Source organism: Amblyomma maculatum, chromosome 5 (assembly GCF_055883805.1).
Source record: "Amblyomma maculatum isolate TAMU_Amacu chromosome 5, ASM5588380v1, whole genome shotgun sequence".
Classification (NCBI taxonomy): Eukaryota; Metazoa; Arthropoda; class Arachnida; order Ixodida; family Ixodidae; genus Amblyomma; species Amblyomma maculatum.
In genome coordinates, this window is record NC_139348.1 from 163,040,050 (window position 1) to 163,112,012 (window position 71,963).

Genomic DNA, 71,963 nt, shown 5'->3' on the forward strand with positions numbered 1-71,963 from the left:
CAGACTACTTAACACGCTAAGCTGAAACAAAGGCGCTTGCCCGAGGTACTGCCAGCGAGGTTGCTTGATTCTTTATGAACGACATTGTGCTCAGACACGGTGCACAGTCGACCATCATAAATGGCCGAGGAAAGGCGTTCACAGCTCGGCTACTGCGGGAAACCTTAGCTCTCAGCCATACCGAGCATCGCACAACAGCCTGTCACCCTCAGACAAATGGCCTAACGGAACGACTCAACAAAACTTTGGCGGACATGATCTCAATGTACATCGACGTTGAACTTAAAATGTGGGACGAGATCCTGCCGTATGTCACCTTCGCCTACAATACGGCGCCGCAGGAAACCACGAAGTTTACGCCGTTCCGTCTCGTATATGGCAGGGAGGCCCGCACGATGTTGGACGCGATGCTCCCGTGCGGGGATGAAGCGGTCGAACCCGATGCCGCCGCGGAACAGGCCGAGCAAGCCCGTCAGCTGGCCCGCTTGCGCATCAAGGAGCAGCATGCCACCGACGCTCGACACTATAACCTTCGGCACAGGGAAGTCCACTACGATCCAGGGGACCAAGTGTGGGTGTGGACCCCCGTGCGCCATAAAGGCTTGTGCGAGAAACTGCTCCACCGGTATTTCGGACCCTATAAAGTCCTGCGCCGCTTAAACAGCGCTCATTACGAAGTTATTTCAGATGAAACTGTGACCGTCATTGTTCGGCGTCAGCGGCCTGAAATTGTGCATGTGGTGCGCTTAAAGCCGTACTTTTCGCGTGACTGAGCGCTGTGTCAACGTCGCGTTTCGTAACATTGACGCTTCCTGCAAGTGAGACCTTGAGTTATTGTACAGTTCACCCCACACCTAATTTTTTTGCTCCTCTCACCTTGTCATCGGGACGATGTTTTTCTTTCACGGGTGCGAATAATGCCACTAGCCTAGCGCCACGCGACTGCTGTGCTGGGTGCCGACGACGACGAAGCGGTAGTCTCAAGAGGCGCGCTGGTGCTGGACTCTGCTATCGGAACTAGAAGCCAACATTATTCTCGGGTCCTCGTCTACGTGTCCCTGTGGCTTGAGTCGTGACATAGAGCAACAAACCCAAGTGGGTCATACAGACTGTTCACCACTGACAAGACACCGCGCCGAGTGAATGGTTTTTTTGGATAGGAGTCGTGAAGGTGAAGATGTCCTTCGTCAGGTCCCAAGAAATTCTCAGACTGCGTTGGATCGGCGGTGCACCATTATACAGATCAAGATCCATCAAATCCTTAGCGCGGTCTTCCTCAGGAAATGCCTCTAACACGGTTGGGCTGTTAGAGGCTATTTTATGGAGCCTAAGGTTTGATGCTGCCAGTATTTGTTTTGTGCGGCGTACCAGACTAATGGCTTCTTTGTCTGTAGAGAGAGACTTCAAACCATCGTCGACATAGAAATCTCTCTCGATGAACTGCCTGACGTCGAAATTTTTCTCCTTCTCGTGCTGTTCTTCGAAGCCCATAGGTTGCAACTGCTGGTGAAGGGCTATTCGAAACACATGTACCTTCATTCGGTATTCCACTATGCAATCTTGGATATCGTTGTCCGAACCACAGAAATCTTAGATAATTCCGATGGTCGTCTCGCACCAGGAAGCTGTAGAACATGTGCTGAATGTCCACAGTTACGGCCACAGGTTCTTTTCGGAATCGGATGAGCACTCCAAGCAGGCTGTTCATCAGGTCTGGTCCAGTAAGCAGCATACTGTTCAGTGACACGCCCTTAAACTGTGCACTGGAATCGAACACGACTCGCGTTTCACTGGGCGTTCGCGGGCGGCAAACACCAAAGATGGGGAGATACCAGCATTCTTCTCCAACTCGAAGCAGTGGGGCTTCCTCGGCATAGCCCTTTTTGAACATCTTGTCCATGAAGTTCATGAATTGTTCCCTCAGTTCTGGTTTCTTCTTCAATGTCCGTTGGAGATAAGCGAGACGTGTCTGGGCCAGGTTCTTGTTATTCGGAAGCCTAGGTCATGGGGAACGGAAGGGAAGAGGCGCTACCCAACTATTTGATTCGTCCCGTGAGAATTAGCCATCCATTATCTTCAAGGACTTCCTGGCCTCCACGGAAAGGGAAGGTCTGTTGTCATCATTCGCAGTCTGGAATAGCGTTTCTGCGATCCCATTATTATAGCTGTCATTCCTAGTAGCGTGCTGAGCAGGTTGGAAGCATTGTATCAACTCAGGAGTGCTTGCGATCTCCTTGACCAAAAAGCGATTCTGGCATGGGTCAAAAAGGGAGGGACGTCCATTTTCGACGACGTTTGTGTTGAAGTTGTTCACACAGTCTGGTATGCGGCTTCGACTTCCGCAGACATTCCCCACGATAACCCATTCCAGGTCCAGTCTCTGAGCAAATGGTGCATCAGCTGGCCCATTGCGCTGCTGTCGAACCTTGTGTACTCTGAGGATGTCTCGCCTGAGGAGAAGTAGAATTTTGGTCTCCGAGTCCAAACAAAGAATGAACCTAGCTACAGGTTTGAGATGAGGGTGATGCAATCCCGTTTCCGGTGTAGGAATCTGGTTCTTGTTGTTAGGCATGTCGTTGCACTCAATGAGTGTTGGTAAGGACAGCTTCAAAGAGCTGTGAATGTTTTCAATGAGAAATGCGGATGCCCTTCTTCCAACTGCTTCCGTTATTCGAGCACACGTCCTTAGCGTGTAGGCAGAACTTAGTCCATTAAGACCGAAAATGTCGACGAACTCCATTCTTGCAAGGGACCTGTTGCTCTGATCGTCTAAGATGGCATACATTTTTGCAGTCTTGTGAGGCTGGCTCGGAAGACTGACTTTAACCAAACTGATCTTTGAGCACGACTTGTCACTGTAGCCTTGTCTGCAAACTTCTGGACACCTGGACGATACTTCAAGTGAGGAATTCTGGTCTCTGGCGTCTTCAGTACTGTGCTCAAGGACAAAAGGTCCATGGGTGACGTTTCCTGTGTGGAGTGGTGTGGCATGCCTAACGCTACCATAATCGGCACACTTGAGGACTATTTTGCAGTCTCTTGCAAAGTGGTGTGTAGAAGCGCGACACCTGAAGCATGTCCCATATTCTTTCAGCAGGGACTTCCGTTTATCCAGTGGCTTTTCTCTGAAAGCGCGACACTTCCGGAGAGGGTGAGGTTTCTAGTGCAGAGGACGACGCTTGGTTGCATCCTGTAGCTTCGGCGTAATTGGGGTGGATGCTCAGTACCCGCCTCCACGTCAGTCAGTTGGACTGAGATGGGTGCTCTTCTCATGCCCTCATTCGTTGCCCATCTGTATGCCTTTGGGAGACTTGAAGGGGTGCTACATGCTGAGCTCAATATGAAGCTGGGGTCGTTTATAATTTTCGCCCGGTTCCTGACAAAGCTGGAGAAGATCGAGAAGGGGGAAAGGCGACTTGATCTTGCTTGTACTTGGAGCCTTTTGTGATCCACATCTCCTGCAAGTAGTGTGGCAGCTTTTCTACGATGGAATTTACTCCTCTTGCGGTGTCCAGATAAGCTAGCCTAGTCAAGTGAGGGTCCTCTTTTGCAGCCTCAACCTCAAAAAGCAGATCTCCAAGCTCTATCAATTTATGGGTGTCTTTCTCGGACAGTCTGGGGAAGCTTGAAATTCTCCTGAAGATGGCCTCATATTATTTCCGGGTGGCCATAACACTCCTCGAGTCTTTCCCAGAATATCTTTAGCCCGGTCTCAGGGTTGTCCACGTGCACTGAACGTAGCCTCTGCATAGCGTGACGACTCTGTCCCAAGCCACTTCACGAGAAGGTCAAGTTCCTCGCTTGCCGTGACTTCAAGAGTCCGTGTCATTCCCTTGAACGTAGTTTTCCACGACCGGTAGTTTTCAGGGCAGCTGTCGAACTTCGTAAGGGCGGTACTCACAAGATCGCGTCGAATCAGATACTTTGCTACGGCGGTCAGCTCCGGAGCATTAGCTTGATCAGCTTGCTGACTCGCAAAGTTCGGCGTGACCCCTTGGTTGCGAGCGCTTGGTGTGTATGGAGCGTGGCCCTCAGGTGCCGTTGTAGCGTTCCGAGAGACGTAGTGCTCCCCGCCGTCATGCTGCTGCGATTGCGGACGCCGATTGTTGGGCACGTGAGCCTGGTCAAATACGTAGTCCAAAGTGCGTTGAGCGCGGTCTTCGGATGCCTCGGAGACAGCCCGACAGATGTGAAGCTCCCCGCTGTGCGGATCTACGGCAGCTTCCACTGACCTCCGCTTGTGCTTCCGCAGCGGCCGCTTTCCAACTGCATTTCTTCTAACTCTGTATCCAGCTCGGCTTTCTTCCGCTCGATTGCTGCAGCTGTGCTCTTTTCCTGCTCTTCGAGTCTTGCTTTTTCCAGCCTCACAGCCTCTTCTTTCTTAGTGTGAGATGCTGTCGCTCTTTTTTTTTGTACGCGTACTTAGGTGCGCTTCAGCCTAAATTCATATACGTGAATTCAAAGCCCGTAATTCCTCAACACAGCACATTTTTGGCCAAGGAAAGTTGCTGACGATCTTAATTTTGTCTACCGAACGAGAGTAAGGCAGACGAGGTTTGATGTACGGCAACACGATTTACATGGTCGGCTGCCTTATGTATGTACTTGATGCAAGCCACCCACGCAAAAGTCTATGGGACCTCTCGATCGCGCCTGATGGCCCAGGTTGAGGAACACACAGACTGTGTCCACTGGTTGCTGTCGTAAAGAGGTTTTGGTGGTGTCGGTTTTCGGTATGACGGACACTGAGTAAATATGATTGGCACGAGATGCTTTTACACATCGGCCTTACGAAAGTCATTTCGCTAGACATGTAAGCTGCAAACTACAGAAAAAATTGATGTAGTGTTTGACTGCCAGTTTCTTCTTCGGATTATCTTCAGCCACCTTTTCCAGAGGTCTAAGCTGGCAGAAACTTCATGAAATGAAGCGCCGCGGACTCCTTTGCTCACCGGACACCCGAAACGGAACGCAACAGTCACGCTTTTTATTCGCTCGGCATTCGCTCCAGCAAGTGCATGCATCAGTCCGCCAATAGTTAAATGATTACGCTAAACATAACACACAAATAATACCAAAAACAGCACACCACAATGCTTACTTTTTGCTTCAACGATAGTCACAACAGTATTCTGCGCCACCAGCGTGTCGTCTGCTAGGGATGGATGGATGGATGGATGGATGGATGGATGGATGGATGGATGGATGGATGGACGGACGGACGGACGGACGGTTGGATGGATGGATGGATGGAATATAGGAGCGTCCCCTTTGAAACGAGGTGGTAGCAGTAGCTATCATGTTAATTTTTCTCCCTATATCTTAATTATTGTTTTAGATTGGTTAACTATACCATCATTCTATTTATTGAATTTTTGTTTCCACATTACAAAAATTATGTCACTTTTCTGCTTTTAAGCGACCAATCTTCCAGTCGTTTTTGCTAGCTTCCACCACCGGTTTATTCACCCGGCCACTGGTATCTCTAAACCCCAGAGCTTCAGGAAGAGTGACTGCGCCTGCACCGACTTCCGGATGGATACCATTACATTTGAGTGTAATATGGTCAATTGTTTCACTAAAGTCACCACATACAGCACATGCGTCATCTTCATTGTTAAACTTCTTTTTGTAGCTGCGTGTTCTAAGGCACCCTGATCTAGCTTCAAAAAGTAGGGCACCGCCTTTTGAGTTATCAAAGAAAGCTTCCTTCCTGATCTGTCTTTTCCACTTTCGGTATAATTCCACGCTCCGTTTCTTTTCATCGAATTTATCCAATTGTTACCTACTGTGTTTTTCACGTGTTGCTTAACGCTCTTTATTTCTTTGTCCTTGTGACCAGCATACTTACTGGTTAGTTTCCTAGTTATTTTCTTCAATTATGAGTCAACGCCTTTTAGGTATGGGTTTTTTAAATACTTTAGCTGCCCATCTGTTACTGTCCAATTTCCTCAGGCGTTTCTCATATGATATCTTACTCTGAGCTTCCCGTACTTCGAAAGATGCCCAGCCCATATCTACCTGTACCGCCTCATTTGTGTTTTGCGGCGGGAACCTAGTGCTAATCGTCCGACGGCTTTCTGATTTATTTCTAATGTCGACTGTACCTCTGATTTTGGGCACAAAACCGCATTTCCGAAAGTAAGTCCGAGCACCATAATTCCTTTCCAAATACCCCTCAAAACCTGATACCTGTTGTATCCCCACAATTCCCTATGCTACATTATCCCGGCATTTCTTCGCTCTTTGGCCTTACGTGATTGCACACGGTTTCCAATGTATGCCAGTCCTTCGTTTACCCATACCCCCAGATAGTTGCATTCTGCTACTCTGGGTATTTCATGGTGTAAGGCCGCAGTGAAAAGCGACTCGCACGTGGAGTCGAGCTAGCGGTCGAACCCCCCACGCGCCGAGGCCAAGGAGCGAGCGCTGTTGTTTTTTTATCCTTTTCTCCCTTTTTTTGGGCGCGGGCGCGCGGGAGGCCTGGTTTGTTTCGTCCTTTCGCCCCGAGGCGTCGCCAAGAAGCGAACGACAGACGCATCCAATTATCAGCCGGGAACAACAGTGGCACGCTTCTGCGAACCACTTTACGGCCAGCTCGTCCAGCAATCTCAGCGATCTCCCGCCGTGGCGCCAAGCATGGGTGCAGGGAGACGCCGTTAATGAAGCTTTTTGCACTGCCACAAGCGCTCACTAAATGTCCTGCAGAAGGCGACAATAGGCGCGACCCTCGGCCCTCCCAAGTAGGCAATCAGCCCAGCGGCCTCCCGCTGGGTCGCGAGACATTGGGTCCGAGCGACGGCGACTGTACACTGCTCTGGGACAGTGCCCCCCCCCCCCCCCCTTTTTCCTCGAACGGGACGGCTGCATGGCCTAGTCTCCAGACAGATCCCACGCGGCGTTTCTTTCACAAAGGCGGCAGCTGCAAGGTCGCGTCGCAAACACGCCGAGGAGAGGAAGGCAAAGACAGGCGCCGTGTGAGAGGGTTTGGGGACCAGCGAGTGGAAATATTGTGTGTTTTGAATGTTGTATCTTTATTTGAAGTAATTAGGGACCTGGATCCGAGATTATTCCCAACCCACGGGGGTTGTGGCATGTTTTTAAATAATTTGATTGGCCGCTTCATTTTCGGGGCGGATCACCTAAGGTGACCGCCCTTGGGTCTTTGTTGATGTCTTGTATCAAAAAGCGGTCCTCGGACCATGTTCGACAGTCAAGATTGAGGCTCCCTGCTTAGCACGTATTTACAGTCCCTAGGCTTTAACCGAAATGCTCGGTAGAAAAGTAAGGGGTTGTAGAGTGACTTCTCTGTGTGAGTCTATTTTGTCTTAAGTTGCAGTTGTCTGTGTGACTCTTGTTACTGTAACTGTTTGCCAATGTATAATTTTTTGCTTCTGTAAATATATATCTCCTCCTGACCATCATCAGATCATCGTCTTCTGCTTCTCTGCCTGCCGAACACGAACTTAACATCACTGGCGCAGTCGACAGGATTCGGCACCCTACCACAAAGAAGCAAGCATCAAGGCCTCGGGCAGCAGCAGCGGCAGCCAAAGGACGACTGTGAAAGCTAGCTGCCGAGGACGACCAGCCAAGGCGTGACTCCCGGGCGGTGTGCTACTACCCGCAGCGACGCTGGTGACGGGTGAGTGGGATTTCTCGCGTCTGGTCGAGGTTGGCTTGGCTTGTGCTAGGGAAAGTGAGGTACTAGGCAGTAAGGACGCCAGATATGATTGAAAGCAAGGCTTACGCATATCCCCTGACGGAGGAAGAGCGTCTGGTAATTCGGCAACTTGAATTGGATTTTGAGCGAAAAAAAACAGGAAATTCTGAGAGAGGAAGAGAGATTGATCAGAGCGCTGATGCGTGAGCATGCCGGCGGCGGAAAGGCTAAAACTGTGTCCGAAGCAACGGAGCAGCGACAGTTAGACCTTGGCCTCGTGGCAGAAAGCACTAGTGCAGTTGAGGGCTGCCCCTCCCGGTATTCGACGAATACAGATAGCCTGGACGAGCGAAGCGTTGCTAGCTCAGGGCAGTGAGCGGCGGAAACTGCTAGTGCAGCCCCACAGGCGCAGCTAAAGGAGCTTGCGTTACGGGGCGAGACGAACTGTACGACCAGTGTCGTGGCGCGGATAGAAATTCGCGAAGAAGCTGACGACCCCTTGGCAGTATCAGCTATGGCTGAGTCTGGTGAGTCCGTTCGAAAAGACCTCGACACGGAGCTAATCGAAATGAACGGGGACCAGCAGAAGTTACAATCTGAAAAAGGCTTAGCATATCGATCGGTGCGGGATAGCGACAATCAGCCGTCGGAGCCCGACAGCAGCAGCGCGGATCCCGCGCAAAGAAATTTCACTTCCGAAGTGCGAGCTAGTCAGCCGACGGAGACGGAGTGTGCCCCGTGTGTTAATCTACGCGCAACAGGTGTCGAAGCTGAGCTTACGGGGAGGGCGCCCGCTCCATTTGAAACAGAGGGCGCAGTAACGGATTCTGGCCAGTTCGATATCTCTGGTCAAGAGAGCGAACGCGCTAAACTACAGCAGAGTAGTGGCGAGGAGCACGCAGGTGGACCTCTCAAAGTTCACGCAGGCATGACAGCAAAGGGCAGCCTCCGAAAGTTGAGGCCGCCAGAGGTAAGGTGCGGCGACGTGCCAGTTGTAACCAACAATTTGCCAGTGAGGGTCAGTGAGAGGATCTCAAGCGCTAGGGCCGCGAGAGGTGACAACGGTGCACCGCAGGCGCTGAAAGCTCCTAATGCACGACAACGCGAGCGCCGAGGCGCGCACGAGATCGTACCGGCTTCGAATGATAGCAGCGGGCGCCTGCCCAACTCACTTCGTCAGCGCAGGAAACTACATGGGCTAGCCTCGTCATTAGAGTCCCCGTACAAATCTTGCGCAAAGTACAGAGACGAAGAAAGCCTCACTGTCCAATTTTGTATCTGGTTGGCATAGCCAGGCGTGAGGGTTCCTGCTTACCCAACGGGTGGCGGGCACGGAACTGTTTGGCGGCACCAAAAAGTGGTGTAAAGACAGTTGCATGACGGAGCGGGAACTGTGCAGTGGCGTGAGTGTTCCCGTCACCCGCCGGGTTATGTGATGTGTGACGCGCGTGCTACAACCGTGCGCCACGGAGGAGTGCTTTTGTGCTGACACTCGGGCTATGGCGACTCTGTGTAGCCTACACGCGCTCTTGTAGCGCATTTTTTTTTTGTGTGTACATGTGCCTCATGTATAGCAGATATAGGGCACACTGCTGTGCGCAATGCAGGATGTGGCGGACTCTCATGAAGAACTTTCGTGTTTTCAGTGCCGTTGTTTGTAGTGGTTTTATTTCCCGACTTCGAGTGTACGGTTTCCCTCAGTGGGGACGGATTTAGGTGCGCTGTAGCCTGGCGAAATGGTCGCCTGAGGGGGAATGTTGCGGCCTGTGTTTTTGTTTTGTGTAAATGACCGGATTCCAAGCTCATTTATCCTCTTAGGAGGGACATGTAAGGCCGCAGTGAAAAGCGACTCGCACGTGGAGTCGAGCTGGCGGTCGAACCCCCCATGCGCCGAGGCCAAGGAGCGAGCGCTGTTGTTTTTTCTCCTTTTATCCCTTTTTTTCGTGCGCCGGCGCGCGGGAGGCCTGGTTTGTTTCGTCCTTTCGCCCCGAGTCGTCGCCAAGAAGCGAACGACAGACGCATCCAATTATCAGCCGGGAACAACAGTGGCACGCTTCTGCGAACCACTTCACGGCCAGCTCGTCCGGCAATCTCAGCGATCTCCCGCCGTGGCGCCAAGCATGGGTGCAGGGAGACGCCGTTAATGAAGTTTTTTGCACTGCCACAAGCGCTCACTAAATGTCCTGCAGAAGGCGACAATAGGCGCGACCCTCGGCCCTCCCAAGTAGGCAATCAGCCCAGCGGCCTCCCGCTGGGTCGCGAGACATTGGGTCCGAGCGACGGCGACTGTACACTGCTCTGGGACAGTGACCCCCCCCCCCCCCTTTTTCCTCGAACGGGACGGCTGGAAGTCCTAGTCTACAGACAGATCCCCCGCGGCGTTTCTTTCACAAAGGCGGCAGCTGCAAGGTCGCGTCGCAAACACGCCGAGGAGAGGAAGGCAAAGACAGGCGTCGTGTGAGAGGGTTTGGGGACCAGCGAGTGGAAAGAGTGTGTGTTTTGAATGTTGCATTTTTATTTGAAGTAATTAAGGACCTGGGTCCGAGATTATTCCCAACCCACGGGGGTTGTGGCATGTTTTTAAATAATTTGATTGGCTGCTTCATTTTCGGGGCGGATCACCTAAGGTGACCGCCCTTGGGTCTTTGTTGATGTCTGGTATCAAAAAGCGGTCCTCGGACCATGTTCGACAGTCAAGATTGAGGCTCCGTACTTAGCACGTATTTACAGCCCCTAGGCTTTAACCTGAAATGCTCGGTAGAAAAGTAAGGGCTTGTAGAGTGACTTCTCTGTGTGAGAGTCTATTTTGTTTTAAGTTGAAGTTGTCTGTGTGACTCTTGTTACTGTAACTTACAGTTTGCCAATGTAAACTATTTTGCTTCTGTAAATATATATCTCCTCCTGACCATCATCACATCATCGTCTTCTGCTTCCTCTCTATCTGCCGAACACGAACTTAACATCACTCATGGCCTTGTATTTTAAGACCCTGATCAGTTGAGTCGTTGAAAATCATCAGACCCGACTTAACTGCGCTAAACCTGAAGCCTAGAGCGTCCCCTTCGTCTCCGCAATACTTAACTAGAATTCTTCCAGACTCTCAGCTAGCAGCACAATATCGTCTGCATACATCAAACCAGAGAGGATCATAGAAGGGCATCCGACAGCGTCGCCGCACGGAGGACGCGCGCTCTCCGGCGGACGCTGCAGGCATTTTCTTCAGGAGGCATTGACAGTTACAACGGGTGGCGCTTCCTTAAACGAACAGCTGTGCTTACGCAGAAGCTGCACAGCGTTTGAGTAAATGGAGGATATCGCTTCCAATTTCGAAACATATCATATAGTGTGGTTTACCATTCTGTATTATTTTTGATAAATGAATTCTGCTTTGCTGTTCGTAAATTCTCTTCTCCTGATTCCTCACAAGTGGCCACAACGTATACCGCATATGAAGAGCAGGAGAACTAAATACTCTAAATCATCGCAATCACCGCCCCTCGTCTGCACCCAGTGGAGGACAAACGCTCCAAACTGCTATACGACTGCATGCTATTATGATTGCTGCAACCACATTGCGGCTACGACCAGCTTATGCATATTCTCGCCGCCTCTGTTTATGCGCTTGTTTTTTTTCCATTCCGTGCGCTCTAACAGACGTCGGTTACGTTTTTTTCGCAAGAAGTGCCTAGCTCACGCCTGTTTTAATTATTTTGCTTTCTTTAGTTTGAGTTGAGTAATATGGACTCCTAGGTAGAAAAAGCAAGAGTTAAATACACGTATCTCAGAGAATTCTTGTAAGTGCGCGCATCGATGTCAGATGCTCATTAGGGTTACGCGTCTGAAGTAGGTTTGTTTTTTCGAAACTGCTAGTGCACATTTATGACACAAAAAGACAGGATGGAAAAGGACAAACCAGTTAGAAGCAAAAAGGCACTTGGAGATGCCTGTTTTGTTTCGCCACTTTTCCGTTTCGGCGCTTTGCATCTCCAAGTGGTTTCGTTTTTGATGTGCCTTGGTTTATAGCGCTGTGAGGAAGTTCTCCTTGGACCAAGTCTATGCCTCGGCAAACGCCTGCTTACTGATGCATCCGGGATGAAATGTATACAGATAGCTTATAGTTCATTTTATATGAACGCCCTGCATTAAACCAGACAGAGCTTTTATACAGGCTCACTCGTATTACTTGACTGCCCTGGTCGCCGCGAAAAAAAGAAATAGGGCTAGGGCAGAGCTGCAAAATACGAGGGCTAATTTCTGAAAAAAAAAAAACTCCACTTTTCAAGATTGGAACTACTTTCCCAAAGAGCTGCCTACCAAATATGTTAACCACTGCACCCCGCGGATCGTTGGAATTGTTGGCGTTATTTTCACTTCATATGCGATGTGAATTATATGTCACCGCCTACTTGGGACGTTTTAATTCTTCGCTTAAGGAAACAGGAAAATGATAGCGCTTTCCGGAGGGATTCGAACCTCGGACATTTGATTGGCGAGCTATAAAAGCTACCGACCTGCAGCCACACATGACGCCCTTGTACGGTAAGCATTACGAGCCATCGGGAGGTTACATGTATGCACTGTGTTCTTTCAGATAAAGTGGTATCTTACCTCATTTCCTCGAATCTTTGCAAAACATTTTCTAAGAAAAGGTGTTCACGCGAATCTAAGCGCTGGCTCTTTTGCAAGGAAGAGCGCGTACGCCAAGCGCGAGTGCGGACTCTTTCGCCGAGTCAAAGCTGTCAGAGTCCCGAATCGAAGCAGCGTCCTTGGCGTGGTCACCACCAAGGCCTCATGTGTTGCTGTGTTCCGACACTGCATGACAGATGACGGCACAGAACGCAGAAAACCGGGAGAAAGTGACCCCGATAACTCTATCATTGTGTTGTCAGAAGGGCCTGAATTGGCGACGTTCACCAAGTTATTGGTTTGGTGTCCGTGTTTTTGAAGTCGGAACGGAAGTCAGAAGAATATTATATACGGCTGCCTGCAGATTCAAGTTTAAGCTAACGAACATTGTTTGCAAATTTGCGAAATAAATTATTTCTTGCGTCTGTCTCATTGAGATATCGCTTCGAAAAAACGGGGAACTGAGGGATTGGAGGGGGGGGGGGGGTCGTTTTATATCCTTTTAATGGAAGTTTTATTTTAAAGACGTGCTATGGAAGAAAACGATGCTCTCGTAGAGGGCATTTATGGCTAAGTAATTGAAGCACAAGTCAGTGGTACGAAAACGTAGCCCGAACGTTATAGGTGTCAGTGGCCATGATTCACCAGGTCCTTCTCTCATATAATTAAATCTATGCGTTTTGCGCTATTACTCTATAAAAAATAGAACATGCTAAAACTGCGGCGATGAATATAGACTCTGTACAATATTTATGATGTGAGGGTGGCATAGGAAGAGGCCACTTGGCGACAAACACGCAAGAAAAAAATGGGTCTATTTTGAGCACGGTTTCTTTCACAATTAAAATTTGGTTTCTAAAGCATCAGTCGGCACTTTTTACCGCATCGTATAGGAAGCAAGAAAAATTGCGTTAGTTCACTTTGTTCGTGTGACCTTTCTTCACGAGCGAAGGTGGTGAAAAGATTTTATTCAAAGAGCTCAACATCTCCTGAGGGATCTAAATAGACATTTGCAGCGTCTCATGCTTCGTAGCCATGAAGATGAGGATCCACTTTCTCCCTATACGTTCTGAGCATGGAATAATTTAGAAAGCGTCGATTAGTCTGCCTCATTCCATTTTTTTTAGAAATATAATCTTTTAACATGCTTTGTCTTCGGAGCAAGTATCATTGTTTATTGTCTCTTTAAATGTAATATCACAATGTTTCCAATTTCCATCGTTTATCTCACAGAACCGAGTCATTCTTTTAAAAATATCGTATCACTGCCCTACATCTTGCACCAAAGGCTTTTGGTGAGGATTATCAGGACTGACGTTTTCAATCAGTTGTATGCTCTTCTCGTACAGTAAAGGTTTCCTTCGCAGATACAAGCACATGGTAGAAAAAACAAACACAGACAGAGTAACGGCTATCAAGCAAACGTATACGAAAACGTTGGGAGCGCTGTCCAAGAACTGGCCGACCAGAAGTGGCGGAGACAGAGATCCAAGCCCTCCTGTGACCACCACGATGGACATCATCTTGTTGCTGATGTTGATATCTTTGGCCACCCAGGCCACGACAGCGGCATTTAGAGGTCCCTGAGCGATGCCCGCTAGAGCACTGGCTGCCCATAAAGCTGCAGGGCTGCTGGAACCCCACGCCAATTGGACAGCAGCTGTTGCGACGAGGAGGACGTGCGCGGCGATCAACACGGAAAAGGCAGACACCTTGAATGTGATGAGAGCAGCGGCCAGGCGACTCCCAGCGAAGCACAGGAAGTACACGGCCACGAGGCGAGAGGCCAGGGGCTTGGAGAAGTGGAGGTCGCACTTGACGGCAAATGCTGTCATCATCTGTGATGTTGTGCACTCGAGGGCGACGTAAACACACATGTAGGCACACAGCATCGCTTGCGTTATCCGAGCGAAGCGTATGTATTCCGCTGACTCCTTCATAATCCCCCCAACGCCGCTCACAGCATTTGTCCTCCGGGTGCTGAAGCTGGTGTTGTCGATGAAGTAGAGGGCGGCCATAGAAGCTACTAAGACGAACTGGAAAGCACTAGCAATTCCAAACGCACAGTATATTGTGCTATCACTTGGACCACCGTCATAGTGCGTTGCATTCTTATATTCCGGACGATAAATGTCCAAGTGATCTGTACCATTCCGCTTCGTATTAACTATATGCACAGTTGCATTCGTGTCGTGCGCAGACAAGAAAGGTCTCGCAATGAAAGGAGCGGATAGGCAGCCGATGCCGAAGGCCAAGTGGAAACCTTGCAGAGCTGGGCTGGAGTTTTCGGGCCACATCTTCAAGATCCATACGTTTGCGCCTAAGTAAAAGGGGGAAAAAAACTGTCAATACACTAAAATGTTTAGGTACGTTTGTTTTGTCAAAAAAGTCAGGCTAGACCCTAGCATTACCAATTCTTTCGGGCCACATCTTCAGGATCCATATGTTTGCACATGAAGGAAAGGAGAATAAAAGAAAGAAACAAAAGCTGTCACTACGCTAAATAGTTTAGGAACGTTTCTTTGGTTAAAGAAAATGAGCCCTAGACCCTAGCGTTACAAATTTTTAATTTGAAGCAATCTTGAACAAATTTAAATCATGTCCTCGAATAACTCTGCAACCTTCATGGCCTTATCGGGCATCCTTAGGGGCATTTTTTGGTTCTTTGAATTAGAAGAGACAGACAGAAAGGCAGAAAGGCCTTTGTCCGTACAGAGGGATCGGTGCCAAACAGGAAGAACAATTCTAGTTACGTGCTTCTTTCGTCCTGTCGTGCTTCTGTCTAAGAGCGTTACTATATACGGGTCACTACAGAAAAAAAAAAAAACAATGTGGCGCATTTCGAGCGGCTCTAAGTCACTGCAGGCTATCAGGACCTCAGGCACGGCCGGTCTCGAGGGAGCGCGCGCTCTCCCTCGAGACCGGCCGTGGATCAGGACACTAATCCGCCTTTTTCACATGGCCGTCCTGCGCATGTTCGCACCTCCTGGTTGAAACGGCCAGCTGCGCATGCGCAGTTCTTGGCCTCAGTGGCCAGTGAAGCCACAGCTGATCGCGGAGGCTATGTGTAGGTAATATTCGTGACAGGCGTATGCGACAGATGGCAGCAGCTGTCAAGTACACACATCTTACTTCGCAGGCGGCTGCGGCATCCAAGGATGTTTTCAACCAGTAGCATGCGAATCATCAACCGCTTCTCAGAGGGCGCCACATCTTGTGAAAACGGTGGATTGGAGGCATTTGGTAGCAGCGTTGAAAAGGGAGGAACCTAGAAGCCCGTCAGTAGGCGCAACTGACTTTTCAGAATGTCGCCCGTCAGATATGATCCGTTGACCGGTACCTCGAGCAAGGGTCATGTTTCATAATGTCTAATTTCATTTGATTTGACTGTTTCGCCGATCGGCATAAAAGCAAGATGAACAAAACAAACAATAACAGGAATGAATGGTCTGACACGACGTTGATGCTCGCACCACGCATTGCTACTACATCCGGTAAAGAAATGTCGCAGGGATCATGCTCTACCAATGTGCAGCATAGTGACAGTACAGTACTTCTTAAGTGGAAATAGCGCCGAGAACGCTCGTCAGATATGTTAAAACGCGTCGTCGCACATCATTCACCAGTGGCGTCGCCGTACCGTCAGCTGCTGAATATCTATGGGGTGTATTGTTGCGAACAAATTGCATCTTGGAAGTATTTCTGCAACACCAGGCCGGAAATTACCTCCGAGGTGGACGAGAGAGAGAAGAATTAAGAGAAAGAAATGAAACACTACGAAATGCGACAGAAAGTACGTCTGAATTCCTGAAATATGACAAGACAACCACTTCCGAGCAGAGGAAACAAACTCTCACTTCTGTTTTACAAGAAATTGCTTCGACTAATGGGCAGTTAAGCTTCCCCAAAAGAAGTTTACTTATGATTCTTGTAAACACCAACCGCTGAGTATATATCAGTATTTGAAACTAAATTCTGGATTTGCTGAAACAGCTCTCTCTGCTCGTTCCTTCCCCTTTCATTTCAATGGCGATTCGATGGTATGCGAACAATATGTTAAAAAACCCCTCTACCAGCCTGAAATTGGCTGGCTCTTAATCTACCAACCGATATATATATATATATATATATATATATATATATATATATATATATATATATATATATATATATATATATATATATATACATATTGCCGCATAGAAGAGGACGCAAAAGATGACGACTGGGAACAAAAGCGCGAGCCTGAAAGAAGAAAGAGGAAGCTTGAGCGCAAGACTCGTTCCAGTCGACTATTAAAACCTTCTTATCTTAGGCCCTCCTTGGCGTCCTATCGAGACGTAACACTGGTGGAGGTGCTGGGTATGCATGACTCCTTCCGGCAGTCCACAGCGGATCCCAGACATCGACACGCCGGTGCATCGCGCTAGTCGCCGCCTTTTAGGCCTAACCCCGGAGTTCAGCTATCTGTCAAACGACTCTTCAAACGCCCAAGTTCATCAGGTCTCCCAAGCCATGGCACATCCCAACCCTACGCCGGTGACTCTTCAGAACACCAAGGTGCCAGAGTGCTTTCGCCGGGAAGCGTTTGAAGATGTGGAGGACTGGCTTGACCAGTTTGAGCGAGTGGCCAAGATAAATCAATGCAGCGCAGACTAGAAGCTTTCCAATGTTTATTTCGCCCTTCAGGACAATGCGAGAACGTGGTTTGAAAACCACGAGGCCAGCTTATCCACATGGAATGACTTCCGCCGCCAGCTGGTAGACACATTTGCAAGAAGTGATCGACGAGACAATGCGCTACGCCTGCTTGAAGTGCGCATTCAGAAGCCGAATGAGAGCGTGGCTATGTTTGCGGAAGACATGGCAAGCCTTTTTCGCCGTGCCGACCCTGATATGAGTGAGCCACGAAAGCTACGGCATCTCATGCACGGTGTTAAAGAACAGGTGTTTGCCGGTTTGGCACGCAACCCACCCAAAACCGTGAGTTCATTAGGGACGCTACGGCTATAGAGCGAGCCCTCCAAGACCGGTGCCGCCAGTACAACCGACTTGTAAACTGTGCCGCGACGACTACGGCGGCGCTGACTGCAACAGATAAGACCACACTTCGAGACATCATTAGAGAAATTGTCCTTGAGGAGTTGCAGCGAATTACGGCTGCGAAGGCTCAGTCGTCAGGGGACCTCATGGAAGCTGTGAGAAATGAAATTCGGTGCGCCTTATCACCGTCTGCACCATGCAACGAGTCTCGTCCAGTCAACAACGCGGAGGTCCTTTCCGAACCATACCAAGCTCCCCAACCGGTCAGCTACACGGCGGATATTCCTGCACCTTACCACGAGCCGCATCCCGAGAGCTCTGCCGCGGTCCTTCGTCGCCCACCTCCTGACCATGCCCCACCGAGCTCACCGAGCCGTCAGGAGACGCGGTTTTTCCAGGGGCCTCAGTGGGCGCCTTCCAGGCGCTTTGAACTGCGCCGAACTGACAGGTGGCGTAGTTATGACAGCCGACCACACTGTTTTTACTGCGGACAACCTGGCCATGTATATCGGTACTGCCGCTACCGCGAAGAGGGGCAGGCCTTTCCGCCTGCTTCTCCTCGCCGCCGCTTCGACGCTGACTCTGTCCAAATCGCGGACGACCCTCCGGTCAGCAGGGAAATCGAATCCCCGGGTTTCCGCCGCCGCTCCTCCCCATCGCCACAACGTTATTATTCGCCGATGCGTCGCAGCACTGCTGACGTTAGCGGACGGCGGTCTCCTAGCCCTGGCCTGGGAAACTAACAGCCGCAACCTCGCGAGGGATGGTTGCAACCAATCGAAAAGTGTTAAAACCCTCACCACCGCCGCAATTGCCGACAACCCGTGCTTCTGACGCCGCCATTAACATTGACATTGCCGCAATACCGCCGAAAATGCCGCCTACGTTACCGCCGAAAATGCCGCACCAGATGATCAGCCATGACGACGAAGCTGACAGCGCCAACCTTGCCGCACTTCCGCCGCAAATGCCGAAAGAAACGAGCAACCCAGATGACTTTGTTAGCGCTGGCCTCGCCGTTTCCATTGATGGGCTGGAGGCACATGCTCTGGTGGATACCGGGGCGGATTTTTCAATTATTAGCCAGAAACTGGCCGACACACTGCGCAAAGTAAAAACAGAATGGACTGGGCCAGTAATAAGAAGTGCTGGGGGTCAGCTACGGGCACCGACAGGGAAATACACTGCCTGGATAGGAATAGGAAAAGCGGTTTTTGTTGGCAGCTTCGTTATTCTCCCTGACTGCTGCAAAGACCTCATCTTGGGCATGGACTTTCTGTGTTTTCATGGGGCTGTAATCAGCATTCGTGACAGCGTCGTTGCCTTCACCAATAACCATGGAGACCTTGGTTATACGCAAGTACCACTATTGCCCTTACGCGTCACCAATGAGACGGTGGCATTACCTCCGCGATCATGCTTTTTTGTTGAAGTGAAATGCGACGTGGCGCATACAGGCGATGGCGTCGCCGAACGGGCGGTTACCCTGGTACTCAGCCGAGGTGTTTCTATAGCTCGAGGGCTGGTCAACTTGACCAATGGGCATACCGAAGTGCTGCTGACAAACTTCGGCGATGAGCGTCAGCAATATCCGAAAAGCACAACTGTGGGCTTTTCGACAGCAAGCTTCCAAATGCGCAGCACTGCTTCTCACTGCAACAGGAAGGATCAATGTGCAAGGCACCCGTAACCATCGTCGATGTGAGCCCAAATTTGTCTTCTTCAGAAATGGACCGCCTTTTAGATCTCATAGATCAATTTCGAGACTGTTTTGCTTCAGAATCGCGGATCGGCCAAACGCCTTTGACAAAGCATCGGATTATCACGGATGACTCGATTCGCCCGATTCGACAAAATCCGTACCGTGTGGCTCCGAAAGAACGTGAAGCCATTCAGCGCCAGGTGGCCGAAATGCTTGGAGACGACGTTATCAAGCCGTCACAGAGTCCCTGGGCTTCCCCCGTGGTACTTGTTAAAAAGAAGGACGGCAGCTTAAGATTTTGCATGGACTATCGCAAGCTCAAACAAGTGACCAACAAAGACGTGTACCCTCTCCCTTGCATCGACGATTCCCTTGATCGCCTACGAAATGCACGTTACTTCTCATCGATGGACTTGAAAAGTGAATACTGGCAAATCGAAGTAGATGAGAGGCATTGGGAGAAGACAACATTCGTCACTCCCGACGAATTGTATGAGTATAAGGTCCTTCCGTTCGGTTTATGCTCGGCGCCAGCAACATTTAAGAGGCTGATGGGCACTGTGCTTTCGGGACTTAAGTGGCAAACATGCCTGGTGTATCTTGACGACGTGATCGTGTTTTCGGCCACATTTGAAGAGCATCTACTCCGTTTGCTAGCTGTATTTCAGGCGATAAGATCTGCGGGCCTCACACTAAAACCCGAGAAGTGCCACTTCGGTTACGAGGAGCTGCAGTTCTTAGGTCACGTCGTTAGCCAAGAAGGTGTCCGGCCTGATCCTGAGAAGCTCTCCGCAGTCGCCAAGTTCCCAACACCTACGGACAAAAAGACATTGCGGCGCTTCCTGGGTCTTTGCGCCTATTACCGTCGGTTTATTGCTGGCTTCTCACGAATTGCCTGCCCATTAACTTCACTGACGCGTGACAACGCTGTCTTTCGCTGGGGTGGAGAAGAGCAACAAGCTTTCAATGAGCTGCGGAGGCGTCTACAGACACCACCTGTCCTGGCGCACTTTGATGACGACGCCCCTACACTGCTTCATACGGATGCCAGCAACGTGGGCTTAGGTGCTGTGTTGGTGCAGCGCTAGGATGGTGTGGAAAAAGTAATTGCTTACGCCAGCAGGACCCTATCTAAAGCAGAAGCGAACTACTCGGCAACCGAAAAAGAATGCCTTACGGTGGTATGGGCGGTTATGAAGTTCCGCCCTTATTTGTACGCTCGCCCCTTTCAAGTAGTCAGCGACCATCACTCTCTGTTGGCTGACGAACTTAAAGGACCCTTCAGGGAGACTCGCGCGTTGGAGTCTTCGATCACAAGAATTCGACATGGCAGTTATATACAAATCTGGAAAGGAGCACACGGATGCAGATTGCCTTTCGCGAGCGCCGGTGGAACCGTCCACTATGACTGATAAAGACACTGCGTTTTTAGGTGTCATAGATGACGCAACGCTTTCCCAACAGCAGCGAGAGGACCAGGAATTGCTCCCTCTCATTCATTTCTTGGAGAAGCGAACCACGGTCGTGACTAAGATTTTCGCCCGAGTAATCTCTTCATTCTTTATTCGCAACAACGTACTTTACAAGAAGAACTTCCGTCCTGGGGGAAACAGTCATCTACTCGTCGTCCCATCGGCTCTCCGCAGTGAAGTTTTGCAAGCGTGCCAAGACGAGCCAACCGCCGGTCACCTAGGCTACACCCGCACGTTGGCTAGAGTACAGCACGGATACTACTGGCCAAAACTGCCGGCGACAGTGAAACACTATAATGTACGTACGTGCATAGACTGCCAGCGCCGTAAATCACCCCCTGTAAAACCAGCCGGCCTACTCCACCCTCTTCAAGTGCCAACGACACCTTTTAAGCAAATTGGCATGGACCTCCTGGGACCATTTCGGACCTCTACAGCCGGGAATAAATGGATAATTGTCGCCACCGATTATCTGACCCGCTACGCGGAGACCAAGGCATGGCGCTCCGCCATTTATTATAACTGACCGAGGAACTGCATTTACGGCCGAACTTTTGGAGACCGTTCTTCACCTCAGTGGTACCAGTCACCGTAAAACTACAGCCTATCACTCTCAAACCAATGGGTTGACGGAACGCCTCAATAAGACCCTCGCAGACATACTTTGCATGTATGTCGACGTGAACCATAAGAATTGGGACGAGATACTTCCCTACGTCACGTTCGCCTACAATACGGCACGCCAAGAAACCACTCGCATGATACCATTCAGCCTCCTTCCCGGGCGACCAGTAACAACTATGCTGGATGCAATGTTGCTCCCGAATGCCGACACCGATGATCTCGATCAGGACGCCGAGGAATTCGCTCAGCGTGCAGAGGAAGCTCGCCAACTAGCGCGTGTGCGGATCAAAAATCAGCAGGAGCATGATGCACGACGCTACAATCATAGGCACCGACATGTAATGTACGACCCTGGCGACAAAGTGTGGATCTGGACACTTATTCGCCGCCGTGGACTTTCCAAAAAACTATTGCGGCGATATTTTGGACCCTATGTTGTTCAGCGACGTTTAATCGACGTCACTTATGAGGTGGTGCCAGACGGGATGTCGACGTCAAAGCGACGCCAGCACCAAGCAGACGTCGTCCACGTCGTGCGTATGAAGCCATACCACTCAGTCTGACCTTAACCTCCTACTTCCCTTTGTTCTCATCGGGACTATGCTTCCTAAGGAGGGGGGCAAATGCCGCATAGAAGAGGACGCAAAAGATGACGACTGGGAAAAAAAGCGCGAGCCTGAAAGAAAAAGGAAGCTTGAGCGCAAGACTCGTTCCAGTCGACTATTAAAACCTTATCTTAGACCCTCCTTGGCGTCCTGTCGAGACGTGACAATATATATATACAGATCAATTAAGGGGAAATGAGGGTGCTCGTTATAATACATGAAGGAAAGAAGCCAACAGTAGGCGAGGCCAAGGAGAGCGTTGGGGATGGTACTTTATGCCTTTATTTTTTGTAATGTTTACTTGGGTAATCGCAGAAATTAGTTATGTAATCTCTTTAGGGGAAGATAATTAAACACAAAGTAGAAGAAAAAAAGAAGAAAAAAGTAGAAGAAAAAATTGGCACGCTGTTTTTTCTTCTACTTTGTGTTTAATTATCTTTCCCCTAAAGAGATTACATAACTAATTTCTGCGATTACCCAAGTAAACATTACAAAAAATAAAGGCATAAAGAACCATCCCCAACGCTTTCCTTGGCCTCGCCGACTGTTGGCTTCTTTTCTTCATATATATATATGTTTTGTTGGTATTGACAAGAATTAGTGTAATGATGATTGTAGGGATAAAGACTATTAAATGTAAAGCGGAAGGAAAAACAACGCGCCAATGGTGTGTAAGTGTATATATATATATATATATATATATATATATATATATATATATATATATATATATATATATATATATACACTCGCGTTGTTTTTCCTTCCGCTTTACATATATATATATATATATATATATATATATATATATATATATTTCCCCTTCATGGATCACTGCCTTGTCGTGGCGGAGGGGCTTGCGAAACTCGATGTAGTCGTGAGCTCTGCTGTGTAGGGCCACCCAAGATAGACAGGTCACGGCAGAGAGATCTGACAAAATGTGATTCACTGGAGAAGGTACTGGCAACCCACTCCCGTATTTCCTGCCAAGCAAACCCTATGGCCAGTCACAATACCATTACCGATATGGCGCCGGAAGATGAGCCCCCCAGGTTGGAAGGCGTCCCACATGTTACTGGGGATGAACAAAGGGCGATTCCTAGTAGCTCCAGGACGAATGAAGCGGCTGGGCTAAAGCCAAAAGGACGCTCAGTTGTGGATGTGTCGGGAAGCGACCGGAAAGTCCGATGTTGCAAGGAGATATATCACATAGCAACATGGAATGTAAGATCTATGGCGCAAGGTAAACTGGATATCGTCAAGCGAGAAATGGACAGATTGAACATTGATATCTTGGGTATCAGCGAGCTCAAGTGGACCGGAATGGGAGAATTTAACTCCGGCGACCATTATGTCTTTTATTGTGGGCACGAATCCAAGAGAAGGAATGGGGTCGCTCTCATAGTAAACAGAAGAATGGGCAAAGCAGTGCTAGGGTACAACCCCTAAAACGACCGAATGATTTCACTTCGGATCCAAGGTCACCCTTTCAACATAACAGTTATCCAAGTCTATGCACCGACCACTGCTGCTGAAGAAGCTGACGTTGAGAGATTTTATGCGGACCTACAATGCCTTTTAGACCGCACCCCATCATCAGACGTCGTTTTTCTCATAGGAGACTGGAATGCTAAGGTCGGGAGTGAAGAAATATCTGGAATTACAGGCAAGTTCGGTCTTGGTGAGCCAAATGAAGCTGGGCAGAGGCTAGTAGAGTTATGTCAAGAAAACAACCTGACCATAGCGAATACTCATTTTCAACAGCACAAGAGGCGCCTGTACACATGGATTTCACCGGACGGTCTGCACAGGAATCAGATCGATTATATTATTTGCCGGCAGAGATGGAGAAGCGCTATACAAGCAGTAAAAACAAGGCCTGGGGCCGATTGTGGCACCGATCATCAGCTTCTTGTTGCCAAAATTAAGCTTCGATTGAGGAAAACGCAGAAAACTAGAAGGCCTTTCAGGTATGATTTAGATCAGATTCCATTAGAATATGCTGTGGAAGTGAGGAATCGATTTCAAGAATTAGATCTAGAAGACAAAAAGCCCGAAGAGATGTGGACTGATGTTCGTGATATAATACAAGAAGTTGCTACTAAGGTAGTTCCAAAGCAAAAGAAATGCAAAAAAGCAAACTGGTTATCTGAAGAGGCTTTGCAAATAGCTGAGGAAAGGAGGATGGCAAAAGGTATGGGGAAAGAGAAAGATACAAGGTTCTCAATGCAGATTTTCAGAAAATAGCAAGGAGAGATAAGAATGCCTTCCTGAACATACAGTGTCAAGCAGTTGAGGACAACAGCCAATTAAGGAACACAAGAGCTCTGTATAAGACAATCAAAGATATCAAAGGAAGCTTCTGTGCTAAGCTGGGCGTGATAAAGGACAAACGAGGCAAGGACCTCACTGAAGCCTCAGAGATAAAGAAGAGGTGGCAGGAATACACAGAAGAACTGTACAAGAAGGACCCGGATGTGCAAACCCAACATAGGACGGTTGTGATTACTGATCTCGAGCCGGGCATCCTGAAGAGTGAAGTTGAATGGGCCTTAGCCAGCCTTGCTAAGAACAAAGCTAGCGGAATTGATGGTATTCCAGCTGAGTTGCTTCAAAACCTCAACCACGACGCTGTTAACACACTGCATACATTATGTCAAAAGATTTGGACAACCCTGCAGTGGCCACAGGATTGGAGGAGGTCAGTTTACATCCCCATTCCAAAGAAAGGCAGTGCCAAAGATTGTTCCAACTACCGCACGATCGCGCTTATTTCGCATGCTAGCAAGGTGATGTTAAAAATCCTGCAAGGTAGGCTGCAGCAGTATGTGGATCGGGAGCTTCCGGACGTGCAAGCTGGGTTTCGCAAGGGCAGAGGAACTAGAGACCAAATGGCCAACCTTCGCTGGATCATGGAAAAAGCAAGAGAGTTCCAGAAACCCATTTACTTCTGCTTAATTGATTATGCGAAAGCGTTTGACTGCGTAGATCACAGCAGATTGTGGCAAGCTCTCAAAGAGATGGGAGTTCCAATTCACCTCATCTGTCTCCTCAGGAACCTTTATGAAGGGCAAGAGGCCACTGTCAGAACTGGGCATGGTCTTACTGATTGGTTTCCGATTGAGAAAGGGGTGAGGCAAGGCTGCATACTGTCGCCCTGCCTATTTAACCTATATGCAGAGTGCATCATGAGGAAGGCCGGTCTGGACGAGTCTTCAGCTGGAGTGAAGATTGCTGGAAAACGTATCAACAACCTTAGATATGCGGATGATACCACTTTAATGGCAGAAAGTGAAGTGGAACTCAAGAGACTTCTGATGCGCGTACAAGAAGAGAGTGAGAAGTTTGGGCTTAAACTGAACATTAAAAAGACGAAGATCATGGCGTCTTGCCCTATCAAGTCCTGGAGCATCAATGGACAAGAAGTGGAAGCTGTGACAGATTTTCTGTTCTTGGGCGCCAAGATTACCTCGGAAGGAGACTGCAGCCATGAAATTAGGAGACGCCTGCTTCTGGGAAAGAGAGCAATGGTTAGCCTTGACCGCCTAGTAAAGAGCAGAGACATTAGTCTGCCAACCAAGATCCGTATAACCCGTGCTATGGTCTTTCCAGTTGTGATGTGTGGATGCGAGAGTTGGACTGTGAAAAAGGCTGACCGCCGAAGAATTGACGCGTTTGAATTGTGGTGCTGGCGAAGACTCTTAAGAGTTCCTTGGACTGCCAGAAGATCAAATCAGTCGATATTGTCGACCATAAACCCTGACTGCTCATTGGAGGGTCAAATTCTAAAGTTAAAGCTCAGCTACTTTGGTCATCTGATGAGAAGAGAGGAGTCGCTGGAGAAAGATTTGATGTTGGGAAAGGTTGAGGGTCGCCGGAGAAGGGGTAGGCAGCGAACGCGATGGTTAGATGGCATTCTCGAGGCATTGCAGATGAAGCTATGTGATGTTAAGAAGATAGTGAGAGACCGGAGAGCGTGGCGTGACATGGTCCATAGGGTCACGAAGAGTCGGACACGACTGAACGCCTGAACTGAACTGAACTGATATATATATTTTTATGTTTTGTTGGTATCGACAAGAATTAGTGTAATGATGATTGTAGGGATAAAGACTATTAAATGTAAAGCGGAAGGAAAAACAACGCGCCAATGGTGTGTGAGTGTATATATATATATATATATATATATATATATATATATATATATATATATATATATATATATATATATATATATATATATATATATATATATATACATAATATCGCCGCGTTGTTTTTTCTTCCGCTTTGCATTTAATGATCTTTATTCTAATAATCACTATAGGACAAATTTCTGTAAATGTCAACATTATAAACATTAAAAAAAAATGTTTGCCTTGCACTTGTAGACTGTTCGCTCCTTTAAATGCTATATATATTGTCACGTACAAGGTGATTGAGGATATCAAGAATAGCAAGGGGTTAGCTCCGGTACAACAGCGGTGAGCCGCACAGACGCAAAACCCGCAAGCGACACTTCGTCGTCCTTCACTCAGTCATGCGCCACCTGACAACGCTAGATGGCATTACTCCCCCTTCCGAAAACAAAAATGGAAAAAAAGTGGAGACGGCCGGTGAGAACGGTGTACAAAGTAAGAGAGTGGTCACAGGAGGTGGCCGTGCGTTATCGTTGGTAGTACGGCTTCAGCCGCACAATGTGCACAATGTCCGAGCTGGGCTTTCGACGTTTTGAAAGTGGGGCACCGTCTGGAATAACTTCATAACTGAGGTCACTCACACGACGCAACACTTTGTGCGGCCCGAAGTAGCGGGAAAGGAGTTTCTCTGACAAGCCTGGACGGCGAACTGGTGTCCACACCCAGACTTGGTCCCCAGGTTTGTAGTGAACCTGGCGGTGCCGTAGGTTGTAGCGGTGCGCGTCAGAGGTCTGCTGCCGCCCGATGTGCACACGGGCAAGCTGGCGGGCTTCCTCAGTGCGGATGGCATACTGCTGGGCATCTGGGGGAAGCTGGTCATCATCTGGGCACGGGAGCATGGAATCGAGCATGCTCTGAACTTCACGCCCGTACACAAGTCGAAATGGTGTGAAGCGCGTTGTTTCTCGTTGGGCTGTATTATACGCAAATGTGACGTACGGCAGCACCTCGTCCCAGGCCTTGTGCTGCACATCGACGTACATTGACATGTCCGCAATCGTCTTATTTAACCTTTCGGATGGTACGCTGTGGTCTTGCCATGCGTCGTATAACTCAACTCGAATGTGTGGTCGATGAGCTGCGAAGTGAAAGCTGTCCCCCTGTCGGTAATGACATACGAAGGGGCGCCATGCCGCAAGACTATGTTATGCATGAAAAACTCGGCTACTTCGGAAGCTGTGGCATGAGGGATTGCCTTTGTCTCAGTGTATCGGGTCAGGTAGTCAGTAGCCACTACTATCCATTTGCTTCCCGCCTGCGACAAAGGGAAAGGGCCAAGGAGGTCCATGCCGATTTGGTCGAACGGAATACGTGGTGCTCTAACGGGCTTGAGAAATCCGGCAGGCTTCAGGGGCGGTGTTTTATGGCGCTGGCATTCGCGACAGCTTCTTAGCGTTTCACAGTTGCGGAGATTCCTGGCCAGTAATACATGTTGCGGACTCGAGCAAGCGTCCTTGAGTAACCCAAATGACCAGACGTCGGTTCGTCGTGGCAAGCAAGTAGAATATCCGCACGGAGCTCGCATGGTACTACCAGAAGGTAAGCTCTTTCTTGGCCTTGGGAGTTTCTTTTATACAAGACGCCTTGCTGCATACAGAATGAACCAATGTGCCGAGATAGGCGTCGAGGGAGCGTCGTATCACGCCCTTCCAGATAATCGATGAATGGTAGGATGTCTGGATCAGCTCTTTGTCGATCCCTGAGCTCAGATGCACTGAGAGCTCCTAGAAAGCCGTTGTCGCCATCGGCTGCAGCACCTTCAGTGTCAACGGGGGCTCGTGACAGCGCGTCAGCGTCTTCGTGTTGGCGGCCCGACTTATAAACAATAGTTATGTCAAATTCCTGAAGTCGTAAACTCCAGCGTGCAAGTCGTCCCGACAATGATGGTCCGTGACGACTTTAAATGGTCGGCCGTAAAGCTAGGGGCGAAACTTCATAGTGGCCCACACGACCGCCAGGCATTCCTTTTCCGAGGTGTAGTAGTTCGTTTCGGCGCGAGAGAGTGTGCGGCTTGCATAGGCTATTACTCGCTCAATCCCGTCTTGATGCTGAACAAGGACCGCGCCAAGACCGATACTACTGGCGTCAGTGTTCACCTCTGTGTCAGCTGCTTCATCGAAGTGCGCCAGAACAGGGGATGTTTGAAGGCGCTCGCGAAGCAAAGAGAAGGCCGTCTGCTGCTCAGAGTTCCACACAAAGGAGGTTTCCTTCCTTGTGAGGCGCGTTAGAGGTTCCGCAATTTGAGAGAAGTCCGCAATGAACAGCCGATAATATGCGCACAGGCCGAGAAAGCGCTGAACAGCCCTCTTGTTAGCTGGAACGGGAAACCTTGCGACGGCAGCAATCTTATCGGGATCCGGGCGCACCCATCAGCGCTCACAACATGGCCAAGGAACTTGAGTTCTGTATACCCGAACTGGCATTTCTCGGGCTTCAGCGTGAGATCAGCAGAACGGAGCGCTTCCAGTACAGCTCGAAGGCGTTCGAGGTGTTGGTCAAATGTTTCGGAAAATACAACTACGTCGTCCAAGTACACAAGACAGATCTGCCACTTGAGGCCAGTTAGGACGGTGTCCATCATCCTTTGGAATGTAGCTGGGGCAGAGCACAATCCAAATGGGAGTACTTTGAATTCATATAGACCATCTGGAGTGACAAATGCGGTTTTTTATCGGTCTCTTTCGTCTACTTCGATTTGCCAATAGCCGCTTTTCAAATCAATAGATGAAAAATACTTCGCACGTCGCAATCTGTCCAGTGAGTCATCGATGCGCGGCAGCGGGTATACATCTTTCTTTGTCACATTATTCAATTTCCGATAGTCGACGCAAAATCGAAGAGTGCCGTCTTTCTTCTTGACCAGGACTACTGGTGAAGACCACGGACTTTGTGAAGGCTGCACAACACCATCATCCAGCATCTCCTGAACCTGCGTCTGGATCACTTCTCGTTCTTTGGTAGACACACGATAAGGCTGCTGTCGTATAGGGCGAGCGTCTTCATAAGTAATGATGCGATGTTGTGTGATGGGCGTTTGACGAACCTTCGAGGAAGAAGCAAAATAGTGCTTGAAGTCCAGCAACAGTAGCTCTAAGGCCCGCCGTTTCTCCTTCGTCAAGTGGCAGTTAATGTCGATGTTGTCAAGAGATGGCTCATTAGTTTCGACTGCCGTGGATGTAAAACAGACCGGATCGTGCGTAACAGGGTCAGCGAAAGCGATAGCAGTTCCCGGAAACAAGTGCCGGTGCTCATTAGAAAAATTTGTGACAAGGAGTGCAGCCCGGCCATTGTGAAGCGACAATAAACTTCGAGCAGCGCAGATGCCTTGAGCAAGCAGGAGTGAATAGTTCGCTTCCGCTACAGCATCGCCGGCACGGAAATCGTCACAGGTAACTTCCACAAGAACACTGCTTCGCGGCGGCAGCGAGACGCTCTCGGCGGAAACGCGAAGTGCGGCATTGCAAGGACTGCTACTATCTCGTTCGGCAGATTGTCCCATCGAAAATGTGACGCGTCTATTTCGCAGGTCGATAACTGCTCCGTATTCTCGCAGAAAGTCAATGCCGAGGATAAGGTCACGGGAACAGTCACTCAAAACGACGCAACTAACGACGAACGTATATCTGTTAATCTGAATACGAGCCGGGCACATCCCCTTTGGGGTAACTATATGACCGCCGGCGGTTCGAAGGTACACACCTGGCCAAGCAGTGAGCACCTTCCTCAAAACAGTCGCCATGCGACCACTCAAAATCGAATAATCCGCATCGGTGTCCACTAATGCATTGACTGTAGTACGACCGTCTAAAATAACAGGAATGTCCAGAGTAACCCTTTTGGCTTCCCTAGGGGACGGTACCAGCAGCTCGCGGTCGGATCGAAGCGGCGACGACGGGAGGTCTTCAACGCAGCGACTACCAGCAGCCTCGCCCCCGAAGGTCGCTGTTTTCAGTTTTCCCCACCAGGGCTAGACGAGCGGCCTTGCCCCTCTCGCGAGGAACCTTGGGTGGACGTCGATGAGCGCCTTGGTGAAGGGGAGCGGGACTGACGCTGCGAACGAGATGAACGCTGTTCCGCCAGGTACTCTTCAATAACTCGGGGTCGTTGACCAAACCGGGGAGGAGGCGAGTCGATGCGGAAGCCGTGAAGACCGAGGCGTCGATAAGGACAATCCCGGTAGAGACGGCCTGGTTCACCGCAGTGGAAGCAGAGTGGACAGCGGTCAGGCGTGCGCCAAATGTCGGCTTTGCGTCGGGGCAGGGGACGTTCGTCGAAGTACTGCACCGGTTGCACCGAGGGCAGTGGAACAGTAGGCGGCGCGGGAATGGGTGGCGGTGAAGGGGGAGCCTGACTCTGCAGAACGTCTGCATACGTGGGACGGTTTCCGGTCCCCGACAACAATGGCGGGCTCGTAACTATAGGCGAAAGAGGGCTCTTGAGCGCCTGTCGTACCTCCTCCTGCACTATAGCAGAAACGGAAGCTGGAGATTGCTGCAGGGGGTTCCAGAACTTTCTCAGTTCTTCGCGCACGACACTGCGAATTAGTTCACGCAAAGCATCAGGATGCCGCTCGGAAGATGCAAATGACTCCGCAGTTGTGCTAGTATGGAGAGGTCGGTTATAAGCCGCGGCACGTTGTTGTAGCACCCTTTTCCATTGTGGCGGCCTCCGCAAGGAATCCGTTTACAGTCGACGGTGGGTTGCGCACAAGGCCTGCGAACAGTTGCTCTTTCAAACCCTGCATCAAGTGCCTGACCGTTTTGTCCTCGTACATGGCGGGATCGGCTCGCCTGAAGAGGCGCGTCATGTCCTCGACGTGCGCTTTGACGCTCTCATTCGGCATCTGGATGCGGGAGTGAATGGCACGGTCTGCATGTTCGCGACGATCCGCGCTAGTGTGGGCCTCGAGCAGTTGACGACGGAATTCCCGCCACGATGTTAACATTTGCTCTCGGTTCTCGAACCAGATCCGGGCGCCATCCTCAAGGCTGACGTTCCTTAGTTTGGCAGTATCTTCCCATTGGTTAAAAGCAGCGACACGTTCAAACTGAGGGAACCAGTCCTCCACGTCCTCAAAGAGGTCACCATGGAAAGACTTCGGTACCCGAGGGGCCTTCAAAGTGTAGTTACAGGCCGGTGCGATGCCCGTTACCGGCTGAGCAGAAGCACTAGATGTCATGGCGACGGGTGATGGCTGAAACTCCGGAGACAGTCCCTGGAGCCGTCGACTGGAGCGATGCACGGGGGTGTCCAATGGCACAGGGCTGGCGCGACGTCTTTCAGATGGAGACTCTTGCATAGGTGATCTTACCCAGCACCTCCACCAGAATGTCACGTACAAGGTGATTGAGGATATCAAGAATAGCAAGGGGTTAGCTCCGATACAACAGCGGTGAGCAGCACAGACGCAAAACCCGCAAGCGACACTTCGTCGTCCTTCACTCAGTCATGCGCCACCTGGCAACGCTAGGTGGCAATATATATATATATATATATATATATATATATATATATATATATATATATATATATATTGATCAATTTGATATCAAATAATGAGTTGATATTGATACATTACATTCTGGTTTGGTTTGGTTTGGTTTGTGGGGTTTAACGTCCCAAAGCAACTCAGGCTATGAGAGACGCCGTAGTAGAGGACTCCGGGAATTTCGACCACCTGGGGTTCTTTAACGTCTTTCTTCAGAAAGTCTGAACTGAAGAAGGAGAATATAATGTATCAATACACTGCCTTTTTCTTCACAAAGTCTGACTTTTTTTGAACTTGTTCTAATACATGTATGTATGTATGCATATATATATAGGGTGCGAGAACGTAACTAACGTGTACGTACTTGGCCGCTGAAAAAAATATACAGCGAAGTATAGGCTTGATTTAAAGAAACATTTTTAGTTGACTCGACGGTTCGATCGGACCCCCGATCGGAGCTTCGTGTCAAATAAAAATATGTCCTGTGATGGATCCAGCTGATCCAGTGAGCAGAGCATCTTCTTGTTCTTCTGCCTTGATATACGGCACATATACCCAAGAAGGGGGATTGAGTAGGGTTCAGTGTGGACTGCCAAATGTCCTACACAAACTGAATTAGTGCATTAAAGTAATTGTCAACTAAACAAAAACATAAAATTTAAGATCACAAAATTGATTGAAAGGAAAAATACGAAGCAAAAAGTTGAAAGTTTGTAAATTTGGAATACAATTAGCAAGCAAATCTGTCCGTAGCTGTGATGTAGTTATGTAAGTACTGACAAATTTGAGGCAACGCAAATCCTTTCGCACTCGCACCGAAGGAGAGTAGAAGCGGGACCGACAACGTAAATCCCAAGCGTGCAATTGGAATTTCTAAATGCACCCTCCTCTGATGTGAAAACCTTCGGCAAGCGAGAAGGAAGTGATCAATATTTTCAAACTCACCGCAAGCCTCACAAAGGTTTGTGGGGCTGATCCCGCATCTACATAAAGATTTAGGCGAGGAATCCTGCATCTCATGAGAGTCATCGTTACCTCATACTGCCGTGATTTACATGAACGAACTTTCCATGAGTATATGAGATGCTGATTCGGCTGTAGAAAGCAAGGGATCATTGCATGAAGCGGCTAGGTATTGATAACGCTGAAAACGGGACATTCCAAAAATGGTGATATTAGGGATGGTACATGAAACAGATGCATCAAGAGCTGATTTAGCCAGGAAGTCTGCCACTTCGTTCTGGAAAATACCGCTGTGACCGCGGACCCAGATGAAGCGTATTTCTTTCACCTACCCCGGTATGAAATACTTTAGTGAGCGGCTCAAAAGAGCATCCCATGCTGACCCCAGTGACAACAAAACAGAAAGAGAGTCTGATAGAAAAATTATTTTTGATTGACTGCAGGGAACTTTTAGTAGTGCTAGCCCAATTGCCATAGACTCTGCTAAAAATATCGATGTGTAATCCGGGACACGCACCGAAAAACTCCAGGAAAGAGACTGAAAAAATTGCAATCGCTGCTTTCTGCGCAGTCACAGACGCATCAGTGGTAATTACAGTGTGATCAGGGAACTTTTCAAGGTGATCACATAGGAGACTGGATATTAGACTTCAAGGTAAGTGCTTCACATTAGATGGAAATATAGAATCATAATTTTTATCCACAAAGGACGTTGAGCAACCAATAGGACATATAGAACCAAGGTCCATACCAATGTTTGCTAAAATGCTCTGTGTGAAAATAACCTGGGTCATACAGACCCTTGGCCACTGGTGAGTGAGAAAGAGGGCGGGGTTGGACACAAAAATGGGTATAGCCACACCGGGAGTAGCCTCAAATGATCGCAAGATTGATCTAACAGTTAGAAGGCGGAAACGGGAGTTAAGGTCCAGAATGCAGGCCTCGAAGTACAGAACAGTGGTAGAGACTGACTGTGGAAGCCCTATGCAGAGGCGCAACGCCCGTCTCTCTAAAAGCAGCAAAGGATGCAGCTTATATTTTGGACACCCAGAAAAAAGAATGCAGCCAAATTCCGAAATCGGTCTCGCATAGGCTTTGTACAAAAGAAGAAAAGTATCTCGACGCATACCAAATTTCCTATTACTTATCCGTATGAGCCTACCAAGGGCACGCTCACCTTTCCGAACATTAGACTTGTTGTGAGGCCTCCAATCCATACTAGCATCATACGTAATGCCTAAATACCGCACAGATTCCACTTGAGGTATAACATCTAAGCGGTAGTTTAACGAAACATATAAGTTGGTTTTGGTTTTAAAAACTAGCACACTGCTTTTGCACACATTTAAAAACAATTTAATTTTCTCCAACCAGACCTCAAGTGCATTTAGGTAAGCCTGTAGTGAACGATAGAGGTCCTGAATATTTTTTGCAGAGGCGAAGAATGCTATCTCATCTGCATATACATATAGAGTGACATCAGGATGAACCGGAATATCACACATTAATATATTAAAAAGGAGTGGTGAGAGCACAGAGCCCTGGGGCACCCCTCTTGTCTCTGCATAGGTATCTGAGATTAATGAGCCATCAGTGCAAAATAATTCTCGTCCTTTCAAAAATCCCCTGATCCACGCATAAATGTAGAACGGAGGATGTAATAATAACAACTTGTTTAGTAGAATGGAATGTTCAATGCTGTCGTAGGACTTAGCAATATCGAGCGTCACTAACGCTGATACCTCCTTGTTGCACATTGCAAGGCGAATCCTGCTTTCTAAATCTACATTTGCAGACCATATTGAGCATCCATTGCGGAAACCAATCTGGCAGAACTCAAAGCATTAACCTCTGAAATATGCTTTGAGAGGCGGCCATGCACAATTCTTTCTATTAATTTTACTAGACTCGAAGTCAAAGCTATAGGCCGAATGTTTTCAACATGAAATCCTTTACCAGGGCCTTTCAAGAGCAATATAATTTTCGCCACTTTCCAGACGTGCGGCAGCCATGTAGATTCTAATGATTCGTTGACCATATCCAGGAGATCCTGAGTGAATTCATTTGCTAAAATTTTGAGCATACCTACCGTAATCCCGTCCCAACCTGGAGCCGAGTTTTCCATGGAAGAAATTACAGATAGGAGTTCTGATCTTTCAACCTCAACATAGTCTGAGCAGGAAACGTGCAAGGGAACTCTGCCCTGCTTCTGGAAACGTAATGTTAGCCCTTGTTCAATTTGTTCCAACTCATCCTTTGCCTCCTGTGGAGTCAACACTACTGAACTTAATGACTGAGAAATTGTGTGAGTTTCTATTTCGTTCCATGAAACGACGCAAAGCCTTCCTGTGCTTAGGGTTTGACAGATAAGTATTTAAATTTTCGTTGTACTCGTCCTTTGCATGCGCTATGGCTCCTTTAAATGACGCCGAACAAAATTTGTAGTTTATCCAGTTTACTGGGCTTTGGTTATAAGAAAGGCTCTTCCATGCTGCTTTCCTACGGCGGAAAGCTTTCTCACAAGCATCATTCCACCATGGGGATGGCGACTTATTGTTTACTGCAGACCGCACGGTGAACTGGGAATCTACAGTAGCATTCGAATTGAGGAAAATACCTGTTGTGCTTTGTCTGTTCGACATGAACAAAGGTTTGATGTGAGGGAGGAGCGTTGCGAAGCTGCATATTTGGCGTTGTTTACTAGTTTACGGTCAAAAGTGCTATCTCGTGTTGGGCTCATCATCATGGTAAATGTTATTGGAAAGTGGTCACTAGGATGTACCACTGTCTACTGTTGACCATCCTCCTATACCTATCCCACTTGCTGCCAGGGATAAATCGATGACAGATCGCGAATTTCCGCGCATGAAGGCTATAGCCCGAGAATTGCAGCAGCGCACAGCATTTGCAGACATCCACGTCCATAACAGCTGTCCACATGAGTCAGAGTAGTTACCCCAAAGAGTATGGTGACAGTTAAAATCGCTTGCAATAAAGACCCTATTAGAATTTGTAAGTAATCTGTCAAAATAGTCTGTGCTACGTGCACTTATGGAGTAGTAGACGTTAGCGACTGTGACAGGGCCACACGACAGTCAATACGACACCGGCCCTACCGTTTACACGATCGGCGCGGAAAAAACGAAATTTCTTTAAGGTAAATGACTTTGCGGGGGAGAGCCAAGTTTCTTGCAAGAGAACTATGTCTGGCTTATATGTTGAAAGGAGAAGATATAAATCTGGAAGTGAAGATACAATAGAACGACAATTCCACTGAAGCACTTGTGCACCTGCCATGATTACTTTCATAAAATTAAGGCCGCAACAGCCTCTTTAACACATCGGATTGCGGTAAAACTTTGGAAGGCCCTTTTTTAGTTTTGGTTTGAGAAATGGAGGACTTAAAAGGTGAGGTAGAAGCACGGCGCTTCTGAGTAGGGCATGCCATTTCAACATAATTAGAGCAAACACCCTTGCGAGAAATGCTTACAGGGACACTGTCGATAGGCTGCACTTGAGCCAGCACTAGAGGAGAAGCTGCATTTAAACTCTCAGCACAGGTTTGAGATGAAATAGATGCTGGAGTCAGCACAGGTTGAGATGGGCAAGATGACTGGCTACCAACAATGCCAGACAAGGCTTCAGTAAAGATGGTAAGCATACGGTCAACCACGACAAAAAGGGCTTTTTCAACCGTTGTCACAATTGCGGTAGACAACGTGGCCTCAAAGTCTGGAGTAGAAGGGCGCACACAGTTGGCATAAGTGTGCCTTTTCCGATTAAGGAGGGCATAAGCATCTGCTCGAGAGCAACGATTCTCTTGAATTAATTCTAGTAACGCCTGCTCCTGAGAACGTTTCTCACAACTGGCGTCATCAGCCGAGTGCTCGTTACTACATAGGCAACAGCTAGGTTTTGCAGTGGTACAGCTATCAGAACAGTGTCCTTTCCCACACACCCTGCATCTAGTCGCAGACTTACACGCTCTTCCACTGTGTCCAAATCGCCAACAGTTAGCACATTGAAGGGGGCGAGGACGTAGCGGGTCAATGCGGTAGGCAATTGGCCAAATTGTCAACTCAGATGGACACATGAGATCGGCAAAAGTTGTTTTGACTCTGTAGCAACACGCACCCCGGCCACCATGCGAGAGCAGCGATACACTGAAAGAACACCAGCTCCTGCGTCCTGAAATTCCTCCAAAATTTTTTGAGCAGTAGATGCAGGATCCACTGCACGCACAATACCTATAGTGCAAGCCAACTGTTCAGGAATAAAGACCTTGACAGGAATCGAGGTAAAAGGACTGCAGCGTAGCAGATCTGACACACAATGTTTGCAGATTTGCAAACTATACCTCGTTTCCTGAAAGGTCGCACCTCAGAGATATCAAGATAGTGATCCGTCAGACTCTTGAGTTGCTGCTGAATAGTTTTTGGATTGTTCATTTTCAGCATTCCATCGCCTATTGGTATGAGTGCGACAGGAATCACATCGACACTATTTTTAGCAAATGAATCCAGAGGCAAGCTTTCAGTCGGCAGGCTGGCGAACCAATCTGCCGAGCCCTCTCCCGGGGAGGTGAAAGACATGCCTGTGCGCACAGTAATGAAACCTTTACATTACCAAATCCTATAAAGCTAGCCTGAAACCTGACCAACCCCCCCCCCCCCCCCCCCCCCCCCCGAATGTGGAAAGGCCTCACCACGAAAAAGCACCAGGAACCGAACACCTTCAGTGTACCTCAGGATAATATCTTCACGTCCGCACTCGCAGCTCGTGGCACTTCTTCTTCATCATCAGGCGTAGCGAACCACGACAGCGACCAACTTCTTCGTCCTCGGGCGCGCCAGCACGTGATGCATGCCAGTGGCTGTAATCAAGAGTTCGACGAAACATCGTCTGGTCAGGTGGTGACATAAAGAAAATTATAGGGTCACTGACCAAGTTAAAGTTTAATAATTACATTTTATTAAACTTTGTTAACTTTATTAAACGTTTTTATTAAACTTTGACTTGGTCAGTGACCCTATAATTTTCTTTACGCCAGTGGCTATAACGACGAAGGTTGGGTCACTACGGTTCCCGCCGGGTAGAAAAGGAGCCAGCCTGGCGACTCATGGGCCCGAAAGGACAGACGAATCGTAGTAGGACTTGAAGTCGGTTCACATATATTATTTCGCGTCCACGGCGACTGAAGTGCGCAGAGGGCGTAACGAGATCAACTGCGTAGTTGACAGGAGATGTTTCTTGAAGGACCGCGTATGGGTGATGGTACCGAGCAAGAAGCTTCTTTGAAAGGCCTGGGGTTGTGGAAGGCACCCAGAGCCACACCAGTGAGTTTGGGAGATATGACGAAACCTCGTCGGTGGCACGGTGGTGTTTTTGTTGTCACTGGTTTTCTGTTGTAAGGGATCAGGCGAGCTGACGGCATCCTTCTGCGTACTTGACGGCGTCGGAGAGTGGCGTTGATTCGGAAACATCAGGGCGGTAGGGAAGAAGTGTGTCCATAGTGCAAGGCGGCTCGCGCCTTAAAGGAGAAAGAAGGGAGAGAATCAAGTAGTGGTCTGTGTCGCGGTGTTATATGCGTAGGTAACGCAAGGGAGAACCTGGTCCCAATTGGAATGGTCGGCGCTCACGTACATAACCAGTATGTGGGTGGTAAGAGGTAGCGATGCGGTGTATGATACGGCACTCCTTCAGGAGGGCCTCAAGAGTGTGAGATAGGAAAACGCGTCCGCGGTCGCTGAGCAGTTCGCGAGGGACACCATGACGAAGAACTAGATTCTTCAGAATAAAGGCAGCGACGTCGCGTGCGGAAGCAGAGGGTAACGGCGATGTCTCAGTGTATCGGGTCAGATGATCTACTGCCACAATAATCCAGCTGTAGCCAACGGAAGTGGCAGGAAGAGGGCCAAAGAGATCTATGCCGACGCGATCAAACGCATGGTAGGACTAGGCAGTGGCTGCAACGAAGCAGGGGACTTGATAGAAGTGTTTCGGCGTTGGCAAGACGGGCAAGAGCGCACAGAATGGCGGACAAGGCGGTACATTCCATGCCAATATAAGAGCGGATCCAAGCGCGTGTAGGTTTTTAACACTCCACCATGGGAACACTGAGTATCAGCATGGAAAGCAGCGCAAATGTCGACGCGGAGATGAAGGGGGATGACTAGAAGCCATTTTCTTCCATCGAGAAGTAATTGCGGTGATAGAGCAGGCTGTCACGGATGGAAAAATGGTGGGCTTGGCGGACGAGGGTTATGGACGAAGGACCGGGAAAGGCACTTGAAAGTCCAGAAGTGTAGAATCCACGGGTCGTGCCGCTGTTCTGTGGCCATGTCGACAGTGGCGAGCGAAGACAAATCGTAGGCGCAGATGTGATCAGACGATGAAGAACGAAGCAGTGGCGAGCGCGAAAGACAATCCGCGTCAGTATGCTCGAGGCCTGAGCGATAAATGACACGAGCGTCATACTCTTGGAGGTGAAGGGCCCAGCGAGCAAGGTGACCGGAAGGGTCCTTAAGAGATGCAGCCAGCATAAAGCGTGGTGATCAAGGACCAGATAAAACGGTCGGCCATACACATAGAGGCGAAATTTTCCGATTTCCTAAATAATGACCAGTCATTCTCTTTTCGTAACGGAATAGTTGGACTCCGCTTTCGTCAAGGTCCGGCTGACGTACGGCACCACATACTCGCGGAAAACAGGTTTGAGTTGATTGAGAACGGCACCTAGCCCAATGCCGCTGGCGTCAGCTTGAGTCTCAGTTGGCGCAATCGGGTCAAAGTGGCTGAGGATGGGAGGAGAAACCGGCTTAAAGTGTCGAAGGCCTCATCGCAAGCAGGCGTCCAGGCGGATAGGTCGGAGCTGTCGGCGAGTAGCTGGGTGAGAGGGGTAATGGTACAGCCGAAATTTAAGACGAAGCGACGAAAGTAGGAGCACAGGCCGATGAAGCTGCGGGGCTGCTTCACTGATTCTGGGTGTGGAAATTCGGCAACTGCACGAAGTTTGGTGGGATCTGAAAGAATGCCGTCCTTAGAAACTACATGACCTAGAATTGTTAGTCGTCGAGCAGCAAAGCGGCACTTTTTCAAATTGAGCTGACGGCCGGCGGAGGCGAGGTAAGCCAGGACGTCCTTCAGTCGGAACAGGTGAGATTGAAAGTCAGTAGAAAAGACGACGATGTCATCAAGATAGCAAAGACACAAAGAACACTGTCCATTAGGCGTTCGACAGTGGCTGGGGCGTTGCAAACTCCAGTGGGCATGACATTGAACTCACAATACATCCGGTCATCATCCGGTGTGATGAAGGTGGTCTGGGGGCGGTCAGTGTTATCTATTGGTAACTGCCAGTAGCTATTTCGCAAATCTAACGAGGAGAAAACCCGGCTCCCTGCAGGCAGTCCAGTGCGTCATCGATGCGTGGCAGAGGATATACGCCCATGCGCATGATCTTGAGCTGGCAGTCGATACAAAACCGGAAGGAATCATCTTTCTCAGTTACCAACACAACCGGAGACGTGCATGGACTATGGGATGGCCGGATGACACCCCGGCGAAGCATTTCGTCCACGTGGTCAGCAAATACTTGGCGCTCAGAAGCCGACACGCGATAGGGGCGCTGGCGCAAAGGTGCGTTTGTACCGGTGTCGATCGTGTGCTCTACAACAGACGTGCGGCCCAAGGCAGTTTGATGAATGTCGAACGAAGAAGTGAAGGTCTTCAGGAGGGCGACAAGTTGATCACGTCGCGCAAGCAGAAGATCAGCGTCAATGGCATGTTGGAAATCGTCAGAGAGCGTCGAAGCGGTCTCAACATTGAAAGAGCATAGAATAACATCGAAGGAAGTGGTGGTGTCAACAAGAGTGTTTATATGAGCGGGATCAAGTTCTTCAAAACGTCCAATGCATTCACCAAGGAGCAGGACTGCTGGGCAAAAATATGGGTTCAAGGCGTAAATTGCACTCTCAGCGTCTTGAATCTTGAGAACTGCGAACGGAAAAAGGAAGCATCGGTGGTGGGAGGCGGCTTCGGAAGGTGTGAAAATAGCAGTCAAAGTCGTTAGACACTAACAAGAGAGTGGTACGAGGACAGCTGAAAATGGAGGAATGTCGATGTCATGGGCGACAAGAAGTTTTGTAGCCCGGGAAGATGTGTAACAGAAAGGGGCGTCAGAGAGGGGGGCGAAGGCAATTTCCGCACGAGCGCAGTCAATAACGGCCTGATGAGTCGATAGGAAATCGTATTCGAGGATGATATCATGCGAGCATTTCAGCAGAACAATAAACTCGATGGGGTACAAAACGTCTTGAATTAGAACACGGGCTGTGCAAGATGCTGAGGGTGGAATGTGCAGTGATGAGGCGGTGCGGAGCGAAAAGTAGGAAAGCGGAATGGTCACCTTTCGAAGTCGACGGCAGAGCGCTTCACTGATGACAGAGGCGGCTGGACCGGTGTCGACGAGAGCGAGAACTGTGGCGCCACATACACTTCCATAACATTAGCGGGACGACACGGAGGACTTGAGGAATTCGAAACACGCGCAGTTCTTGCCCCGGGAACTGCTACTGTTAGTTTCCCTTAATGGCGCCGGTAGGACGTCGCAGCATCAGAGAAGGCGTTCGGCGATGAGGAGAATGTGATCAGCGAGTAGCATAGGCTTAGCGATCTTGTGATACGAAGTGAGGACGGGGTGGAGTAGTTTGCGAGCGTGGCTAGAGATCGTAGGGGTATAGGATCGAATGTCAGGCTGAGAAGCTGGAAGGCGCTGGGTGCATTGGGTGTGGGCAGAATCTTGAGGGTGGTCTTGGAACGAAGGCTCAGACTGCGGCAGTGAATGGAACGCATGGAGGGGCACGTAGGGACCAGCTGTGGGTGAGGGTGGCGGCCTACCCGTTACTTGAGCGTACGTCAGAGGTGCCATCACAGGCAGCAGCACGGGGTTGGAGGGCAAGGCGTCAGCGACGTGTTCTTGCACGACAAGGCGACAGTTCCATAAGTGGGTACAGGCAAGATGCAACTGTTGTATGCTTTCCTCTTGAGCGATACCGGTAAGCTGCTAGTCATAATCTGCGAGTGCTTTCCAAATGCGCTCCATCCCAATCTTATCCTCCTTGTTATTTTCCTTTCATGGTCCGGATCTGCGGCATACCTGTCCTAAGTAGACATATTCGCCTACTACTTCCAGTGCTTCGCTACCTAACGTAAACTACTGTTCCTTCCCGAGGCTGTTGAACATTGTTGAACATTACCTTAGTTTTCTGCATATTGATTTTCAAGCCTACCTTGCTAAATTTCCTGTCTAGGTGATCAATCATCCTTTGCAGTTCATCCCCTGAGTTACTTTGCAAGGCAGTGTCATCACCGAATCGCGGATTACTGAGGTATTATCCATCAACCCTTACCCCTAACTGCTCCTATTCCAAACCTCTGAATACTTACTCTAAGCAAGCTGTGAATATTATTTTGAAGATCGTGTCTGCTTGCCTAATACCTTTTTATATGGGCGAACTTCATTACGTACTGTACTTTGCGCAGAACTATGGTTGCTTTGCAATCACTATATATATTTTCCAGTATTTTCACATACGGCGCATCTACACCCTGATTTCGCAATGCCAGCATGGATGGCGAAGTTTCGACCGAATAAAACGGTTTTCCGCAATTAGTGGATGCTATATATAGAGACGGGTTATATACCGGGTGTTTTTCTATCGCCTGGGTTATGGTATGTATATGATCGATAGTAGAGTACCCCTTCCGCAAACCTGCTTGATCGTTTAGTTAAGCGAACTCAAACCTGCCCTGATTCTATTAGCGATTAGTTTAGTAAATAACTCATACGTGATAGATAGTAACCTGATTAGTCTGTAATTTTTCTAATCCTTAGCGACCCCTTTCATATGAAGCGTTCTTCTTCCACGACTCCGGTATCGTCAATGTCGCCAGGCATTGCGTATACAGGGTGGCCAGTTCAGTTTCTTTAGCACGAAACCCCCCCCTTCTGTCAAAACTATAGTTACATGATCCTCCCCAGCTACTTTCCGCCTTTTAATGGCTTCTAAAGTTTTCAAGCTTCATCCTTCGTTAATGGTGGAACGCCTCATTGCTTTTCAGTACTGCCGATAATAGAGTATCTTTTCCGAAAACCTGATTGATCCTTTGCTTTATGAAGCCTAAGGGTTCCCTGGTGCTATTAGTGATTACTTTTTAAATACCTTATGCGTAACGGATAGTAAGCTGATTGGTGTAATATTTTTCAAGTCCTTTACGTCCCCTTTGTTTTGAATTAAGTTAATGTGTGCATTCGTCCATGATTCGGCACAGTCGATTCCACCAGGCGTTGCGTGTACAGGGTAGCCAGTTTTCCTAGCCCGATAACCCCCCCCCCCCCCCCTTCAATAAATATTTAGTTACATGATCCTCCCCAGCTTATTTGTCGCTTTTCATAGCTTCTAAAGCTTTCTTAACCTCGTCCTTCATTAGGGGTGGAACGTCGGATCTCTCTTACTACTGCCGATCTCATTATTGTCTTAACAACTTCGGCTACTGTATAGGGAAGTATAGAACTCCTAGGTGACTGACTTTCTCGTCCATATTAGTGATGACATTGCCCGCTTTGTCCCTTAGCGCATAAGTCTGGTTGTTGCCTATGCCTAGTTTCCATTCACCGCGTTAAGGCTGCCGCCGTTCTTTAGAGCATGCTAGAATTTTTTCTTGCGACACGCTTTTGTGTCAGGCACTTTGTATCTATCAATTACCTTTGATAGCTCCAACAGTTCTATCCTGTCTATTTGTTGGGTTCGAGGCTTTCATATGTGACATTTCATAATCAAATGTTTTGTCTGCTTAGATAATTTACTCCCTCTAAATGTCTTACAGCCTACTTCTAGCGCGCACAGCAATGATATCTCCGAAGGCATCGTTTATCGCTTCACACTAAGGTCGTCATCCTCGATTAAAGCCGAATATCTTTTCAGTAGCGAGATCCCGAATTGTTATACCTTCCCCCTCTCCGCTAACTCGTTGACAGACTTCTTGATTAGTAATCCTTTTTTTTTTCGTTCTTCACATCTAGGCTAATTTAAGACTTTACCATACTGTGGAAACTGCATCGCACCTTTCCAATTACCTCTACATCCAGCACAATGGTAGGGTTAGGACACAATATGAAGACAATTTGGTTTTAGTCTATCCGTTAGGACTTTTCCATGTATACTTTCTGTTGTTCCATTTTTTAAGATAGTATTCATGATTTTTAGGTTATTGCGCTCTAAGAACTCAACTAATAACTCCACCTAGCTGTTCCTAGAGCCCATGCCATAGTCATCTACTACATGGTCACCAGCCTGCTTTTTGCCTGTTTTGGGATTGAAGCCCCCATCAGTACAGTATTCTGCGTTTTTAATTTTCCCTTTGCCGATTCTATATATTCGTAGAAGCTTTCGACTATCTGGCCACCATGTAGGCGCGTAGGCCTGCACAACCACCAGCTTATGCCAATATTAAGCCTAAATACGATGGCTGCCACCCTCTCATGAATTGTATACAATTCGATAGAATTCACTTTCGGGACAGGAAAAAAAAATTATATATATATATATATATATATATATATATATATATATATATATATATATATATATATATATATATATATATATATATATATAAAATCTGGAGGGGGTGTGTGTAATGCATTGATATCTTTTTTCACCTCGCAATCTGTGATGCATTTACTATTTCTGTACTATGGGGATAGAATTTGCGTCTGTACTAGACGAGACTTACCCGTGCCGAAGGCGCCTAGACTGAGTCCGAGCAGGAACATCATGAAATACGCCAAGGTTAAGATTCCACTGAGAGGGATCATCAGTGCTGTGAAGCAGGCCAGTGCCATGGACAGAATGGATACGACCTGGGTGTTGTAAGCGTCGTATAGCTTGCCCCCTGCAAATGAGTTGCGCGCGTCAAGTAAATGAGTTGTTTTTCTGGTTGCCTTTGTTGATCTGGTGAACAGAGGGAAATGAGCTCTATTCTTACCTCTACCTGCAGCCTTCTTTAATAATACGCGTGCCACGTGCACCATGAGCGATAGCCACTACTGAATAGGTATAGGACGACAGAGCACAGTTTCTATTGATTCGGAGAGTCGGGATGCTCACAGGGTAGTCCCCTGCTGGGAAGGCCCAGATGACGCGTCCCTTGACGCTCCTTGTACATGTATGACAAACTTGTCCACTAAAGTTAACCTGATATGAGTTTAGCGAGTTAATCAATCATGTGCGTGTTTTCTATGTTTGCATTAGTAAAAGCATAACACTTGAATATTGTCACGTAGTGGTGACAAGGCCGTAGACACCAAAAGAAGACACAGGCTTGATGGTACTGAAATTAACTCTATCGGGCTGACTTGCGCCCGCAAAAAAACTAAGCAACTCGGCGGCGGCGATAGCAACAAACGTGCTCGTCGAACTACAAATCCCTGTCGCACATATCAACGCTCAATTTAAAGGCGGCTCAGAACATTCTAGATAACGTCGCAAACTGTCCCTATAGTACAAGCTGAAAAATTGTAGAAAGATACGCGAGTGGCCGGAATCTTCGAGACAGATCTCGGTGCATCTTGAGCGACAAAGGAACTGATAAAGGTGCGTCTCGCCACATCGATCTTCAACAAAGAATACAGAACTGATAAGCGTGCCAGAATCAGAGTGATAAGGCCGCTTGACGGCGGCTGCTAAAAACAACAAATACAGTTTTGAAGGTTTCGCGGCAATATATAGTGGTATTGAACTGCGTAGGCTGCAGCTGCACGCGTGTACGCGCGCACGCATGGATGGACGGACGGATGGACGGAGCGGAGCATAAACAGCAGATAACCTGGTAACGGTAAAACTGCTGCCAGCCATGTCGATTCAATGGGGCATCGGTGGCCTGGCGGTAGGGGGGGTCAGACTAGGCCCTCGTGCGGTACGAATTGCAGCGCTCTTCGCACATGTGTCCCGCCTTTGTCCCTTTTTTATCTTCAAGTACGGGCACGCTGTATTGAACATAATGACTTACACCAAAAGCCAAAACGACGATACAGTTAACGTATCGTGTCGTTATCTGTATCGTCTTCCTGTCTTTGACTTACATACAGCGCGCCAGCACATGAAAAACTATTTAGCCGTGTTTGCAGCATTTGTCCGCTTATTGATATTACCTGCAGACAACATAGAACTGCTGCCACGTTTTTTCGCAAGCAGCGAAAGCGAGACATTTGCTGGGATCAGCAAGCACGAGGAAGTTTAATCGAACCGAAGGCGTTTCAAGTTAGGAATTAATATATTTGGAAAATTATGCAGCACATACTATGGTTCTTATTATAGCGTATAAAAGAGCAGCGGACAACACTAAAGCAGGGTAGGTATGACGTCTAGCAGTTCTACTTTTTTTTTATTGCGAAAGCAATACTACTCTAGGTTTCATCATCATTTTTTTCGAGCCTTCAGCGTAGTGCGGCGGTAGCCACGTACGTCTTACCCACGTGACGCTGTGACGTCACGCCCCAAGTGACACAAAAGCGAGAGATGGACAACCAACTCAATCGGTCGGCGTGGCGCGGTCGGAGCCGCGGCTGAGTTGGCAGGAGCTGCCAACTTGGGTCTCTCGTTTCACATGGGACGGTTATGTCAGAATCAGCCTGCTAGGACCCTGCAGCATTCACGTTACCCCTATAGGCCACTAAGGCACGTTCACACGGGGCTTTATATGTGGGCTGAGGAAGAAGAAAAAGACAAGAACGCTCGGTCACCCGCAGCTAAAGCTTTCGCTCAATGTTTGGTTCAGCAGCGTTGAACTCTTGTAATTTTTTGCTTTGCCCATTCTATCCTGTGTGGGGCGCCGCAGCCCCTTTCAAACAGTGCGCGCTTTTTCCAATTTGCAGTCGTGTTTGCCCAGGCAGCGCGAGTGCGCATGACCGAGCTGCAGTGGTCGTGGAGGCGGCATGTTACCAGCGCGGAAACGAAGGTAGATAAGCGCGTCGGAAAGCAAGGCTTTTGTATGTCCTTTGCCCGGCAAGAATCCGGCGAGGGGATTGCGCGGCCGGGGAGGAGTCAGGGGCCAGCGGGATGTGCACGGACGAACGAAGACGTTCCAGACGAGGACGGAAGCGGTGTGCCTGCAGGAATGGCGTGAGTTGCTGCTGCTACATGAGGAGTCTTGTACCGCGCTGCATTTTGTTCCTTGTTCTATTCTTTTTGTTCCATTGTCGCGAGTCTCAACCGCATGTTTGCAGTGCAACGGGACCAAGTGTTTCCTTTTTTTTTTTTTAAGGGCGTTTCTGTTTATCCGGAATAAACCTGTGCTTTTAAGAGAGGCTGGATCGGTCACTCGTCGGGCGAGACCATGGCTCGCGCATCCGTTTTCTAGAAGGCGGGGCTTTCACCTCTCAGCGCCCTTTGCCGAACGACGTACAAGAGCGTTCACGAGTGCAATGCCCCAGTGTGTGTGTGTGTGTTTTTGCTTTAAAGAGCTTGCAAAAGAAGGAGCATCAGAGAGAAAGAGCTCAAAAGTCGGGAAAGTTAAACGGACCGTCATTGCTGTCAGCTGTACTGTGTAACAAGGGCAAAAATAAAAGAAAAGAATAAAGGGAGGTGTGAAGGCCAAACCACACACTGTCGCAATAACACGGCACCTTTAGGAATCTAAACCGCTCGTTTATATGGTTTCAGGCCTAGCTATCACAGATCCCACATAATAAGGTTTTACTGCTCGTCGGGAGGCAAGGATTGAGGGCGCTTAGTAAACAGAGCCTGCACTATCGGCCATACCAATGTAGATCGTGGGCCATATGTCGTAAAATCTAGAGAGAGAGAGAAAAAAATGTGCTTGCGGAAGTGGGAGAGGAGGCGCTGCTGAGACATGAGAGGAAGATGAAACCTTCCCTTCATATTAGTACTTGGCTTATTGACGTCGCCGAAAAAATATGAGCGTGATTGATTGATTATCGAAAAACTTTAATATAAGCTGAGCTTGCACGTACTTGCAGGTGACCTGCCATAGTCAGCACAGTAGTTTACGCCCGTAGTTGCCTAAAAAAATAAGGTATTCACTATCAGGTTTAGCAGGTGGCCGTCGTGGCAAGCCTGCTTTGCGGAGACGCCATAACGTTGGGCGGTTCGAAACTAAAAGCGTACAAAAAAAAATGCTTCCGGCGCGTCTGCGCCGGTCTACTAGCGTCCTCCCTGCTGCGCGCCGCTTATTTGTCGGATACTTGAGACGCCGTTTGGAACACCGTCCAACCAGAGCTCGGATTTCACCGACGCCGTACCTTGATTCGCCGTAGGCCCTCTATTTCTTTCCCCCTCTTTCATGTTGCGTTGTTCGTGCCATGGTTGCCAGTAAAGCAGCAATGACGTCACGTGAATAATCTTTATACCCACCAAGGAGAGACCCAACCAGACCACCGATGCAGCGCGCTGTAATGAGCTGCGAGACGGCTGATATGCTGGTGTCGTAGATCTCTCCTAGGTCCAGCAAGGCAACACCAGTCAAAGCCACCACCAAACCCTGCGCCACAAGCAATAGAGTTTAATAGGAGCGTGCTCAGGTATGGTCAAGCAGATGGGGTTTTGAAAACAGTGATTTAAACAACTGGATAGCTTCACAATTAGCATATAATGTCACTCATTGTGGCTTTCTGCTGTGACCAATTTACTCTGAAGTTCGGCTTTCTTTTTGTTGTTCGGTTACGTCTACTAAGACCCATAATCAAAAGCAGGCCCTTTTGGCTTTGTTTTTACCTCGATTCTCCCTTCTAAGGAGCGAGCGTCGTAGATGGTGTTGCGTATACACTGGAGCATGGGCTCCTAACAAAGAGATAAATGAATATAACATTTGAAAAAAAAAAAGCGACATTTATGCGTCAACTTAGCTTCGCAGACAAAAGTTACTCCTTTAGCCGCGGCATTATGAGCTGCTCCATCACAATCGCAGCCGTCGCCTGACAGACGTTGTCTAAAATGCTGGCATTACGAATCAGTTTCAAGGAGACTGTTTTCGAACAATAAACTTTATGAAAGTCGCGTCATTAATTAGTGTGGAGCGAAATTTTCAACTCTCAATCATCCATTCAATAAAATCAAATACCACTTTCACTCCCACCTTCCTTCCTTCACTTACGGCGCGGTTCAGGTGTCCACAGAAACAAGTGTGACAGATACCGCGCATTTCCTTTCCTGTTAACCAATTATATATATTATTAGGCTATGCACGGAAGTAGTGTGCTTTGAAGCACTTTAACTCTGCCGGACTCACGGGTACTGCTTCTTTTAGGTGCATAGTATCTGGGATGTGAATAGAATGGTTGAAAGCCTTTCTGTACCGAAAGTGCCAAAAAGATAATCGGCTATCCATAGAACCTGCGTGCATAAAATGTATCGATGCAAACTTGCACAGACTGCGCATAAGTAGGCTCTGTGGTTTGCAGCCGTCATTTTACTTCACCAAAATCGCCTGTTTTAGAGTGAAAACTTGATGTGCTTTTCTAAAATTTAGTTGGACCATATTTCCCTCTGGGGTGTGTATACAGAGTGGCACATGACACCACCGATTACCAACAAGGAACGGAACATTGTGCTCATTATGATCATCGTGAACGCTTCGTAAAGTGTTGGGGTCTTGACGGGCCTCGTCCTTTAGAGCGAAGCGCCACTTGCCACGGCTAGCAGATGGAAAAGTAGGCAATTAGAGAGAGATGAAGGCGGAGTGCTTGACCGGTTGGGCCAGCGGAAGCTGGTTGGGGGAATAACCCTGACTGACGGTTACCGTAAAAAAGGGCTATGTGAAGTTCCGAGCACAACCACAGAGTTTTACAACGAGTGGAAGAAGGGTGAAATTTGTGGCTGTATACCCCGAGCCGCCGGAGACTCTGCACTGCTCTCACGACTTCAAGTCACTCATCGATATAGACCTGGCCTTTGAGAACGGGCCATTGGTCCGATGCTTGAGAAACATCTGTCACTTATCTGAGGTCCTTTGTAACGATCAAGAACTGCGAAAAGAGTGTCAAATGAAGGTTGATTGTGTAGTATACTAAAGTGCAAGATTTAATTTCATGTGCACATGTACATAAATGTCTCGTAAATTGTTTAGTGTCAGTAAGGCAAAACAGAAAATCTGCCCTCGAATATTTCCCGAGCATTTCAACGTCTATCGCTAACCCCGTAATGATCATGGCGATGGTGTCTTTATTCTTGTGGAAAAGAGGATAAAACGCCTGTCACTGTCGGTCATTGAGCCTTCATGTGAAGTTATGTTGTGCATAATGGAACTGTAGAATGCATTCCACCTCTCCATCTGATCCTTTTGCAGGTCTCCAAATTTGTATTTATTCCCGAGAGTTTGAAGCCGTCTGATGTTCTGTCGTTCTTGGAATCAGACAGCATTCTTCGTTGAGGGGAATTTACTTCCCTGAAATTGTTTGGAAAAATAAATAGCTTCTTTCATTAAATGAACACCCCTGTACATTCAGGATTTAAAGAGCTGCGGAACGACTGTAGTTTTAATCAGTTCGTCAATTTGCCTGCAAGATAAAGTGGAAGTTAATTGCGCTACCATTTTATCTTGTGCTTTGTAAAATAACTCCGAAATTGTTAACTTAGTCGCAACAACTCCTGGTATAAGCTATCAAGAGTTCATTATCGGCGCTATTTTCTGTAAACCTTTAAAATTTAGAACCCACTTCAAGATAAGTTTTTTTTTTTTTTATATGACTACGTTAACTTTGAAGGTGTAACACAGGATCTGTTCGAGTTTTTACCTTACTTTGAAGACTGTGCTGAATTCATGAAAATGAAAAGCCTATGAAACCCTTTTAAGTCTGAACTTGCTTCTCTGAATCATCGACATGTCCCTTTTAGCATGATTATTGGTAAACGCCAAAACGATACACCATGGTTCGATAAAACAATAAATCAGCTCTACAGGAACAGGAGGGCTGATGATATGAGCTACCAACTCGGGCAACTTGGCTCCTGCTTGAAAAAAAAAAAAAAAAAACTGATGAAGTTAAGAATAGTTTTTGTTCACACTGAATATGATTGCCTACGTCACCAAAAGAAGTATGTAAATATGTGAAGTCGAATACAAAAGAATCGGTTGGAAATCCAACTCTTTCACGCGGTCAAATTATTCAGTACGATTCATTGATGCAGGGAACATGAGGCCACGTTGCTGTCACGCTTTACAAAGCACTCCCGAGAGAACCAGTTACAAACGATCGCACAAGGCGCATGCGCTGTAAGCACGGTCGACTGCACCTCTTGGGCATGCACTTGGTGCCCTGCATTGTTGCCAGTGGTCGGCGGCAGCGTTTCGCAAAGTGCCGTGCGATCCATGTTCCCTTTAGCAGTGGAACGAACTGTATATGACGACGCGGGCAGACACTATTTTTAAAGCATACTTCAAATCAGTATTTGTAGGGTGCTACAAATGAGGCCTCCCACCCATTACGCAGTGTCTTCCTGAACACATGCCTGATATTGTAATCTCGGAGAGTGGATCGTTTTCACTATACTGAAGCATTTCACTCCGTTTTCTGCTCCAGGGCTAGACGCTATACCTAATCATTTTGTGAAGAAACGGGCCCGAGCACTGACTGTCATGTTGTTTAACAGTTGCTACATGACAATGCCCCTTCATGGATCACTGCCTTGTCGTGGCGGAGGGGCTTGCGAAACTCGATGAAGTCGTGAGCTCTGCTGTGTAGGGCCACCCAAGATAGACAGGTCACGGCAGAGAGTTCTGACAAAAGGTGATTCACTGGAGAAGGTAATGGCAACCCACTCCAGTATTTCCTGCCAAGAAAACCCTATGGCCAGTCACAATACCATTACCGATATGGCGCCGGAAGATGAGCCCCCCAGGTTGGAAGGCGTCCCACATGTTACTGGGGATGAACAAAGGGCGATTCCTAGTAGCTCCAGGACGAATGAAGCGGCTGGGCTAAAGCCAAAAGGACGCTCAGTTGTGGATGTGTCGGGAAGCGACCGGAAAGTCCGATGTTGCAAGGAGATATATCACATAGCAACATGGAATGTAAGATCTATGGCGCAAGGTAAACTGGATATCGTCAAGCGAGAAATGGACAGATTGAACATTGATATCTTGGGTATCAGCGAGCTCAAGTGGACCGGAATGGGAGAATTTAACTCCGGCGACCATTATGTCTTTTATTGTGGGCACGAATCCAAGAGAAGGAATGGGGTCGCTCTCATAGTAAACAGAAGAATGGGCAAAGCAGTGCTAGGGTACAACCCCAAAAACGACCGAATGATTTCACTTCGGATCCAAGGTCACCCTTTCAACATAACAGTTATCCAAGTCTATGCACCGACCACTGCTGCTGAAGAAGCTGACGTTGAGAGATTTTATGCGGACCTACAATGCCTTTTAGACCGCACCCCATCATCAGACGTCGTTTTTCTCATAGGAGACTGGAATGCTAAGGTCGGGAGTGAAGAAATATCCGGAATTACAGGCAAGTTCGGTCTTGGTGAGCCAAATGAAGCTGGGCAGAGGCTAGTAGAGTTCTGTCAAGAAAACAACCTGACCATAGCGAATACTCATTTTCAACAGCACAAGAGGCGCCTGTACACATGGATTTCACCGGACGGTCTGTACAGGAATCAGATCGATTATATTATTTGCCGGCAGAGATGGAGAAGCGCTATACAAGCAGTAAAAACAAGGCCTGGGGCCGATTGTGGCATCGATCATCAGCTTCTTGTTGCCAAAATTAAGCTTCGATTGAGGGAAACGCAGAAAACTAGAAGGCCTTTCAGGTATGATCTGGATCAGATTCCATTAGAATATGCTGTGGAAGTGAGGAATCGATTTCAAGAATTAGATCTAGAAGACAAAGAGCCCGAAGAGATGTGGACTGATGTTCGTGATATAATACAAGAAGTTGCTACTAAGGTAGTTCCAAAGCAAAAGAAATGCAAAAAAGCAAACTGGTTATCTGAAGAGGCTTTGCAAATAGCTGAGGAAAGGAGGATGGCAAAAGGTATGGGGGAAAGAGAAAGATACAAGGTTCTCAATGCGGATTTTCAGAAAATAGCAAGGAGAGATAAGAATGCCTTCCTGAACACACAGTGTCAAGCAGTTGAGGACAACAGCCAATTAAGGAACACAAGAGCTCTGTATAAGACAATCAAAGATATCAAAGGAAGCTTCTGTGCTAAGCTGGGCGTGATAAAGGACAAACGAGGCAAGGACCTCACTGAAGCCTCAGAGATAAAGAAGAGGTGGCAGGAATACACAGAAGAACTGTACAAGAAGGACCTGGATGTGCAAACCCAACATAGGACGGTTGTGATTACTGATCTCAAGCCGGGCATCCTGAAGAGTGAAGTTGAATGGGCCTTAGCCAGTCTTGCTAAGAACAAAGCTAGCGGAATTGATGGTATTCCAGCTGAGTTGCTTCAAAACCTCAACCACGACGCTGTTAACACACTGCATACATTATGTCAAAAGATTTGGACAGCCCTGCAGTGGCCACAGGATTGGAGGAGGTCAGTTTACATCCCCATTCCAAAGAAAGGCAGTGCCAAAGATTGTTCCAACTACCGCACGATCGCGCTTATTTCGCATGCTAGCAAGGTGATGTTAAAAATCCTGCAAGGTAGGCTGCAGCAGTATGTGGATCGGGAGCTTCCGGACGTGCAAGCTGGGTTTCGCAAGGGCAGAGGAACTAGAGACCAAATTGCCAACCTTCGCTGGATCATGGAAAAATCAAGAGAGTTCCAGAAACCCATTTACTTCTGCTTTATTGATTATGCGAAAGCGTTTGACTGCGTAGATCACAGCAGATTGTGGCAAGCTCTCCAAGAGATGGGAGTTCCAATTCACCTCATCTGTCTCCTCAGGAACCTTTATGAAGGGCAAGAGGCCACTGTCAGAACTGGGCATGGTCTTACTGATTGGTTTCCGATTGAGAAAGGGGTGAGGCAAGGCTGCATACTGTCGCCCTGCCTATTTAACCTATATGCAGAGTGCATCATGAGGAAGGCCGGTCTGGACGAGTCTTCAGCTGGAGTGAAGATTGCTGGAAAACGTATCAACAACCTTAGATATGCGGATGATACCACTTTAATGGCAGAAAGTGAAGTGGAACTCAAGAGACTTCTGATGCGCGTACAAGAAGAGAGTGAGAAGTTTGGGCTTAAACTGAACATTAAAAAGACGAAGATCATGGCGTCTTGCCCTATCAAGTCCTGGAGCATCAATGGACAAGAAGTGGAAGCTGTGACAGATTTTCTGTTCTTGGGCGCCAAGATTACCTCGGAAGGAGACTGCAGCCATGTAATTAGGAGACGCCTGCTTCTGGGAAAGAGAGCAATGGTTAGCCTTGACCGCCTAGTAAAGAGCAGAGACATTAGTCTGCCAACCAAGATCCGTATAACCCGTGCTATGGTCTTTCCAGTTGTGATGTATGGATGCGAGAATTGGACTGTGAAAAAGGCTGACCGCCGAAGAATTGACGCGTTTGAATTGTGGTGCTGGCGAAGACTCTTAAGAGTTCCTTGGACTGCCAGAAGATCAAATCAGTCGATATTGTCGACCATAAACCCTGACTACTCATTGGAGGGTCAAATTTTAAAGTTAAAGCTCAGCTACTTTGGTCATCTGATGAGAAGAGAGGAGTCGCTGGAGAAAGATTTGATGTTGGGAAAGGTTGAGGGTCGCCGGAGAAGGGGTAGGCAGCGAACGCGATGGTTAGATGGCATTCTCGAGGCATTGCAGATGAAGCTATGTGATGTTAAGAAGATAGTGAGAGACCGGAAAGCGTGGCGTGACATGGTCCACAGGGTCACGAAGAGTCGGACACGACTGAACGCATGAACTGAACTGAACTGAACATGACAATGAAATTCCGTCTCCGCGTATAGTGCTCGCTCATTAGTAATATCCAGCAAACAATTAGCTATCAACTTGCGTCCTAGCCACCTTGCAACGGTATGTTGCAAATCCTTGAAACATTATCTACAGCGTGATAACGAAGCACCTAGAAAATAGTAGATTTTGCTCGCAGCACCAACACGGTATTAGATTCAAATTGTAGTGCGTCACCGAATTGTGCGAATTTTCAAATGATATCTTTGTTTCTTACGATAAGAGCCTTCAAGTTGAGCCTAAATTTTTTTTTTACTTTCAAAATGCATTTAATACTGTTTCACACGTTTTGTTGCTGTACAAGATGTCTTTCTGCTTTTGGTTTACGCGCCTCTGTTATCGAGTAGGTACAAGATTACGCATCAAAAAGAACTCAGTATCTTGTAGTTAACGACACATCCTCCTTATGTGCTGATGTGACGTTGAACGTGCCACAAGGATCGGTTTTAGGGCCCTCAATTTTTTTAATTCATCATAATGATCTTACTGGGGTAATCATTGTTCCATACACGCCTATACGCTAGCTGATAATTGTGTAATTTACGAATGCATTCGCAATCATGGTGGCGTTGGTATTTTGAAAAGTGATTCACTTATGTGGTGTCATGAATTGATACGTTAAAAATGGGTATCAATATAAGCAAGTGTTGTTACGTGCAGTTCACGCGAAAATGACAGCTCTTGCGTTTTATCGAGAACTCACTTAGCCGCGTTGTAATTTCAGGTATTCTTGTGGTCTGACTGACCACAGAACAAGCATGTGGACTACTTGGCTAACAAAGCTAACGCTGTATTGAATTTCTTTAAACGAAACCTGGAGACCGCCCCCTTTCATTCTCAAAGAAGCATTCTATTCTATCTCCCTAATATACACCCTATTCTAGAATATGCTTGCCCAATCTGGGACCCACATAGGCTCAACCTGATTAACCAGCTAGAAAGTATTGAGAACGGTGTTGCACGTTTCGTCACTTACAATTATAACTGTGCCTCCAGCATAACAACCAAAAAACCGATCTTGGGTGGCAACCGCTGCTTTAAAGGAGAAAATTCTTGAGATCAAACATTTTTCCGCAGGGTCATATAATGGTGAGGATGGAATATACAAAGGTACTCACCTGAAGGCCTCATACTATATTTCCTCAAGAACGGTAATCCGAAAAAAAGATTGCTTGGTGCACGAAGGCCTTTGGCTTTTCCCGTCCACGACAAACGAAGTGTATCGTCAATCCGAAGGGGTAGTCAGAATCCCATAATTAATATATAAATATATAAAAATAAATAAATAAATTCACCATCCTGCGCGATTTCCGTGTCCTAGCGGCTTACTTCGCCATTCCCTACTTACGCCCAGTTCTATGACAAGCTCGTGCTTGTACTCGTCAAGTTATCGGCCGATGTAAAGCAGTAGCAGCTACATTGAAAGGATCGAGGGAGCTCAAATTGCAACTTAAATTATTCGTGCTCTACTTACCATCCCCAAGTTCCCGAAGCTCACGTTGCATGTGCGAGCTACGTTGAGCCACAGCTCGGCACGTGGAGACCACTTCCTTGAATGGATGGCGTGCTCACTGCGCAGGCAGCAAGATATATGTTAATTTGCCTATAGATAGAAAAGAATTGCTTTTTTTTGTTTAGAGGTTTTTGTTTACATAAAACGGTGGTTTCTCAATTCCCCCCCCCCCCCCACACACACGCACACGCGCGCGCGCGCGCACACACACACACGCGCGCACACGCACACACACACACACACACACACACACACACACACACACACACACACACACACACACACACACACACACACACACACACACACACACACACACACACACACACACACACACACACACACACACACACACACACACACACACACACACACACACACACACATTGCATGAAAAGATAGAGAATATTGTCGTTACCTCTCATGCACCTAATGACTGGTCACTGCACCTGCATATTCAAACACTTCCAACAAAACGCATGTAGACGCTAACGCGAGTTTGACTCCTCCCTCCTCTCTTTTCCTTTTCCCGAGAAAAAAAAAGCAACACCGATGCATGCCTCTTTGTCGATTACTACTTGTGCAAGCTAATCCTGCAGTCGTGGCTGAAAGTCACATGCGCAGAAAACAAAGTCTTTAAATCCGGTCAATAGTTATCTCGACAAGCCGCACAATTTGGTTACCTAGATTTCTTTCGCGACTGCAGCGTGACAGTTTCTTATGTAGCATTACCGGGGCTTATTCTTCCGCTTGGGATCCATGACAGTCGAAAAGCAACATGAGGCTAAGGAGATCTTGCCAAAATGCGGCAGTTATGTTCAATTCGACGCGAATGCTCACTGCCTATATACCAGACTGGAGGCAGCGACAAATAGCACTTATTGACAGACTAGGCGTTGATACTTGTGGACGCTGGGGGGCCAGCGGCAAACTGCATTGTAGGGTGCCCATGGGTATAGTCATGCCTGATGCTCAAAATGCTCATATCGTGGAAAGAGAAACGAGGAGAGGCTGAAAAGTTTTACTGCAGCTGCTGCTGAAAGCCCCTTCATTCCGACTGGATTGAAGCCTGGTTAATTACTGGAGCTTTAATCAAATTCCTGGGCGCCCAGCGTGCTTCACGTAGTAGTAAAAACCCTTTTTTAAAGCTTTTGAGTTTAAAATGCATCAACGAGCTTAGTAGGAATGACACCTAAGCAGCGTTATTATTACCTATAATGGAGCATTATTCATACAGCACTATTCTGCTTACTTAGTCCACTGATGCTTGCTTCAACCAAAGAATGAATTTTATTCGCACAAGTTATTACGGCGCAAATACGTGGATCCTTTTACGCACTGTGCAACAAGCACAAAAAAAAAAATTTGCCATGCAACCATTTTTTTTTCAAATACTGGAGACAATTCGAACGCCGTGCAACAGTGCACTGCAGATACCGGTACGAGAATAATGCTGTTTGCTGCGCTTTTATATAGGTTCTACCGTTACTGGTGAAATAATTCGTATGCTTCAAAATCTTCAAGATTTAAATTAATTGATTATCAGAAATAGCACGATTTCAATATGCCTTGCTGGTGCTGCTAAAGTGAGAAAAACAGTGCTGTATTTTCTTCTCCGTTTTGGAAACTTTCTTTCTCTAATATGACGTGTCATATAGGGCTTGAGAGCTCTGCTTTGCTTTGGAAAGGGACCACTTGCTGTGCCAGCTGTGGAGAAACAGCACACGGGGGCACACGTAGTACCTGCACAAAACAACATGTCACACACGCACTTCTCTTGTACTCGACCTGTGTGTGCACCTGGCTCGTTTCCCACCCCTGTTGCTGCCGGGTGGAACTTACGTTTATAATACTGGCGGCTCTTTTTTCCGCTTCTCAATTTATTGCAAAAAAACATTGTCCGTAGTTCGGCGTGTGGAGTGAGTTTGAAGCTTACGAAGCAGTATTGACTTTCTCCTCGCTATAGCACTAGTGCAAGGCAGGTAAATAACGCGGGAAAACATTAAGGCCATTATTTTCCAGCGCGAGCTGAATCGCTCAAGGTTCAAGCGGACTCTCCTGGGGAAACCAGTCTTTCGTACAGGCACAACAACTCCCCTAACATTTGTCACTGCGCGAGCTCTGCGCATGCGTGATGGTATAAGGGCATCACCTTCCAGTTCTCGACTCTAGGCTCTTTTTTAACTGCCACTCGGACAAATCACCGAATTGAACCTAAAGCAGAATCAACCGAAAGGGTGGATTTTATTATATTTTTATCCATTATCGCAAATATTTTCGTATTTTCGCGCATGTGTAAAAGGAAATATCGCGCGGGGGTAAACATCTGGTATGAAGCAAGTTGGACAGCTTCCCCAGTCGCTGAATTAAACAATTATGTCATCGCCACAGCCTGACATCGCGCCACTTCTTCGTCCTGTGCTTAGCCGTCTTCGTCAACTTCCATTAGAGTGCAACTCAGTCCCAAAGCATAGAAATGCAGGGATTTGTATGCGCAAGCCAAAAATTTTCGAAGCGTGGCCGCTTGGTCAGCTGTGCCGCGATGCAGAAGCTAACCGCTTTTCTGACTGCATTGAATTATTGCTACGGGAAAAAGAAGAGAGCAAATTCTGCCGTATCCTCCCGCGCTCCAAGTCCAGAGCCTTCAAACACCCCTCACCTTTACGCGGCAAACGACGCCAATCAAGTTATGCTGATTCATGCGTGAGCAGCCATGTTTAGCTCGTTTAATTTTTTTTTTTAAATATTAGCCTGCTATTAAATGACGGCCCTACAAAAGCGCCACCCTAGCCTCGAAGATACAGTGATAATTCTGCGAATTTTTCTCTTCACCTTAAATACAAGCACCCTCAGAAATAAGCAGTCTTACCAAGGCACTCAAATTAGTCAATAAAATACACATACGTGTTCAATAATACAGGTTATCTCTCACTTTAATCGCCTATCTGTACTCGAAGTAAGCTGCCAGCCCCAGGACCCATGTGACGAAAACATTGTTTGGTCATCAGCAGAAATAATACGACTCACCTCAGCTCGCCTGCGGTCGGCTGGGGCCGGTAGCCCAGATCAGCATGCTCCTTAGATGAAGCGTCCCTGGTCGTCATCCTAGGTTCAAACAAATTTCAGGGAAGATGACGAGGTAGGAAGGAACCCGTACACCTTGTGGTTATATAGGAACGACACGAGCAAAGGTTGCAGCAAGCTTGGCGCCTAGACTCACGACGCGTTCGGTGTCCCCGGCAGCTGCTGCGAACAAAAACAAAGAACGAAGTTCGTCACTGCGTGTGGAATGCAGTAGGCCGTGCGATGATTGCGAGTTAGAGAGTCGTGCAAAACATACCCTACAAGGGCATGTGTTGTGCCGAGCGGAGCTGCAGCAGGGACGCCATAGATGAAGTGTTTAATTCTTTTGGTTAAAGAACAGTGAGAACTAGAAGAACGAAATAATATGAATTTACTCAATCGCGTGCGGCTATTCAGCTCATTACGAGGCAGTCTGTCTCTTGTATTACCGAGTTTCAAAGAAACCGCCAGAAAACTGGTTTCATAACTGTTGACCTCTAGGTGTAAACAGTGTAAAAGAACGTTGATTGGCGACGGCGCCGTAACCGGAAAACGACAATCCATTAGTGATATAATTGAGGGATTGCATACAAAATATATCAAATAAATAAGCTTTTAGGAGTAACGCTGACAATTGGTGTCAGTGCATGTTCAGAGGAGGTGCATGCAACGCTTAATATTAGTAGATCGAGTGCATGGAAGCATATATCCGAAGGGATGCCAGCTTCTATAAATAAAATACACTAACAATATTTAAGGTTCTTGGTAGCATCTAACAATCGAGATGCATTCAGCCCTACCTGTGCGATGCTGGCTGGTGTAAATATTAAAGGACTTTTCTCTGAAATACTTCCTTCCCTGAAATAATTGCCAAGAGATACTTAGAGACGTTTTGCTCCGCTGTCCATTTCCAGCAACGCGTGTCGAATGTGCTGATTTTGCTTTAGTTTTGGGTAAACTAAAGATTCCCAAAGGCTCTGACATACTTTCTGCAAATTACCGAGTAAACTGGCAGTGACTTAAATAAATGAACGTTACAACGGTGACCCACTCTTCTATGGAGTGCCACTGCATGTGTAGACAAAAGAAGCAAACTGACACAAATTTCTAAGAACACGCAGGCATGCAGTTCAACATACCTGCATATGATGGCTGGATAGAAAAGTTTTGTCAGCCGAGTACTAGGTCTGGCGGAGAAAATTCGATGAGCAGCGGTTATGGAGCTCGTGCAATTTCACTCGTAAATGCTGCTGCAGTTACTACGAAGCCGCCCGAAGTGGGAAGCCAGTGCACGACGAAGGTTTCTACACATTGGGTCCCTTGCTAGTCTTGCCAGCTTACGGCGGCCTATGGAGTACACGCTCGGCCAGATAACGTCTTTTTTAAGCCACCGCCCTTATCTACAAGAGTCGAAGCGTAGAAAAAGACATGCTGTAGAGATAAACCCATTTGAACAGTGTGCAAAAAACAAAAACAAAAAAAAAAAACAAAAAACAAAGATGCAGCTGTATTTTGAACCGACACTTATTTTCGCGTGCACGCTTACCTTACCACACTTGCGCGAGCAAGTTCGCGCTCGCCTTGTGGAATTTTGGGCAGTTTGCGAACTCACGCCTGGACCCTGACCTGAAGCTCCGGCTTCCCGAAGTAAAGCGGTGTGCCGCCTGTGGGTTGGTGTAGCGTTCACACTCTTGATCGTTTGTGATAGGCATTGCTAATAGCCCTGCATAGACTTGCGGGTGCACCACATTTTATAGGCCACATTCTTTGTGAGTGCCCCATATAAAGTGCGGAAAGACAGTGTCTCTGCCGTGCGTTGGAGCTTCTAGATGGACGCCCACAAACTAAAATAAAAATTCTTGGACACTGGCCGCGGCGATCGTAGGCGGTGAAGGCCTCCCAGGCATTGTTCCGCTTCATGAAAACCACGGGCCTGATCGATACGCCCTGAGTTTGCTGTGATGTGACGTGATATGGTTGTGATGTGATTATACTGACTTCACCCATTCCTCTTTTACCCATCACTTTTATATCCCCTCACCCCCTTCACCCAGTGTAGGATAGCAAACCGGTTTCTTCATCCGGTTTACCTCACTGCCTTCCCTCGTCCTCGTCTTCTCTCTTCTCCTTGATCATGATGCCGTTACTACAGTCACGCAGCTGGCCTGATATATATAGTTATGTTCGGCCTACGTAACCTTGACTAATGTATATAATGTCAATCATAATAAGGTCGCAATTTTCCTTACATTGTGCAAATTTCACAGGCAACTTAAATGTGTCATTGCCTTTTGAAATCTCGAGCAAACTTTGTAATATATATATGATATATGTTAATACACACCAAAAAAAAAAAAAAAACAGCCTTTTAGTGCTCAAAGCAAGTAGTTACATACAGCGGGCTCTCCCAACGAACTTATCAGCTCCCCTTGACCGGCTTATTGAAGTCAAGGCCCCAGATAATTTTTTGACGGACTATAGTCTGAAGCATCACTACATGATAAGGAGGAAAGAGAAAGCTTTGTAGAGATACGCACGCTATTAACCGCACGATGTCCAATTCTCGACAAAGCCCTCTCTTTTATATCTCGGGGCAACCATGCCATCGGCCACCTGCTTTGGCATCTATCATAAAATTACACTCACAGGCCCAACGCCAATCACTGGAGCAGACCATCTGGCCTCAGGGCACGTACAGCTGAAGAGGATTTCTGTTAGTTTCATACCGCTGACACAAGCTTGTCTGGACTCTTGGCCGTTACACCTGGAATCCAGCGAGCTCGTGTCGCAGTCCAAACCTGTGTACACTTGGTAAGACAAGCAGAAGACCGAACTATATCTCTGGACCGCAGCCCATTCCCGATCATTATATTCCATACTCCTCGCTTATCATCTCGAACACAACTCCTAGTTCGTTCCTTCCGCTTATGGATCACAAATTCGAGGAATCCGCAACCTGGAACCGATTTGCGCCCCACACCTCGCACTACTGCACCGCTTCTACCCGCGCGGTACACACACTGGTCCTCTCCCTATACCACCTAACGTGGGCCTGCTAACATCCCCATACCCTTCAGAAATGGGAAGCTGCGCTCCTCAGCTGTGTGTGGATGAAGTGCCGCTTTAGACGTATGATGGCAATATTGTCCTAGATAAAAAAAAAGAACCACTGCTCAATTATAGCTCACAACATTCGAAACTAGTTAAAAGCGGAATAGCGGTTTTAGGAAACGTAGCGCAATGAAGACAAGGACAAAATGAGGGATACACACACGAGCGCTCGTGTGTGTATCCCTCATTTTGTCCTTGTCTTCTTTACGCTACGTTTCCTAAAATGAAAATGCACCAACTCGCCCAATTCAGCATTCTTGATTAGCGGTTTCTTGTCTCAGATCCAGCCTTGCAAAGTCATGCCCACATGTTCTCTCTGATAGTTTCACTACCCAAGCTTCTAGATTGTTAAATGCAGGCTACCCCAATAATGTCATTTCCCAGTCATGCATGAAGTCATTGAAATGGGTCAAAGGCTGCGTATCACCCGCTCAAGTGCACTTGAAGAAGCGTGCTGTCATTTCATACATCCATCACCTGTAACATGGGTTAAAACACGTCGCTAAAAGATATGATGTAGGAATAGCCCTATCCGCCGCCTTGAAGTTAGGAAGATTATGTCATCCTGCGCAAAAAAAGGCAGAAAATGTAGCCAATGATTCTAACTCCTGCAAAGTAAAGCATACAGCAAGGTTTGTGCGCTGCGAATCTGGTGTGGTTTACAAAATTTCCTTTCTCTGTGGTTTGGCATACATAGGACAAACCGGGCGATATTTGAATATTCGTCTTCGTGAACACAAAAATTATAGTTCTTCAGAGGTGAGAGAACACCTGCGAGAGTGCAATAATTGTAGCCCTATCTATGAAGATACACAGGTCCTATTTCGTCATACTCAGCAAAGAACCAGAAAGGTGATGGAAGCGTTCTACATCGCCTCATATGGTAATTGCGTAAGCAAGCCTTCGGTTTCACTAAGAAAGAAATAGAATATCTGCGAAGATTTTGAAATTGTTCTCTTCTTCTCCTTGATTTGTTACTAATTGTATCTGTTGTCGATTATATACCGGTTCATTTTTAAAAGTTTGTTTTTTCCCCAATAAACCAGTTTTGAAAACGGTGCTTGTTTTGTTGTATTCTTCTCTGTGTCTACGTTCCGTTCGCGCCCTCTTATCCATCATGAACAACTTTCAACTAGCCCAACTTTCTATTCTGCTGTCCGACACGTTGGTTATGCTGACAGGAGCTGCAGGTGGTCAGAAAGAGACAGCCGTTGCTAATTAGCTGGCCTGGGCGATAGACAGTGGTCAAGTTCCAGATGAGAGGGCAGCGTGTAAAAGGCCACATATCTGATCATCCAGTCAGACTTGGAAGCATGTCAAATTCCAATCTCGAAATCGCTTCATCCAGTCCCTGTCTTTTTCCTATAACATGGGCGCACCAAGCACAGGCACTATGGATCACCTGCAAGCGGACACATCGCATCTCATAGCAGTTCCATGCATAAAAGGCACACGAATAAATAGCGAATATAACGAAATTATCACACGAACAGGTCCAAAGAAGTAGTGAAATACATTTCAATACAAGGGCAGTTTGAACTGGCATTAAGTTAAGTGACAGTTCAGTTTCTCAACTGACGATGAATTGAACGGCTGTCGGCTAGGTTACACAGAATGTCTCGAGAAACTCAGTTCAATTTGTGGATCGATACTAACACATGTGAAAAATATTGCGGCTGAAAGTGCTTTTTAATATTAGCAGTAATTGAAAACATGTTTAATATTTATTGCCTAACAATTCAATGCATGTTGGATATGCCGCAACTGAGCACCACACCGAGCTAAGCTAATGCATTCAAAGCAAGTATGACTTCACTGCTTTAATGATGCTTCTCGAAGTTGAGACATGTGCATTCATTTGATTAGTAGAAGATACAGGCTGGGACATGCACAGCCACAATAATTCGTGTGATTTGAGAACACTTTGCGTTTCGAAATATTACCGAAGCGGCAGATACGGCACATCTGTTAACAGCCATCTGTCAATTTACAGGCTCAACTGTGACCCCCGACTTCAGCTTAACTGAATTGCCGTTGAGATTCAAGTTCAGTTGGCACTGTCGTACAGCGCCTCTAATTGCCGTTGTGTTCAAATGACTCAAGTGAACTGCTGCTGAAAAGGCCTGTAAAACATTAATGAGTACACCAATTTGCTTGAAAAATACTGATTAAGACTGCATATTTAATTCGTAAATATCCGAAAGCGCCATATTTACGTACAGCTGTCAAAAGCCTACTGAGTACTCCAGCGAGAACCGCTATGCATGGATATTTATTTTTCTGGTAAGCCTGATTGCGTAACGTCTACCCTCCGGAAGTACCCATTGCTCTCGTGTTTTCACGTTTAACGCCTATAAATTGTTCGATGGCTAAACAAAACCGCTTCACTTTTCTTCAAAGAACGAGTATAACTGAATACATTCTTCTTTGTGTTCTAGATAGGCACGATCTAGATTTCTTATGCCCAGCATATGCATTAGCTATTTTATAGATATTGCCACCTGGCGTTCCTGATGTTCTCAGGTGGCGCCTGGGAGAAGAGGACACTGAAGTCGGCTCGCGCGCTGTGTTCGAAACTGTGCCTGCCCCTACAGCTTAGCCCTGTCGCTCGCGTCTTGCCCTGTTGTACGCGACATATTTTGGTTTCGGCACTAGGTTTCAATCCCAGTACATGTCCCGTACACCACCGCACGCCCAAGACTCAACTCCTGTGCTAGTCGACACCCCTGTGCACTGTACATACTAGCCGGAGGAATCAAGGCCTGCCCCCTGAGCACGGGCCTTTGGAGTTCAACACCGCAGCCGCCCCTCGGCCTGCTATGCAAGCTCCAAGTTACTACACCCTGCAGAATCCACGACTGTCTCAGCCCTTTCACGGTAGTCAGACCGAAGGCGTCGAAGACTGGCTCGTCCAGTTTGAAGGGTCGCTTCGTTTAATTAGTGGGACGACGCCGCCAAGCTTCGAAACGTCTTCTTCAGACTGGAAGATAGCGCTCGTACTTGGTACGAGAACCGAGCAGACGCCCTAACATCATGGCGCGAGTTCTGCCGACACATTCTTAAGACCTATACCAGCGTGGATCGCCGAGAACGCTCAGAAAGGGCTTTACAGTCTGGTATGCAGGTGCTGAATGAGACTGTAACCATGTACGTGGAGGACATGACTCGGCTCTTCCGACGTTCTGACCCGGCCATGACTGAAGACAAAAAGGAGCGCCACCTCATGCGTGGTATTAAAGAGCAACTGTTCGCTGGCCTCGTGCGTAATTCACCGAGCATGGTTGCCAAGTTTCTTTCGGAAGCTGTTACAATGGAGAGGATGCTCCAGCAGCGGTCTACCACCTACGACAGGCCGGTGCTCGCCACTTCGGTTGCGGAGCCGCTTTCGGCCTTCGGGGCCACCCCGAACCTACGCGACATCATCCGCTCAGTTTTACGCGAAGGACTCCTGACTATTTTCTGTGCTCCCCAGTCGATGGCCGACTCTATAGCTAGCATTGTGCGCGAAGAGCTTCAAACTTGGAGGCCTTCGGTAGCGTGCGCTGATCTGCCATCGTTTCCCACGGAGTACCTACGTCCAACTCATGCAGATATGGTGCGACGTCCTGTGCCTGCTTCAACGCCATTACAGCCGCCCGACTAAGGCTAACTGTATTCCGCCCACACTGAGCCGTACGTCGTAAACTGACGACCACCCCAGCGGAAGGCGGACCTGTGGCGCGCCCCAAATCGCCAGCGCCTGTGCTTCCATTGCGGGGAACCAGGTCATCTCTATCGCCAGTGCCCCTATCGACACCTTGGACTTCACGGATTTCCCATCGGCATGCGTCGCCCTTCAATAGGCCAACAATCCCGAGAGATTGAAGACTACTTAGGTCAACAGTGCATGGAGCCAACTTCCCTCCCAGCGGCAGTCATGCTCCCCGTCCCCACGCCGACCATCGCTGCAGCCCAGATCCTCCTGGATGGCGCAGCGACGTTCGCCAAGTCCCCGCCGGGAAAACTAAAGACAGTGACTTCCGGCGGCGAGGCCGCTTGCAATCAACGTGACGAGACCCCCTGACAACGAGACCCGTGAGCGATCGCGATTTTACGACAGCGACGACAGTTCCTACGCATGAAGATCGATTCTCGCTGGACATACCCGTGGTTCTCGACGGCCATAAGGTTAGCGCATTAGTGGAAACTGGCGCTGATTTTTCGATTATAAGCGGGAAGCTAGCCGCGCTTCTTAAAAAACGTAATGACACCATGGTCCGGCACGCAGATTCGCACCGCTGGCGGACATGTAATTCCTAGTGGCCTGTGCACGGCAAGAGTTCAAATTCGCAGCTCCACGTTCATTGCAAGCTGCCTCGCTATACCTGACTGCTCCCGTGACTTTATCATTAGTGTTGATTGTCTCCTGGGGTATGGAGCTATTATCGAGCTCCGGAAGCGCAAAGTGACATCTTCGACCGAGAAAGATGCTGATACTTACACCAAGAATCGCCAATGCCGCGCCGCCCTTCGAATTTCCGCCGAGAGCAGTTCGATTCCGCCACGCGCCAGTATTTTTGTGACTGTTACTTACGACGAACTGCATGACGGGCCTGCGGTCGCGGAAGACAACCAGTCTCTATTGCTTACCCACGGTATATGTACAGCGCGCAGCCTCATTCACCTCCCTGACGGCCGGTCTGAGCTCCTGGTGACTAACTTCAACGAACTCCGGAACTTTTTCGTGCTACTGCCATCGCATTCGCGCAGCCTCATTCACCTCCCTGACGGCCGGTCTGAGCTCCTGGTGACTAACTTCAACGAACTCCGGAACTTTTTCGTGCTACTGCCATCGCATTCGCTGACTCCTTAGCGGATGTTTCAGAATGTTCTACGTTTGGGGCTGTTAGCACTGTGGACCCGCCCCTTCACCGTTTTGATATTAGTACAAATCTCTCGGACACACAAAAGCGTGAGCTAGCTACGAGCCCTCTTACTAGAGTAGAGAACCTGCTTCGCGTCCTCATCAAAAGTACAGCAAACTCCTCTTGTGAAGCACCGCATCATTGCTCCTGACGACGCCCGCCCTATCCGCCAGCAGCCGTACCGTATCTCATCGGCGGAATGTGAAGCGATTCAGACTCAAGTTCAGGAGATGCTTTGTGATGACGTCATACAACCATCCAACAGCCCGTGGTCATCCCCTGTCGTGCTGGTAAAGAAAAAGAATGAGACTCATCGCTCCTGTGTTGATTATCGAAAGCTGAACATGAAAAAAAAAAAGCGTCTACCCGCTGCCCCGTATCGACGATTCGCTCGACAAGCTTCGTTGCGCCCAGTACTTCTCCTCCATTGACTTAAAGAGCGGGTACTGGCAGACTGAGGTCGATGAGCGGGACCGCGAAAAAACAGCTTTTGTCACCCCAGATGGACTGTACGAGATCAAAGTGCTGCCTTTCGGCCTATGTTAAGCGCCGGCTACTTTTCAGAGCATGATGGACACCGTTCTCACTGGCCTCAAATAGCAAATATGTTTAGTTTATCTCGACTATGTTGTCGTGTTCTCTGAAACCTTTGGAGAACACCTCGAACGCCTGCGCGCAGTATTAGATGCCCTCCGGTCAGCTGACTTGACGCTCAAGCCCGAGAAATGCCACTTTGGCTACAAAGAGTTAAAGTTTCTCGGTCATCTTGTGAGTGCCGCAGGCGTTAGGCCAGGCTCCGACAAAACTGCCGCTGTCGCTAATTTTCCCGTACCTGCCACGAAGAGAAGTTTGAAACGTTCCCTGGGTCTGTGTGCGTACTACCGCCGCTTCATCGCCGACGTTTCCAAGATAGCCGCACCCCTGACGCGCCTCACGCGGGATGATATACAGTTCGTGTGGGCCGCCGAGCAACAGGAAGCTTTTGTGGAGCTGCGCAGACGACTGCAGACTACCCCTGTTCTTGCGCACTTTGATGAAGACGCTCCCCCCGAAGTCCACTCTGACGCCAGCAACATCGGCCTTGGCACTGTACTCGTTCAACACCAAGCTGGCGTGGAAAGGGTCATTGCGTATGCCAGCAGCACGCTCTCCCGCGCTGATACAAATTATTCCACTACGGAAAAGGAATGCTTCGCGGTTGTGTGGGCAACTATGAAATTTAGGCCTTACTTCTATGGCCGCGCGTTTAATGTCGTTACTGACTGTTATGTATGCGCACAACTGCAACTCGACTTCTCATCCTGTCGCGCCATCTCTACTTGGCCGCCTCAATCCTAACAAGGCTCCAGACAGCGCCACCTACGTAACCGCGACCCAAGTTCAAATCCTGAAAAACCTTAGTTTCTTTTCTGTTCACAACTGAGCTAGCCCGTGTCGTCAGTCTCTCCGACAATAACCAAACATAACATGGTGTCAGAATAACCTAGAACCCCGTAAATACGGCCAGTGTGTTTCTGCAACCACCTCCTCACTTCGAGCCCGGCGACAACCCGCACCAGGCATGGGAAGACTGGAAAGACGCCTACAACATCTACGAACTCGCATGTGAGTACGCCAGCAAGCCTCCCGCTACTCGCAAGGCCCTACTCCTCCATGTTCTCGGGCCCCGCAGCCGCCGCGTCGCCCAGACATTCCCTCCTCAACCTCCTAGCGCCGACGGTGCGCAGACGCCGGATCAAGTTACGTACCTCCTCGAGCAGTTCGACGCTCTGTACAAGTCATACAAAAACGTAATACAGGCGTCGGCTGTCTTCAACAGCATGCAACAAAAAGCAAACCAACCGTTCGACGACTTTGTAACTGACCTCCGGAGGCAAGCAGAAAAATGCGATTTTGGAGAAAAAGCAGAGAGGCTCATAGGGGACCGCATCGTTGTCGGAATTAGAGACGCAGCATTGAGGGAGCGACTTTTCCGTGAACGGGACCTCCCGCTTGACAAGATAATTACAACATGCAAAGCAGCAGAGATTTCTAAGAAACACGTAAAAGACCTGCAAGAGCCCAAGCTTGAAGTGCAAGCCATAAACAATCAGAAAAGATGGAACTCGTCAAAACAACCAGCTTCGAGGACCCCGCATTCGATCCCGCAGCAGAAGCAGCAACGCGAATGCTCGCGCTGTGGAACAACGCACAAGCCGCGCGCCTGCCCCGCTTACGGTCACAACTGTTACGCCTGCGGCAAATTCGGGCATTTTTCGAGCCTGTGTAAACAACGCCAACGAGGCAGCAGCTCCTCAAGACAGCGAATCAGGCTCCTTGAAGGTCCTCAGCAGCATGATCAGCAACAAGAATTCTTCCTGGAGAGCCTCGATCTCTTCAACGTAAACAGTGCCTCAGAATGGCTCGAAACAGTCTGCGTGAATGGTCACAGCATCGGGTTCAAGTTGGACACCGGCTCCTACGTGAACATCATGCCCATGCATCAAATCAGAAACTGGCGTATGCAACCAGACATGAAGCCGACGCATGCACTAGTGACGACGTACAGCGGACAGGAATTTTCTATATATGCTGAATGCCAACTGCAATGCTCAGCGGGCGAAAACTCCTGCATCTTGAATTTCCTCATTGTCAACCAGCCGCTAAAGCCAATCTTAGGCGCCGACGCATGCAAGGCATTGCAGCTCATCAAAAGAGCACAGCCGCAGCGAACAACTGTAGCTGCATGCACAGCAACCCAGACTGTGCTCGACGACTGTTCTGATGTATTTGAAGGCATTGGGAAATTGCCTGGGGTGTGCTCTATAAAACTGAAAAAAGGAGTGATTCCTACGGTGTAAGCTCCACGCCGAGTACCCTGCGCAATAGAGCACAAAGTGAAGGCCGAACTGCAACGGATGGAAGAGAACGGCATCATAATGAAGGTGACAGAGCCTTCCGAGTGGGTTCACCCAGTTGTCATTATTCACAAAAAAGATGGCAACGTAAGGCTGTGTTTGAACCCTCGCAACCTGAACGCAGCTGTGAAAAGACAGCACTATCAGGTTCCAGTCCCTCAAGAGTTGTTCGCAACGCTCAATGGTGCAACGATTTTCTCTTTTCTCGTTGCTAAAAGTGTATTCTACCAGCTGGTCCTAGACCAGCCAAGCTCGCGCTTGTACACTTACACGACGCCCTAGGGACGCTATCGTTTCCTTCGGGTTCCATTTGGCCTTGCAACAGCTCCTGAACTTTTCCAACAAGCCATAGACAGGGTGTTTCAGCAGCAACTAATTGCCAAGCCCTATCGCCAGAGCCAACAACCTGAAACTTAACAAGGAAAAGCTCCAGCTGGCTTTCACGTCCATTACATACCTTGGTCATCAACTATGATCCCATGGGATTGCTCCAGATCCAGCAAAGGTGGCAGCCATGGAGTCTATGCCACTGCCAATAAACAAGCAAGAACTGCAGAGATTTCTTGGAATGGTTACCTACTTGACGAAATTCATTGCCACCTTTCCGGACCTCACAAGCCCTCTTCGTGAACTACTGAAGACGGATGTTCACTGGCATTGGACGCAACAACATACCAACCTCGTCAAGCTCGTGAAGCCAAGGTTGATTACGGCACCCGTTCTTCGCGACAATTTCTATGGACGTCAGCTCCTACAGAATGGGATCAGTCTTACTGCAAGAAGGCAGACCCGTGGCCTACGCTTCAGCAGCACTCACAGCCACCCAGCAGCAGTATGTTCAAATCGAGAAAGAACTGCTAGCCGTCGTGTTTGCGTGTGAAAGATTTCACTACTACACGTTCGCACGAGAAGTGGCCATACAGTCGGATCACAAAACTCTGATTGGCCTGCAGAATAAGGACCTGAACAAAATGTCATCCCGATTTCAAAGGCTACTACTGCGCCTCCAGCGGTACGCCGTGACTCTTACTTACGTTCCGGCAAAACAACTAGCAGTTGCAGATGCCTTATCAAGAGCTCCCGATGGGTCAACAATAATGGAAACAGCAGATCACGACCCCGGACTTGACGTTTCAAGTTTGGTTCAAGCAACCCATAGCAGACTTCGCGTGATCGCTGAGGAGACATCACGAGATTCGACTCTTCAAACAGTAGCCAAATGCATCAAAGAAGAATGGCCTCAAAAACTCGCACAGGTAAACAACAAAGCCAAACCATTCTACCATGTGAGAAGCGAGCTCTACACAACGGAAGGCTTCGTGTGCTACGGCCAACGCTTGGTTATATCAGCCGCATGCCAGGCAAATGTGCTTCGCACGCTTCACCAAGCACACCGCGGAATCGTTGCGGGCAAGGGTTTGGCAAGCCAGAGTGTGTATTGGCCAACTCTAAGCCAGGACATCGAGACTTTGGTCAAGAGCTGCTACATATGTCAATCACATCAAATTAGCAATCCGCACCAGCCTCTATTGGACCGAGCCCTTCCTGATCGACCTTGGCAACGACTCGCCATGGACTTCTTCCATCTGCAGGGAAAGACATACCTGCTGATTGTCGATTATTTTTCCAAGTATGCAGAGGTTCGGCAGATGAGAACAACCACTGCAAGTTCGCTGATACAGGTACTGAAGGAAACATTTGCCAGGGTGGGCATTCCTGCGACAATCGCATCTGATCAGGGACCACCTTTGACAGCGACGAGCTTAGAAAGTTCATCCGTGATTGGGACGTGACACACCAGCCGTCTTCTCCCTTGTACCCCCGTAGCAATGGTGAAGCGGAAAGGACAATACAGACCATCAAAGCAATGATGTAAAGCAGCCGATGAAGGCAACTCCCTGGTAGTAGTACTCCTCAACTACCGCTCCACACCAATACCAGGAGCAAAATCACCTGCTGAGCTCCTGATGAATAGAAAGCTTCGCACATTCCTACCAACACTACCAAGTGCCTTGAAACCAAGCTTTCCAACTGAGGCTCACCAGAATCTTCTGCAAGAAAGGCAGAAACAACACATGCATGCTGACCTGCACACAAGAAACCTTCCCCCGCTTGTTCCTGGCCAACCCGTATGGCTCCGAA

General features: G+C 48.1%; 1 protein-coding gene and 1 pseudogene across 1 annotated transcript; one reads left to right on the top strand and one right to left on the bottom strand.

The window, feature by feature from the left end:
* Nucleotides 1-12,841: 12,841 nt before the first annotated feature.
* On the bottom strand, nucleotides 12,842-60,183 carry LOC146190179 (sodium-dependent glucose transporter 1A-like). The gene is made up of 6 exons (XM_084604910.1): nucleotides 60,049-60,183; nucleotides 58,874-59,092; nucleotides 55,808-55,904; nucleotides 47,820-47,946; nucleotides 44,182-44,340; nucleotides 12,842-14,609 (listed from the first exon to the last, which is right to left on the bottom strand). Exons 2-6 carry the CDS (start codon nucleotides 58,948-58,950, stop codon nucleotides 13,552-13,554), a joined length of 1,518 nt encoding a protein of 505 aa, XP_084461036.1. The 5' UTR covers nucleotides 58,951-59,092; nucleotides 60,049-60,183; the 3' UTR covers nucleotides 12,842-13,551.
* LOC146190180 (uncharacterized) lies at nucleotides 16,071-43,283 on the top strand (annotated as a pseudogene).
* Nucleotides 60,184-71,963: the final 11,780 nt, after the last annotated feature.

Bases quoted from the DNA above. Each gene is read 5' to 3' on its own strand.
- LOC146190179 (XM_084604910.1), bottom strand. From the start codon at position 58,950: ATGACGACCAGGGACGCTTCATCTAAGGAGCATGCTGATCTGGGCTAC. The intron at 44,341-47,819 runs GTGGGTATAAAG...ACTCATTTGCAG, and splicing joins TCTGGTTGGGTCTCTCCTTG to GGGGCAAGCTATACGACGCT. The intron at 14,610-44,181 runs GTAAGTCTCGTC...CCTTTTACTTAG, and splicing joins TCTAGGCGCCTTCGGCACGG to GCGCAAACGTATGGATCTTG.